The sequence below is a fragment of the Lethenteron reissneri genome, chromosome 8 (assembly GCF_015708825.2).
Source record: "Lethenteron reissneri isolate LAM-NWPU_2019-01 chromosome 8, ASM1570882v1, whole genome shotgun sequence".
Classification (NCBI taxonomy): Eukaryota; Metazoa; Chordata; class Hyperoartia; order Petromyzontiformes; family Petromyzontidae; genus Lethenteron; species Lethenteron reissneri.
The window spans coordinates 2,874,034-2,946,122 of NC_083786.1; the positions used below are offsets into that span (position 1 = coordinate 2,874,034).

The 72,089-nt window shown below is 47.3% G+C and overlaps 1 protein-coding gene and 1 long non-coding RNA gene across 2 annotated transcripts; one reads left to right on the plus strand and one right to left on the minus strand.

Moving 5' to 3' along the window:
* Positions 1-16,774: 16,774 nt before the first annotated feature.
* LOC133360027 (uncharacterized) lies at positions 16,775-51,030 on the minus strand. Its single transcript, XR_009757212.1, has 3 exons — positions 50,946-51,030; positions 38,914-39,057; positions 16,775-17,360 (listed from the first exon to the last, which is right to left on the minus strand). It is a non-coding gene; the product is annotated as an uncharacterized LOC133360027 (long non-coding RNA).
* Positions 32,462-37,323, plus strand: LOC133339131 (uncharacterized). The gene is made up of 2 exons (XM_061547259.1): positions 32,462-33,273; positions 37,084-37,323. The coding sequence occupies exons 1-2, from the start codon at positions 32,581-32,583 to the stop codon at positions 37,096-37,098; spliced, it is 708 nt and encodes a 235-aa protein (XP_061403243.1). The 5' UTR covers positions 32,462-32,580; the 3' UTR covers positions 37,099-37,323.
* Positions 51,031-72,089: the final 21,059 nt, after the last annotated feature.

Here is a 72,089-nt window from a genome sequence, read left to right on the forward strand (position 1 = left end):
AGTGTACATGATAGAGTGGCAGTACGCTCACCGAGCTTAATAAGCAGGCTACAGTGTACATGATAGACTGGCAGTACGCTGACCCAGCTTAGTGACTATTTGTACAGTGAACATTTAAGTAATCGATTGTTGGCGCGTTGGGTTTAAAAGTAATATAAATTGCACACATTGTGGTGGGGGTGGAGTGAAGAGTAGGAAAAAAATTGATGAGTTTACCTCAGAGTGGCGTGGTGGGTGTCGAGGCCTAGTAGCGTGCAGAGCCTGCGGCCTCGCCAAAATTGGCCACCCGGCAGAGGCAGGGTACGGGTGGCGTGCCTTCCCCCCCCCCCCCCCTCAGCGCTCCAACAATACTGTGTAATGGCTATTATTTAATTATTTACGGAGCCTAAGAAAGTGGCGAAGGCGTGGCTAGCCGTTGGCAGGGGCAACCGCCGTCCAATGAAACTGCAGCCCTTGGCGAAGGCGTCGCTAGCCGTTGCCAGGTCTAATGAAAGCGGCGAAGGCGTCGCTATCCGTTGCCAGGGGCAACCGCCGTCCAAAGAAAGTGCGTATGGTCCGAAATCCACACACACACACACAGACGGACAGACATACATTCACGATTTTATATATATAGATGAGATATTGCAGGAGTTACCACTGCGTTTATATAAAGCGATGGGTATTACCTTGTTATCTCGGCATCTCTTGAGGAAGGCCAGCGTCTCGAGAAGCTGTGACTTCCCATCTCGTTGTCTGTTAAAAACTCTAACAGATAGGTGGAATTCCTCCCCATAGAGGGCATTAATTCTAGATTTGAAGCTTTCACTTCAATAGCCCACTTTGAGCTGTTTTATATGGACATTAAACGTGAGTATCCCCATTAGGGTTGCCACCTGTCCTAGTTTTCCCAGGATTGTTCTCATGTTAAGGCAGCTGCTGTGCTGGTAAATCTGGCTTTCCATGACATTAAAACTACGTTGTTTTTGTCAGTGGCAGAATTATTATATTCTATTTTTGCATACGATGGCAGCAATATGTTCAGGAGTTAAATGCCAATGTCGAGGTCTGCTCGGCACGACGAGAGGCTTGCAGACCACAGAGGTTTAATATGTCGTCCATAGTTTGGGTTGAATGGCCACAATTTAACTCCTGTGGCTTGTCATTAATTTTCTATTCATGAAGTTGTATAGTAATAATAATGACAACACACCACTCAAGACAATGCATTTACATGGAGCTCTCCCCTTTTCTAAAAGTGTGAGATATTCTTATTTCTGTGATGTCCCTGTTTTTTTCATACCTCGGAGATGACAGCACTATTCCCTGGATCCAAAACACATACATTTCTATCGGTGGTCTTAGCCCTATGACATACCAGTCTATTCATAGGGCAGCCACTGTTGACTTTCCACTCGGTGGTTACCACTGTATGTGTTCGGCCAGAAGGAATTTGAAATGTCAACCTTGCAAATGTAATTCTATGCTCTCCAATAATACTGCAGTGCCACCTGGCTGACTTACTTTTGCAATCGTCCCACACAAATTGTTGAGCGACCGTAGACATTGAACTATAGATTCCACGTAAACTGGCTTCCAGAGAGCATATTGACCACAGCACTAATCTTCTGCTGGAGTTTGTCAATATGTAGCGGTAAATAAATGAGCAAAGGCGCAGCTCTGCAACTGTTTGCTTACACCGCTGCTGCCGGTGGACGAGCCTCCGCTGGAGGGAGCTCTAGAGAGCCCCTGTAGAGGGTAATTTATCTTACTATTACCCACACTTTACCCCACCCCATGTAACCTGCGCAATTCACTAACTAGTGTATGTTGGGTTGGACAAAGTCGGGGGGGCATCAAAGAAACGTGTCCATTGTTTCAATGCAGTCAATGCCACATTTGCTGTGAACAAATTACACGTCAATACACATTTCGAATATTGCACCTCTGTTTACCAATATAACAATGCACAATTTAATAAGGCCGTTAGTGTAAGGCTAATGTTAGGATTAGAGGCATTGCTCTCCTCTCTCCTCTCGCATACATGCACCAGCACACATTTAATCATGTAAATGGATTCCACCTGTCATAGACACACATCACATATCACTCTAACAAACGTGTGCAAAAAGCCCCCTTTCGCATTAAATCAACTCTGCACGCATCGTAAATGTCGCATCTATACAATTTTCAGCGTGTGGCTGCGGAAAGGGCAGGAAGTTGGTAATAGTTCACAATAGTAATAGCCCTTTGTCTGGTTGTCCATACCAATGGTTACCAGGCTCTGCAACCCATATGATGGACCCATAGTAAACCACTGTAGTCTGTGCTCCTTCAACGGAAGAGGGGTAGCAAAAACGAGACGAACTCGCTCCTGAAGCCCCCTCGCTGTGGCTAGAAGCCCTCGACATTGGCATTGCTGCCATCATGCAAGAATAGAATAGAACCAGGCTCTGTTGATCCAGGAGCTGGCCACAAACCGCACTAGGGGGCCTGTTTCAAGGTCCCCATGCTCAATGACCCATGAGGCTCCGTGAGCTAGTGTGCTCGGCTCATTTTCCTCCATCCCTCTGTACGTACTCTACATGAATGAAGAGGGAGCATCAGCTGATAGAGGCAGCTGAGGACGTAGCGTCACAGAAGCTCACCGCGGTTATCACGGACAAGATCGCTGAACGAATTGACCGAGTCGACAGGAAACACGAGGGGCTGAAATGGGAACCCTGTGTGAAGTGGAAATATGGGCTGACTACCGGCACGAGGTGAGACTGAGACCTGTATCCTGCCACTCTTTGGCATTCACACATTTACGCTAGGCTTTGTGGGGGGGGGGGGGGGGGGGGGGGGGGGATCGGGGGGAGGGAGCGTAGACGTGGGGAGGGAAAGCGCTCTTAAATGTAAGTGAAACATTTTCACCAAAGTAAAAGTAGCCATGGGTTGGGTCAGGCTATCTAAAGTTAGCAAATTTTTCGCTGTGTATTTTAAACGCCGCCACTGGAAAGATGCAGAAATGAGTGAATGACATTAATGCATATTCTTGGTTCTTTTGGTAAAGTCACGTAGAAGAGAAATAATACAATTTTAAAAATAAAACATAATAATATATATTTTTTTATTATGTTTTATTTTTATTATTTCCCTTCTACGTGACTTTACCGAAAGAACCAAGAAGATGAATCCCTGCAGTCACGAAAGCTTTAAATCTACATTAATGCACCTGTTTCGTTTCTCGCATTTAAAAACTTCAGTTGTAACATCGTATCCGAACTGGTCACGGCAGGCCTTGTCCATAAATGGAAACACAAAACAAATAACACTATGTAACACGATTTTTGTTCCTGGGTAGTAAGTGTTATTTTCTAATTGCTTATGCCTCAAAGTAAAGAAAATGGCGATCATTCCCCACAAACGTTGTTTTTGTGACCGGGACTTTACGTGAAGGAATGACACAAATGCACACCACGTTTTTTCATTGAAAATATGTAAATTTCAAAATATCACTGTCCTGGTCACAAAAGCAAAGTCTTTGGGGAATAATAGCAATTAGGAAAAAACACTTACTACAAAGGAACACATTTTTTGTGTGACACAGTGTTAGCACCCACTGCAACGCATCACAACAAAACAGTGGAGTGCATCGCGTAACTCTTGTCCACTACGAGCATACGACGTACGGCTTCTGTGTGAGCATGTGTGCCTCTGGGTGAACATAGGGCTTTCATTTCAAAACATGCGCTAAGATAATTTGGAATAATTTGGCTGCTATAAATGTTCACGTGACGAGCCACTTAGTTGAGCTACCATTTGTGGCCAGGTCGCTTATGAAAAAGAAGCTAATAGCTCAGTGGGCCTAACCTGGCGAAATATTTATTTATTTATTTTGGACCTTCATCCAATTATAATTGTTTTGGTCATTTGCTTATCTTTCCTATACCTTGCACTCCCATCGTGTTTTTGTTTGTTGTGAGAACTTTCTGACCCGCCCCTTCTGGACATCTGTGAAAACGAGCTTTATAGCTCATCGGATTCCTCGAGTATGAGGAAAGATTCTGATTCTGAGTGGCATAGACACTCTCTGTGTGCTGAAGGCAGCAGCTGGATTGACAACTTAGACATTGATTTAAAAGTATCTTCATAATCAACGTTTTTGGGTATCTACTACAATTCATATCCGTAAGGTCGAATATGACAGACACTGTGACTCACGTCACGACTGGTTCCACGGTGTACCTGGCTCTTATTCGTGAGGATGAGTCTGTGGGGCGGGGGGGGACCAAGGGACTGGGTCCTGGAGATGAATTAGAGTTGTGCAGTCTGAGTGGCTCAGGCCTAGCTGCTGGCCACTGAGGCCCCTTTTTAGCCTGAGCGAAGTAACAAAGAAAACGTAAAGAAAAAAATGATCTTGACTTTTATACGTGGCGATTCTACGATGATATGTCGGTCTAAACATGTGCAGGGTTGTGCACTCTGAGCTTTGCGAGACTTGTAATGAGTGTAAAGCAGATGGTGGCGCGTGGTGATAAATGACTCGTAGGAATGTTGGATTTCATGAAACGTAGAGAAGCTCTAAATTGAAGCCATCTGTCCGCATAGTAAACAATGGTGTCGTATTCTTGGGTCTTTCGGTAAAGCCACGTAGAGAGATCAAATAATAAAATAAAATAAAAATAATAACAATGTCACGATGTTTCCATCGCAACACAAGCAATCGTCATCAGGTGAGAAATATCGCGGGAGAGATGTTGGTGGGAGCGCTGCTAAAGTAAGGAGTTGTAAAGGTTTAGGATGGGTGTAGCCCAAAGGTCAGTGGGAGGGGCTAGAGATTAAATTTGCATGTAAATGTAAGATCGGGTAAATCTTGGCAAACGAAGCTGTGGGGGTGGCCATTGTATTGTGAGAGATTAGCATGTCAATGTAAGAAATTTGCTTTTAAATGTAAACTCGGAGAGAGCTCGGAAAAAGCTATCGCCACATCCCAAACCTTTATAACTCCTTACCTTATCAGCGCTCCCACCATATATTTTCAGCAGCTCTCCCACGATATTTCTCACCTGATGACGATTGATTTGTTGTGATCGAAACGTCGTGATATTGTTATTATTTTTATTATTTTTATTATTTGATCTATGTGGCTTTACCGAAAGACCCATGAATATGAATTCGTGCAGTCACGAAAGCTTAAAGTCAAGATTTAATGGTATCATACATTACCACACCCGTGTGGACAAGAACATTGGTTATTGGTATAAAGCCTGGCTTACTGGGAACACATAAGTAAGTGAGAAAAACAAGTTGTCTGGGTAGACACTCTAGAGGGATGGGTCGGGAACACACCCCATTGATACCACTGCCAAATGCCGAAATTTGACAAACATTTGGTGCTTTTGTCAGATGATTCAGTGTGGCTCGAAAGTTGACCTTGGCAAGCAAAAAAAAACGCAAATATTTTGTTAAAACTGGAGATATGTGTGGGGATAGAAATTATTAATTTGTAGATATGATTGTAGAGAGGACATGATTCTGATTAAGGTCTATAGAGTATGGTGGGTGGTTTGAAGTGAATGAAGTGCTGGTTAGCAGAGGTGTGGACTCGAGTCATGTGACTTGGACTCGAGTCAGACTCGAGTCATGAATTTGATGACTTGAGACTCGACTTGGACTTGCATAACAATGACTTTGTCCCACCTCTGAGGTGTGGACTCGAGTCATGTGACTTGGACTCGAGTCAGACTCGAGTCATGAATTTGATGACTTGAGACTCGACTTGGACTTGCATAACAATGACTTTGTCCCACCTCTGCTGGTTAGCCTTGTGGAATAACTTGCTGACCCTCCCAAACCGGACATCTGTGTAAAATAGCTTCATAGCTCATTGGATTTCTCCTGCAGTTCTAAAGCAATATTCTGTTTAATTGCTGTGTGTGGGGTGGTTTCCCCACTGGCTATTTGCCGAGTCGAGCCGTGTGGTACGCTTGGCTCACGGGACATCTGAACGTGACTGAGCGCCAGGCATGGCCAGGTGCATGAGTGATGGCGTTGTTTAATGCGTCAGACGACAGCCAGTACACGGTGGGGAGAGAGTCACCACAACATCAACATGCGGCTCCACGCTGTTCTCGGAAACGTTTGTGGTGTTACAGGATGAATTCGGAAAAAAACCCAGGATAATAATGTCAACTTATAACATGAATAGTTGTCACTCACTCTCGTAGGGTTTGAAAAACTCAGGGGCGCAAGGAGGGACCACAGACAAGCGAGAAGGCAGCCACGCAACGAGCCAGCGACAACACTCGCCCAAGCTCTGCAATCCTCAACGTACCAAGGTGTTATCGGCCAATTGATAAGTGTTTACACGTGGGAGGAAACCGGATTACCCGGAGAAAAAAAAACACGCATACGAGTGAAAACAACTATCCCGTACTAATGGAACAGGTAGAGTCCACAGTATTTCTGTGCCGCCTTCTGCTGGCACGTCGGCACACATGGGAAGGGAGTTTTGCAACGATTCCGTGATCCACCAATCCTTGCCTCCACAGTGCTGGATTACAAACCACGTGCCAAGCCAACACCCCTTGGCTCGGGACCTCAACGGAGTCTCTTCGACAGTTGAACTTCTACACTGGGTTAAAAAAAGAATCACACACACACACTCTAGAAAATGACAACAACAAGAAGCGATTTCAACATGGGATAGTGTTTGCTCACACAATCGTGCATTAAACCTTGCGGAGAAACATTGGCGCTCGAACGGCGACACAGCGGTGAGCACACCGTGCTACTCAACCCAGCCACCCGAGTCAACTCAAGGCCACGGCTAACATCAGTGGCGAGTGTTATCAGAACTGAGGTTGCCTTCTTATCCCCCTCTTCCTGCCCCCCCCGCCCCCAGCCTGGCTTCACCAGCCCACACTGACCAGACGACACACCTCCTTCTCGTATTTGTCTCTCCACGTACAGACATTGAACAATTTTTTTACACATTCCATCAGCTACGTAGCATTGGTTGAAAAACCTCCCCATAACCGACATATGGTATGAGGAGGCCTTATTCCGTTGGTCGTTTGAGAATGGGCGGAATTTATTTAATGAGGAAAAGTATTATGCTTTCTTCTCTGCTTTAAATGGGAAGGAGTGGGGCGCCGTGGTGGGGAGATGTTAACTCCCTCGCCTGGTATGCAGGAGGTCGTGGATTCGATCCCGACTCTGACGCCTGTATATTTGGAGTTTGCATGCCTCTCGTGTGGATTTTTCTCCGGGTTCTCCGATTTTCCCTCCACATTTAGAATGAATGTCACGCGCTTAAGAATATTTGACTGCTTTAAATTTCCACGTGACAAGCCACTTTGGTGAGCTATCATTTGTGACCAGGTCGCTTCTGAAATAGATCTGTATAGCTCAGTGGGCCTTACCTCGTAAAATAAAAACAGTTTATAGCTTAGAGGGGGGGAAGGGATAGAAGGGAGGGAGCTGAGCCCAGGAACTGCTTTGGTCGTGCTGATGTCGAGTCGTGGTGGAAGTGTCACGTGACAGCAGTGTTGATATGCGTCTGTACAGTTGGCCGGGGTGCTGGCATGGATTGATGAAAAGAGTTGAATTACTTATTCAGAGGATCTCATTAGGTTTTGGCTGGGTTGCTGGTAGCGCGTTAGGATGTACATTTAATATATCCTGTATAGTGATTTTTTTTTTTACTTTTGAGTGCCTTTCAACACTGTGCACAAAAATATCCCCATGTACCACACGCGGTTGCGTGTCGCAGGTGTCACGTGAAGATTTGTATGATGCAAAAGGTAAATTCTGCATCAGATATCAATTGCAGCAGCACTCATGCATACATGGACAAACATGTACTACAATAGACAGCCTATCCATACAGGTATCATTCAGAAGCAGAGCATTTTAGACATCAGAGCTAGGTTTATAAACCTATACACATATTCCGTACCTTTATGGTACAACAGCTCCTGTACTTTAGCTTAGAGGAACCCCTTTTCACTGGCACACTATTCAAGTATTATTAACAATTTTTAGTTACCAGGTTATAGGCCTAGTGAGCTGTTTAGGTGTCAGTTTTTGTACCAGAAAAAAAGGGTAAAACCCTATTACTATATTTTGCTACTGGTAAAGGAGGTCTCATAGGGTGTAGCTCTTTTTCAGAAATGACCTGACCACAAATGATAGCTCAACGAAGTGGATTAACTTTATAGCGGCTAAATACTCTAAATGTGTGATGTTGATTCTAAATGTGGAAGGAAAAACCGAAGGACCCGGAGAAAAATCCACGCAATACCACGGGGTAAGAGTCATGCAAACTCCTAAAATTACAGGCGTTAGGGTCGGGATCGAAACCCTAACTTACTGCATACCAGGCGAGATAGTTAACACCTCGCCACCGTGGCACCCTCAGACTCATGCGTCTCTCAATTTAATGAGAGATTCGAAGGTCTGTCAAGGTTAACTTGCACTTCTCGTTCGAGGTAATCTTAAACACAATTACAGATCGCTGATGGTATAGGAAGTGGTAGAGACAATCTCAGGCATTTCTCCTCTGTCATTTGATGTCAAGGTTGCACAGGAGCTGTCTTGGTATATCAGCAAACAGTGTGTTGCACTGTTTAACACGTTGACTTTTGATAATAATATTATCCAGATTTGAGGTTTTCGGATTAGATTGCGTGAATATAAATATGTCGTTAAACCCGCCACCACCCGACACAGCCAATTAGTGAGGTTTGTCACGTAAACAAAATGTGCCAATTACTTACGAGTTCAGCACACCAGTGTGTTGGAGAGTAACATTTACAATTCGAGTACGACGTTACGCCGGTAATTACAACCGGCCTCATCAGGCGACGGCCAGAATTGTGGAGAGATCCTCACGTGGAACAGCATTGCAGATAAAGTCTCTGACAGAAAATATCCAAACCGTTGAATGTATGTGTTGCTCATACGCACAAGGTTGACGAATGAACTTGAGTCGGATGAACATCGCGGTAGACATGGAACGTTGGACCAACGTTGGGACAACGGTGACACATTGCTGCACGATGTATTAATGTATGCCAATCGGAGGTGCGGGGACAGACAACAAACTAAACACAAAAAGCAATTCTCGAGATCGACGATAACATGGACCCCCCCCCCACCAAACGGTCAACATGACTGACTACAACTCCTGCACGAAATCGATGGGAAGTGATGGCCCACATGACAGTACATGACAGTCCAGATGCGTCACCTGGTGATTTCCAACCTCTTCATACCACGAAGGGAGCACGGGGATGGCAAGCGATTAGCACCTCCGATCAACACGGTTGGCTACGTTCGGTGCGAAAGGATTTGGGCGCATATGTGCATACTTGTTGCAATAGGGTTGCCACCTGTGCAGCCTTGGCATCTGCGTTCGGGTGCCAGGAATCGATTTGCACCCTTATCTTGGTACCGGTCTTGCATTAAACTTAATGACAGTGCAATGCACCGTTGGGATCGACGTACGCTAAGAAATAATCTTGGGTTTGTCGGGGGAAAATGTGGAAATCTGAAAGCAGATGTCTTGCAATGCCTGTGGCACCTGCCCTAAAGAATGATATGTGTCTGGAATTAAGGTGTTACAACACCGATGGGAAAACGTGTGCCTCTCGCGGGATAATACCTTGAAAAGATGAATTAACTACAAAAAATATTCATTCGCAGTATTGTGGAAAATATAACACAATAATTACGCAGACAGTATGCCTTCATTATATGTCCGTCTTTCCGCATATCAGCATTGCTCTAGCAAGCCTGGCTCATGCTGATGAGACACCGTATGTTAGAAAATAAAACCGGTCCAGAGTTCATGCTTGTCTTGAATCAACGCTTTGCTGAAACTCCGCACTCCCAGCAAGCCGCGCGATGACAGATGGTGGGTTTGTGTCTGAAGCGCAGGGGCTGGCAGTCTCGATCGCTTCGCTTTGAATTCGCATTTTGGAGACCTCGGAGTGCCAAGACCTGCGAGTGATGTGACAGACGCGGCTGAATGCATCAGCGCGGTCGTTCGTGTGCGACACTCACAGTGCCACACGACAAATGGCCGTTCTCTTCAAAGAGGTCCTAAGATAAAAAAATATCTTAATCAGCCGTTGCCAGGCTACGCGAGTACAAGCCAAACAAACATCTCTATAGTTGGCCGGCATTCCAAGAACGGGGCTATTTTAGCTTTGTTTCCTTCTATCCGCTTGATGAGCTGAGCGGCGGATAGATTTATCTGGCAGAAGTTGCTTTGAAGGTGTTCGTGTGAGCGGTAGTGTAGCTGGTGAGCGCGCTGCACTACGAACCTGGCGACCCGGGTTCGATTCCCGCTCACGGCCAACACCAGTGACGATTATCTGAACCGTTCCTGGGCCTCCCCTAGGTCGACTCAGCCTCAAATGAGTACCTGGTGCGATGCGTAACCATCGCCGCTCGGTATACAAAGGCGGCCGGGCGTGGTGTTGGCCACCCACCCCCCTCGTGTGCCTTGCCAGCCTTTATAGGTGCTCGCTAATAGCACTTGCCGCTACAGTCTGTTAAGGCTATACGGGGGATCTTTGTCTTTATATATACAGTGGGGAGCGGTGGTGTCGCGGATGTCGAGAGTGCCTTCGATTGAGCGCCTGTCTTCCAGCAGTTACGTGAGCGGGCAATTGCAGGGCTGCACCATTACCTTTTAGTACTGTAGCTGTTCGAGGCTATGGGTTAATTTCTCAGAACGGCGTTTATGATTAATTGAAACATGTGAGGAACAATGGCCCGGTTGTCTGACAATGGTTTATTGCTCGACTCAAAATGTCAAGGTTCAAAATTGCAGTTCAGATCTGTGTGCCAATTTGGTGAACCGAATGAATCCCCTTCTTCTTGGTTCTTTCGGTAAAGTCACGTAGAATGGAAATAATAAAATAATAAAAATAAAACATAATAAAATAAATCTCACGACGTTTCGGTCACAACGCAAGCAGTCGTCCTCAGGTGAAGAACAGGTGAAGAAGAGGTCTGTCGAGAAGACAGAGTCTGAATTCAGACTCTGTCTTCTCGACAGAATTCAGACTCTGTCTTCTCGACAGACCTGTTCTTCACCTGAGGACGGCTGCTTGCGTTGTGGCCGAAACGTCGTGAGAATTATTTTATTATGTTTTATTTTTATTATTGTATTATTTCCATTCTACGTGACTTTACCGAAAGAACCAAGAAGATGAATCCCTGCAGTCACGAAAGCTTTAAATCGAATGAATCCCCTTTCCAAAACTGAGGCTCCCTTAATGGACTGGCTTGCCTGTTTAATTTTCCCAAATGGGAGGACGGCCTGAGACCCGAATCCCCAGACCCTTGAAGAGGAGGTGCAGCTTCAATCCCTTTACGTCGGCATTCACGTGCACCCTCTACCATCTGAGCTTCCTTCACCCCAAATCACGACAACTGGAGCCGTCCCATGGTCTGTGCTGGATCCGGCTGAATCAGTAGAGGGTGCAAAGACGCAAGTGACTTGCGCGGCAGCGCAGGCAATTGCTGCGGCACCTCTTGATGTAAGTGCACCGTTCGGGGCCAATGTCACGGTCAAGTATGGACACCTGCTGTGAGCCCCCTGCTCCCTCTCCAGCGCTGTTCGCGCCGCGTGATGTTCAATGTCGACCGCGACGCATCGTTTGTCGCGCTTTTCCACAGCCCCGTGCCAGACGGGTAGAGTGCCCAGTTGAAGTATTCAATTTCATTTTGTATTAATGTACAAGAGAAAAGACACCCATCACGAGGATAATGATGGCATAAAAGGCACACCGCTCTTTTCCCTGGTTGCTGAGTCGGTGTTTTAGTGATGGTCGGGCTATTATTGTTATCAAGATAGAATTGACTGCATCTCAGCAATGGCGTAATGTCGGATTGCACGTCCACCCACAGATTGTTTTTGAGTCCACATCATATTCTGTAGGCATGTCGCCGTGGTGCGTAACAGGCGAGCACACTGGATTTGCCGTCGGTTCGACCTCCCAGCGCTGCAGTTGAAACAATGGTGGCCAAGTCCCTTAAATCCCCTTCTGTATCCACCCGGCAGTACAAATGGGTAATCACTGTGAGTCGATGGGCAGGTTGTGTGTGGTGGGGTAAAGTGTGGGTACCCTCACCGATTTGTGGCCAGATGTTAACGACCGCGTCTGGTATACAGGAGGTCGTGGGTTCGACACCGACCCTTACGCCTGCTGTATATTTGAAGTTTGCGTGTCTCCCTCCACATTTAGAAGCATGCGTTTAGAGTACAGTATTTATATTCTTAGGTTTTTTCGGTAAAGTCACGTAGGCAAAAAAAATAATTAATAAAGCTCAGTCCTATTTACACGCACCTTTACATCAGCCGCACATTAACAACTCTTGGAACCTCCCAGTTCAACCAGTCTACACAACAAAGGATCATTCCTAGCAGCGGGCTTCAGCCGCACGAACCTCACACTAATAATAATATCCAGGGGCCTGCCTTGGCTCCTTCCACCCTCAACCAGTATATATACAAGGACTGTTTTCTTGGAATTTCCCTTACTTGATACAGCTATCGTGCTGTGACGGTTCCACCTGAAGACGGAAGCTTGTGTTGCCTCCGAAACGTCGTAATTTTTCTTTTATTTTACTTTTATTAATTTTAATTTTTTACCTACGTGACTTTACCGTAAAAAACCCAAGAATATGAATCCTTGCAGTCACGAAAGCTTCAAATCTAGAAAAAAAAACTACAGTATTTGGCTGCTATAGATGTTCACATGATAAGCCACTTCGTTGAGCTGTAATTTGTGGCCAGGTTGCTTCTGAAAATGAGCTACATAGCGCAGCGGGCATTACCTGGTTTAAATAATATATATATATTTATTACGAGCATGTAGCAGTCAGGCTAAAATAGTGCTTTGGAGGCTTCCTATAGCTCCCTATAGTGGATGCCCTTCTGCCAGCAGTGCTGTAAACAAGCAAGTTTGAGGGCTGTGCCATTAACTTCACCATTCTTTGTGAGCGGGTTCCTATTAGTTAATGAGATTAAGCTGATGGAGCCGTGATGGTATACATAAGCTCTTGTCACGCAAGCGATAGACAACAATGATACATAAAAAACACGACTGTTATGTATTCATCCAGCAATAGATCACCAAGCCTCGAGATTATCTTTCAAGAGGCCCTGTCTTTGGAATGTTTGAGAATGCTCAGTTGTAAAGAGTAGTTTTTTTTTTCAAATGGAAGGAAAGCTGAGGTTCATGGGAGGAAAACAAACGATGATGCGCAACTGAAAGTGTGTACAGGTGGGTCACTAACCTATTTGCTGTACTGCCATCTCCTGGCCATTGCCTGTGATGACCTCAGCATCATCCACCAACTCTCTTGATGGGGGCGCGCGGTAAGGGAGGGGGTAGAAGGGAGGGGTTAGGGGGGTATGGTGGAGGTAATGGTGGGGGGGTTTGCGGGAGGGGTGGGGTAGGGGGGGTTAAGGGGGAGGGGAGAGATTCTGGGGAGGGGAGGGGTGGGGTAGGGTGGAGGGGTGGGAGGAGGTTCCTGGGGATGGGAGAGGTGGGGTAGGAGGGGGATGGGAGGGGTGGGTGGAGGGGGAGGAGTGGGGGGAGGATTGGGGGGAGGGGTGGGTGGCGGGGAGAGGGGTGGGGGGAGGGGTGGGGTAGAGGGAGGGGGCTTTTCCTGTCTCTGCTTTTTTATCCCTAAAATTGCACTTTCAGTTGGCATCCCTTGGGAGGATAAACAACAATTTGATGTTGAATGTACAACGCATTACAAGAACAATATTCATCGTGCATTCGCAATCTCCGTAATTTTTTGATTAATGAGATGTTTACATCAATGGAAGATGCTGCCAAATTTTCCTCGCCGTGTGCTTGTTGCTGTACGTCGCGAGGCGAATGGAAATCCAGTCGGACGTTAATAGACCATTCGGCCCATTGTGGATGGGCTCTCAGCTACTCACAACCCCGGCTTGTCGTGCCCAGAACTCGTCAAATGTTCCCTGAGGGCCATCGCGCTCCATTGGGATCTGCTGCGCAGCCGAGCGTTACGGGGGAGAAAAAAAACCTGCCATGGTACGTGAGAAATTCCAATACAGTCCTCGCAAAAACAACGGCGCGTCCAGCCTCGTGCGGAAGACGCACAGCTATATCTCTCAATAGATACACAACAACAAACACATTCCCAGGAATTCCCAATTAGCAATGGTTGAAGGCTGTGCACGACATGTCGGGATGTATTTGTTTGGCCTGCCACCTGGATTGGAACCCCAATTCGGGCCCTCCTGCAGTGGTTGAAGATCGACAAAACACAATAACAAGAAGAGCCATTTTGATCGAATTCGGTAAAAAAAAGCCTCAATATTTCAAGAGCATCTGTGGTGAATACGAGACGGTGGTGGTCCTTAATAAATAACGGCACGAAGCAGCAGTCCTTAAAGAGCCGCGTGCGGCTACGAAGACATAGGTTGCTGACCCCCTGAGATGGGGGGTCCATGCGTTACTCCTAGAACGGGGAGATGTGTGCATGGCTAAAACAAAAACTGCACTGGTCGCTTACGTTAGCTCAGTTTGTTGAGCGACCACGAACACGTTTCCTCACTCTCCCGCCATCCCCAATTCTCCCATGTCACGGTCTGATTTTGTGTTGATAGCTCACGAGCATTGCCTCCGCTGTTCATTTCTTACGGCTGTTCCGGTGGAGTTGTGTTAGGTCTGCCGTAGTTTGGAAGTAGTGTAGATAGGAACCGCGGGGTATTTATGTGTACACGTTGAACTTCTTTCGCATCGTACGTAGCCCATCGTGCTAGTCGGAGGTGCGAGGGAAGGACATCAAACTAAACACGAAAAAGCAGTTCTAAAGAATTGAGTTTTCAATCTAGATTTAAAAGTGCATATCTCCCAGTGGCTCCCTAACATCGGAAGGCAGGAGCGTTCCAGACGGCCGCAGAAGCACATCTGAAAGCGCGCTATGCAGTGACCGGTCTTTGTTCGATGGCCAGCCAAAAAGCCGCTGCGAGGGTGGACAGAGAGAGCATGGCCAGAACTACGATTCAGTTCTTATATTCCGGCACAGCGGGTTTCCGCACGATGGAGTTCAAACGATTTGTGCAATAGATTTGATGTATCATGTGGCCCAGTAGTTGTTTTGGTTCCCATTTATACTTGCTTCATCGCTGTACTGTACTTTGTTTTTGTCCTTCGTCATTTTGGTGACCCAGGTAACGCTTGCACCTCGTCAAAAATCAAATGAACTTGTACCATTGATTGCTAGTTACTATAAAAGTATAATATTTGACCGATTTTCAGATTTAAATACATAGAGAAATATGACGAACAGGACATACCCTGTCACCGGTATTGCAGAATAAGCGGTATTTTATTGGACAATACACTAAAAGTTGGTGGCAAAATGAAGTAGTAAATAAAAATACGATTTCTGAAACCACACATATTGCTAAACAGGAGAGAAATTATGAACAGGAGATAAATAGAAGACAAAAAGGATGAAAGTGTCAAACAAACGGATTAAAAGACAAGCCTTTGCAACCTACGTGGGATAAAATTAGATTAAAAAGATTTGTGTATTGGTGCGGTGAAACCTCTTGGAGCTGCGTCCATTCCCGTTTCTTGGGAGATCATTTCATTCAGCGCACACAGTCGGCGAAGGACCGTTTGTGTGACCCCTTGCGACAGCGTTCTTATAAACTGCTCTTGCTGCCATACTCCGGCGTAACGAGTGATTTGTGTGATCCACGGATCATGGGGAGAGAAACGGGAGGGGGACCACGGGGGGTGGCGCCATTCATTTGAACGTCGTCCTCCAACTGCAGCGAGCGCAATTTGGGAGATTGATCCTCGACAAATATCAGGTATAGGCATCGGCGGAGTTTGACTTCGATATTTGGGGGGGGGGGGGGGTTGATTTGTTCCTCGCATTAGGAATCGCGGGTGTATATAATGAATACATATTTTAATCTTAAGAGCAAACTACAGGGACTCCTCTACTTACGAACGAGTTAGGTTCCAGAGTTCTGTTCGTAAGTCGATTTGTTCGTAAGTCCAACTTTACTCCTGTCGATGCCAAACATGTTGTACGGCGTGTACACTAAACACGGGGAATGGCTTTACAATTCTTTGGTTCTTTCGGTTAAGTCACGTCTAAAGATAAAATAATAAATTAAATAATAGCATAATACGACGTTTCGATTGCAACACAAGCAATCATCATCAGGCATAAAAGAAATATCAACAAAAATCTAACTAGAAAACTATAGACATAGACATATTTGTTATCTCTGCCTGTGTCCTCTCTTTGGAATTTTCACACTTAAATTCTAACTTAGCAATCTTTGAAATACGTAATCAACCGGGCTATGCGTTAATTGTGTGTTGACCGACTCTCTGTGTTGCATTACATTATATTTCGATATTTTACTAGGTTATTTAATTTTACTGTGTCTTTCTCCTGATTTTCAAGCTTGCGTGCCGTGCCGCGTCGTCATCTTACTTGCAGCAGCATCACGTTGCCGTCCACTCATTGATATGCAAATTTTTTCTCTGCCCCCTCCCTCTCTCCGCCCCCGCCCCCCTCTCTATATTTAAGGCACCGTCACAGAAACGACCTCTCTCTTTGTGCCGATGTGTCCTCTCTCTGTGTGTCCTTGTGATGTCTGTCTGCTTGTATGTCTGTCTATAGTTTTCTAGTTAGATTTTTGTTGCTATTTCTTTTATGCCTGATGATGATTGCTTGTGTTGTAATCGAAACGTCGTAATATGCTATTATTTAATTTATTATTTTATCTTTAGACGTGACTTTACCGAAAGAACAAAAGAATAATTCCTGCAGTCACGAAAGCTCCAAAATTAATGGCTTTAAAAGTTGTATAATCTCCTGTAGATGTAGATGCCACCGGTGCTTCACGTTCTGCAAATGTAGATGCCACCACCGCCATCTATTGCGCGGCGGTTGAACTTACGACTCTCGGCCCGAACAGGCAACTGGACATACTGTAGGGACAGGTTTGTTCACATCTCTGAAAGTTCATGAGTCGAATATTCGTAAATTAAGGAGTCCCTCTACTGAAAATATATTAATGAAGGTGTCTAGTTTGGGTGGGGCGTTACCACCTGTGCCCCCCCGCCCCCGCATATTCCACCCATGGGTATAGGCCTGGGACAGTGCCATGTCCCTCCTTCTGGGTCATGATAATGTTGGGAGCGTGGCTCGTATTGCCCGTGCGCCCCGGGCTTTGTCCTCTTGATCGGCGGCAGAGGACGCGGGTTCCACAGCGAAACCAACGTCACCCGGAGTTTGCTGCTCGCGGCGCGATCGGGTTGTGATGACCCGCAGTTTGGGGGCCGGCCATAAATGACGTCACGCACCTAGGTGGGGGGGGGGGGGGTCGAGATATTTGTGACGATGTGTGACGAGGGGGGGGGGGGGGGTGAGAAATGTGGTGTCACATCAAAATGCGCAACTTTAAATGAATATAATTAAATATACTTTTTCAATAAATGTCTTCTCCTACAACATCAGAGTGCAGCGCCACATTAAATACGCACGACAATGACAATAGTTTAAAGCCATTTGAAGCATGTTTTTTTGGGGGGTGGGGGGGCAGAGCTTTGTGACGTCATATTTGAGTGGGGTCTGACTTTTTGTGACGCCGTGTGACGAGGGGGGGGGGGGTCAAAAATCGTCCAAAATCGCGTAACGTCATTTATGGACGGCCCCTTTTCCATTAAAATGGTGTACTATTCATGTACTAATCACGTGCTATTTACCATGTATTTTCGAGAGAAAACATTCACCTACGTCAATCATCGTAAACTTGTCGCTGTGTAAACGTGCGCGTGACCCAGAGGCTGTGTTCCATGGCAGCGAGAGAAATAAAAACACCTATCGGCAGGCGCCTACCCTAATCACAAATGATCGCCGCCGACTCTGTCCAGATAGAAGGCGCACGTGTGAGGAAAGTTGAACATTGATGAATGTTTTCCGCCCGCGCAAGAATCAATTTGCCCGTCACCATTGTCCGTCTCGCAAAGTCCGCTCTGGCGAACAAGGCGCCATCATCGATTTCTAATGCGCGCCCTAAAGCCATCTCACCCATGTCCACGGCAGTGGCACGGAGGGTGATGACTCGGGAATGAGAAATGGACCTGGAATTCCCAAGTAGAGGCACAACATTTAGAAGTTGGAACAAGGTGGATCTAAATCTGTTCTTTAACGGCGGTTTGTAGTGGTTGCGTTCGTGAAGGACAGCGCGTAATGGAAACACCGTGTTGTAATTAATGATATCTAATATAGGGTAAAGCACAGACCGCGATCATACGTGAGATGCGTACGCAGGCTAAACAAAGATTGAGGCACGTGGGTAGCATTTAGAAGCATCCAGCAGCAATGTAGTTCGCTGTGATGAAAACATAACAGAACAGACCGTATTCTTTGGGTCTTTCGGTAAAGTCACGTAGATAGGTTCAAAGAAATCAACAAAATAACATAAAACTACGACGTTTGGATCGCAACACAAACGTCGTAGTTTTTGTTATTTTGTTATCTTCTTGGAACCTATCTACGTGACTTTACCGAAAGACCCGAAGAATATGAATTCCTGCAGTCACGGAAGCTTCAAGTCAAAAGGTAAAGGTGCAGCCCTGCTCTCACTTGCTTACATCACTGCTGGCAGGAGGGCCTCCACTCTAAGAGAAGAGTTGGCCTACTCTTCCACGTTGCACAGATATTGTGTGTATGTTGAAGTTATTTCGCGCCGTACGTAGCCAACCGTGCGAATCGGAGTTGCGAGGGAAAGACAACAAACTAAGCAGTTATAGTTTGTCGGGTCTACCAAGCAAATTAAACAGTACTCTTAGGTTTTTTCTGTAAAGTCACGTAGGTAAAAAATAAAATTAATAAAAGTAAAATAAAAATCACGACGTTTCGGAGGCAACACAAACTTCCGTCTTCAGGTGGAACCGTCACAGCACGATTGCTGTATCAAGTAAAGCCAGCGTCTCGAGAAGCTGTGACTTCATGTCTCGTTGTCTGTTAAAAACTCTAACAGATAGGTGAAATTCCTCCCCGTAGAGGGTATTAATTCTAGATTTGAAGCTTCGTGACTGCAAGGATTCATACTCTTAGGTTTTTTCGGTAAAGTCACGTAGGTAAAAAATTAAATAAATTTTTTTATTTTACTTTTATTAATCCTACCTGGTTCAATAAACGCAATTACAACGAAACGACATTGTAAGTGTACTAGAATGGCATGTGTAGAAAGTTCACAATTGCATTTCAATCACGTGCATGGAAATTACAGCACTGAAAACAGCGGCAGTCGCTTTCATTGCATGAATGCATTATCTCTCTTTGGTCATCCTTGAGTGTTTTGAGTGGCACGTCATCATAGTAAAGGCAGAGCTTTTGAAGTCATTTCGTGACTTTGTGCTGCAATTGACAAGTGTGAGCTGTGGCCAGTCGGCTTTAATGCAAATTGTATTGGACAGCGTCAGCTATTAACGATCCTTTAGCGCGCTTGGATAAAAGTCTGGGGTTTTAATCCCATCGACCATGCTAAAATTGTAGGATGGCTCAATAGCAGCGACAACAAAAAGCATCCTAATGCCAGAATCCCCACACGCAACCAGCTTTTTAAAGTGGAATTTGCAGTTATTCGGCTCGCTTATGCATTTCACCCACCTATGCATATTACTTTCGCGCAGCAGTTTTCTATCGCCCTGTAACCATTCATCTGTCGAGAGCTTAGCGCATAACACAAGCTTGAAGACGTTTGACCACCGTGGAAGAGTAGGCCAAATGCCCTCTTAGATGTGCTGTCTAGAGCTCCCTCTAGTGGAGGCCCTTCGGCCAGCAGTGATGTGTATGCACGTATGTGGAACTTATTTCGCACAGTACATAGCCAACCACGCCAGTCGGAGGTGCGGCGGAAGGACAACAAACTAAACACAAGTTCGATTTAAAGCTTTCGTGACTGCAGAGATTCATCTTCTTGGTTCTTTCGGTGAAGTCACGTAGAAGGGAAATAATAACATAATAAAAATAAAACATAATAAAATGCAATTCTCACGACGTTTCGGCCACAACGCAAGCCAGCCGTCCTCAGGTGAATTATTTATGCTAAGATGTTCTTCACCTGAGGACGGCTGCTTGCGTTGTGGCCGAAACGTCGTGAGAATTGTATTTTATTATGTTAAATTTTTATTATTTTATTATTTCCCGTCTACGTGACTTTAACGAAAGAACCAAGAAGATGAAAACTAAACACACAATGCAGTTCTAAAGAAGTGAGTTTACAATCGATATTTAAAAGTGCATGTCACCAGTGGCTTCCTAAGGAAGAGCGTTCCAGACGGCCGCAGACACGCATCTGAAAGCGTGCAATGCAGTTGCCGTCTTAATTGTTAGATGGCCATCCAAAGCCAAAGCGAGGATTGTGAGCAAACATTAAAGAACGCTACAAATCAATGCAAAAGTCATCCCTGGCTATGCTGCCTTTAAAACATCAGATGATGTATGTGAATGATTTATGCTAAGATGCATTTTTTAAAAGAGCGATTAGTCCCAACATCCCAAACAGGGCTCCCCTGACACTAAGACTCTGGCAGGTGACATGGTCAAAGTCAAGACGCCAAATGATCACAGCAAGACCGTCGCTCTTGTTGGCCCATTAAAGCAGGGTATGACAAATTTAACTTCAAAGGGTACCGCTAGATGTCGCTAGAGAGATCGAGTAAAATAAACATTTTATTTCTGGTTGAGGCCACGTAAACATTATGAATCATGATATTGGTTTCGAAGCCCTTGCCTGTTCAGTTGTATCTGGTAAAGTCCAAGTAACCTGCATCGTGAACTGATGCAGGATCCTGAATATTGTACAAGCTTGGAATTGCTCCTAAATCTATACAATGTCATTGTCATTCTATAGATTTGAAGTTTTCGTGACTGCAAGGATCCATACTTTTTGGTTCTTTCGGTAAAGTCACGTAGGTGAAAAAATAATAATAATAAATAATACAAAATATATTTTGAATTTTTTTTATTTTGATTTTAATAGTTGTATTCTATTATGTTTTTACCTACGTGACTTTACCAAAAGAACCAATGAGTATGGATGTCATTGTCCCAGAAATTCGGCAGCTTGTCCTTCTCCGGGCACCTCCGATTAGCACGGTTGGCTATGTACGGCGCTTAAGAAGTTCAACATACAACGCAATTGTGTCGCTAGGGGTTGCGAGATGCCCTTTCTGGGGGTGCGAAACACAAATGAAGCACGGGCACGCAAATACAACTACTTACCTTCATCAAAACCTATGTCTTTATTAACATTGTACATTTCTTTTTACGATTAATAACCAAAGGGGCGTAAGGCTGCAGTGAAGGTTAAGAACCACTGCTTCAGATGTAGCGACAAAGAGGCCGTCCATAAATGACGTCACACACTTGGGGGGGGGGGGTCAGACATTTGTGACGATGTGTGACGAGGGGGGGGGGTGAGAAATGTGACGTAACATCAAAATGCGCAACTTTGAATAAATATGGACAACACGTTCTACTTAATTAAATATACTTTTTAATAAATGTTTTGTCCTATAACATCAGAGTGCAGCGCCACATTAAATACGCACTACAATGACAATAGTTTAAAGCGATTTGAAGCATGATTTATTTTTTGGGGGGCGGTGGGGGGCAGAGCTTTGTGACGTCAGTTTTGAGGGGGGGGGTCTGACTTTTTGTGACCCCGTGTGACGATGGTGGGGGGGGGGGTCAAAAATCGTCCAAAATCGCGTGACGTCATTTATGGACGGCCCCAAAATCATCAAGTTGATAGCGCTGGTGAACAGCCAAACCGGCTTCCGCAGATTTCCTTTAGCTCCGACGCTCAATACTCAACAACGTTGGATAGCCCCCGAGAGGCCCAGGGGATCCGTGTGTGAGTCACAACCTTCGCCTCGCGGCGTTAATCACTATTACCGTCGCACACTGAGAATCGTGCCCCCTAGCGAGCGAGGTTACGTGTACACGCACGCTTGCCCTTGGGATTAACACGCGGGGTTGATCCCAATTTCAATCATGTTAATCGTATTCGTGAGCGGTTCTACTCCTGGGTTAGATTTTTTGTCAGTTTTTTCTCTTTCTACCCTATTCTTTTCGATATTTTGGTGATTTCGAAAGGTTTTTTGGTTTGGCCATGTTTGTTTGTTGTTGTACGGAGTTAGAATGATGGCTATAATCTAAGTTATCTTGTGGTTTACATGATGAGACCTCCTTTACCAGTGGCAAAATATAGTAATAGGTTTTTACCCTTTCAACTGGTACAAAACTGACACCTTTCACAAAACTGACACCTTTCAAAATGCAAACAAATAGAAACAACTCTGATAATGATAGGCACTGTCCGTGAAGTTATCGTGTGGTTGTTTTTGTTTGACTTGCATCCCACTGGGATTTTTGCACAGCATTGGTGTACGGTGCTTTTTTTTCTGGAAGACTTTGCAGTTTTTTCCTGCATTTTTCTGTATTTGCAGTCACTTTAAGATGTTTTCTTGTTCATGTTTTAGTTTTTTTGTTTGTTGCGGTTGCACCCGATTCAAGAGCCGAATGGCTCACAGGGCTATACCTAATAAATGAAACTGAAACTACATTTGTAGATGTGCTCTGGCACTATAACCACATCCGACGGATTATACAACGCAATTTTACCCAGTTAGTCGTGCCGTCTTATCATCCGGTAGCTGTGTGTGTGTCTGCGCGCTCGTCCAGATTGGATTCTGTATTGACATTGGGCACAACTTTGGGGTGCGTCTTACTTTTCGGGGCGCCCCAGGATGTTAAACAGCGCGGTGCATGCGAATACTCCTCAAACAAGAGAACCCATCGACAATATGAAATGACAGCAACGAAGCTTTTAATGTCATTTACCAAACTCGAGACCAGCGGTCGGCAACTAGCGGCTCGTGACGTCACTAATTAAGGGTCCCACCGCTTCGTATTCACCACAGTGCATTGCGGCTCTTGACATATTGAGTTTTTTTTCGTTGCCAATTAAAAAAAAAACGCCTCTTCTTGTTAACTTGCTTGCCGACCCCCTTTCCTGAGGTGTAGTTGTTTCTTTACAGAAATAGAGAAAAAAAACTAAAGACAATGAATTAACTCCCGGTGTCAATCCACTGTGGATGAAAGGGCCTCCCCATGCTGTTATGATCTCACCTATCCACGCTGGTCAATGTGGGTAGGTGAAGAGAGGTGGGGTGGTGGGGGGGGACCCAGGACCAGTTGACATCTCGCTCGCCACTGATTTTCTTTTTCTTTCTACGGCATTAATAATGATTCAACTTGTAAAGCGCTGCACGAAGAGACGGAACGACTCGGAGGCGCAAGGAGGTACAGCGGGCGAGTGGGAAAGGCGGCCACGCGATGATCATGTGCCAAACGTCGCCCCGAGCTCTGCAGTCCTCTACATATTAAGGTGTCATCAGCCAATTATTGAGTATTTACATGTGGGAGGAAACCGGAGTACCCGGAGGAAACCCACGCATGCAAGGGGGTAAAACTCCATCCCATACAGACGCAACGGATAGAGTCCCACATTTTGTTTACTGGACTGCACTCCCCTGGCACGGCAGGGTAAAGGCACCACCTTCACAGCGCCCACGGGAGGGGAGTTCGTTGGCCAGCAAGTGCGCGACCCAGACCTGGCCACCACCACGCCACCTCGTATTTTGCGAGGACGGATTGTTTTTAAATCCTTTATATTAAGTTCACTTGCTTGCTTGCTTGCGCGCTTACGACCGTGCACATCTTTCGGTCGTTTTTTAACCCACTTCCCGTGATCCAATCGAGCTGACATTTTGCACACAGACTCGTTGTGCGTGACAATTTATTTTCGTGAAATTTTTTTTTCCAAAATTTTACACTTTTTAGGAAAAAATAAATATATTTAATTACCAATTGCCTAATGGTGGCAGGCAATCATCTGACCCATAGGTGGCAGCCATCTCAAGCCAGAGGACGAGAGGACTCTAGCCGCCACGCATATAAAGGATTTATAGTGAAAAACTTTGTTTTTTTCATGGACCACGAAAAACCACTTTGGAAGAGCAGAGGGGGTCCGCTTCGGAGTGAAGGGATTGGCGTTCGAAGCAGACGCTATCATCATCAGTCGGCAGTGGTGGCGATGCACGTAGCCTGTAACCCAGCACTGTGGAGGAAGCGAGGGTTGATGGATCGCGCAAATGTTGTGGAACTCCCTTCCTGTGGGGAGGTTCAGGAGTTGCCATACCTTGGCGCACCATGGGAATGCGGTCCGGTAAAAAATGTGGACGCTGTCCGTTCCTTCCAGATTTGAAGCTTTCGTGACTGCAATGATTCATACTCTTAGTTTTGTCGGTAACGTCACGTAGGTAAAAAAATGAAATTAAAATTAATGAAAATAAAATAATAATAATAAAAATCACGACGTTTCGGAGGCAACACAAGTTTCCGTCATCAGGTGGGACCGTCACAGCCAGATTTGCTGTATCAAGTGAGGCAGGGATTCCAAGATGCTACTTCTTAAATACAATCCTCCCCCTTAACTTGTATTTAAGAACTTGTCCCTGCCTCACTTGATACAGCAAATCTGACTGTGACGGTCCCACCTGATGACGGAGACTTGTGTTGCCTCCAAAACGTCGTGATTTTTATTTAATTTTTATAAATTTTTATTTTATTTTTTACCTACGTGACTTTACCGAAAAACTAAGAGTATACTGTCCGTTCCGTCTGTATGGGAAGGGCTGTTACCCCCTTATATTCGTGACTGTTCTCCGGCTACTCTGGTTTCCTCCCACGTATAAACACCGAATAATTGGCTAATGACACCTTCATAGGTAGAGGACTGTAGAGCTTGGGGTGAAATTCGGCAACGGCTCATCGCGTGGCCGCCTTTCCCACTCGCCCGTGGTTCCTCCTTGCGCCTGCCGAGTCGTTCCGTCGTTTCGTCGTTCTGTCTCGAAGAGGACAGCGAATACTGAACAGCGCATTACAAGTTGAATTATTATTATCATCTTCTTGGTTCTTTCGGTAAAGTCACGTAGAAGGGAAGTAATAAAATATTTTATTTTTTCCCTTCTACGTGACTTTACCGAAAGAACCAAGAAGATGAATCCCTGCAGTCACGAAAGCTTTAAATCGAAATATTATTATCATCTTTAGCTATGGCCAATCCACTGAACAAGTCACTTAATCACTCTTTGGTTCTTTCGGTAAAGTCACGTATAAAGATAAAATAATAAATTAAATAATAGCATACGACGTTTCGATTGCAACACAAGCAATCATCAACAGGTATAAATGAAATAGCAACAAAAATCTAACCAGAAAACTATAGACAGACATATAAACAGACAGATATCACCAAGATACATAGAGAGAGAGTAACAGATAGGCACAGAGAGGGAGATCGTCTCTGTGGCGAGGCCTTAAATAGACAGAGGGGGGGCGGGGGCGGAAAATATGCTATTATTTAATTTATTATTTTATCTTTATACGTGACTTTACCGAAAGAACCAAAGAGTAATTCCTGCAGTCACGAAAGCTCCAAATTTAAGATCAAGTCACTTAATCGTTTGACTTATCCGGCTTTTTTTTTACTCACGAAATTTGCCCGAGCATTAGGTTTCCATCGACGATGTGAATCCGACTCCACGTGTGCCGCGAATGAAAAAGGTAGCCCTTTGTAGACATGAGTCCCGATGTCTTCGTTCGCTTGGTTGGTGGTGCAACCGACGTAGCTTAAATGGATGAGTGGGATGTTGGGCAAGCAGGTGTGGCAAAGTAATTTTCCAATCAGCCCCTTCACTCGCCAAATCCCAACAGAGGAATTTCCACGCACACTGCAATTTTCACGCAGAGTTTTATCATGCAAGGGACTGAAGAAAATGTATTTTAAAAACATGTAAGTAAAAAAAAAAACATCTTGAAGCTATTTTCGTCGCATTTATTTATTTAACTTTGATTCGGGAGGAAATTAGCTACGGAGCATCGGAGAAATTATTTTGGTATGCATTTTTTTTTCTCTCTCATGTTAAATAACCCGCTGCCATTACGTATGCAGATGTCCCCCAGCAAGCATCTGCAGATGATTAGCCCGTCACAGGGAGAACGAGAGAGGGCGGTAGATGAAGTATTCAACACGTTGTGTAACATATGTCCCTCCTTCCGCCCCAGAAACTGTAACTCTGAAAGTGAAAAGATGATTAACTGTGGGGAGCTGCAATGCTGCTCTAACTGTTACAGGGTTTCCACTACACCTGCATGTGATGTGTCTCAACGGCCACGCCAGAATCCAGATGCAGACTAAGCACCGACGGTATATTTTCAGTGGTGCATCAGGTTATCTGGAATTGGTGGGTTATTGCCATTCTGTTTGGGAGGCATCGCCATAGCTTTTCCTGGTTGACTCCTAGCAAAGCCAGATTTTCAATAGAATTGCATGAGAATAAGGTTCTAACGCTCTCCGTAGTGACATGTGTCACCTGGAAGGTGTCATTGTGGTGCGTGCTTCCCCTTCGTATGGCTGATGTAGAGCAACAACTGTAATTTTACACCAAGGTGGTTGAGCCAGATGATTGCGTGAGGAGCGGCGGAGTGGTGAATCATGGCTGTTACGATGCTTCCTCCTTCGTATTTTTTGAATGGGGCATTGAGTTGTGATGTGTTCAATGGTTTGCTCTGGGTGACCGCAGTCGCACACTGCCGGAGAGTTTTACAATGTCCATCTGTGTATTGAGTATCCGCATCTATGGCCGTGGGTGATGTGTGCTATGAGTACATTTGTATTACTGTTTGGAGAAAATGTATTTTTCATGTTGACATCATGTCCACCTCTTCACATCCGAAACAGCTGTTTATATAACCATGTCCAGTATTAATTGCAATAGCTTATTTTAGTTGACTTTTTTTTATAAAGTGTATTCCCTTTGACGTAATTTTACATTTATTTTCTTCATTATTATCATTCCCAAAATGCACGTGTAATTTGCGAATGAAAACAAGTTAATAATGTATTGACTTGTAAATTGCATTCGTATGTTCATATATTAAAAACATTTTAATAAAAAGGCTACTTTGCCAACTGTTAGGCATATCAGAAGAAAGTGATTTATCAATTAAAATTCGTACGGCAAAATGTTTGTGTTTATTAATTAGGTCGAATGTAATTGATTCATCTGAAACCTGCAATCGCGAGGCAACTCAGCAATCACCACAATTGCCAACATTCGTTCTGTTCTTGAATCAAGTCACAACCCCGAGTCGTGACAATTAATCAAATTGCCCGTGGAAATGAATCCACGGAGTGCCTTTAAAACTCTCCAGGCACGTTGATGAAGCTAAGTCCACCTTGTCCCACAAGGTGGCAGAGTTCATTCGCTTGGCTCGCCTGGCCTGGTCGAGTTTAAAACTTTCACCATGTGCTATGAAGAATGGCAATTGCGCTGCCGGTTGTATATTATTGTTATATGTATGTTGATATTCTTTTGCACCGTACGTAGCCAACCGTACTAATCGGAGGCAGCGGGTTAAGGACAATCATCTTAACATAAAAAGCAGTTCTACAGAAATGAGTTTCAATCTAGATTTAAAAGTGCATAGCTCTAGTGGCTTCCTAATATTGGAAGGAAGAGCGTTCCAGACGGCCGCAGAAGCCCATCTAGAAGCGCGCGATGTGGTGACCGTCTTTGTTCGATGGCCAGCCCGCTGCGAGGACGACCGGAGTTCGCGTGACCGGTTCTGCTCCAGAATTCAAACTCGACAGGTTCAAGTATAGCTAGCGGACTTAAAATGTACCGCGCCGCGATGAGACGAAGCGACACGATTGTGGTACGGTGTTTTAGGACACGGGGCCGAGATGTACCGAGACAAACACTCGCTCCTCGTGCTCACGCGGCTCGCTCGCTCGCTCGCGCACGCGGCTGTCTGATCACTCTCCCTGGAGATCCCGCGCGGATGGACTTCATGGCTCACGGCCGCGCAACCCTCTCTCCATATCTGGCACTCTCTGCCAAGAGAATTCCTCGGGCTGGAACGGAGAGCAATCTAAATATACTGGAGCATGCTGATGCGTATTTTTATGGACTCGCGTTTCACGCGCCGATTCTGCACGTTGATTGTTTCGTAACGAGGATGTCAATTCTGCGGCGTGTGTATGTTGATGCAGCGTGTAACCGCATTTTCCGAATTACTCTACAAGACGCTCCAGAAACTAAACTATAAACAATATATTTTTTTACCAAGTAAGGCCCATTGAGCTATGTAGCTCTTTTTTAGAAGCGACCTGGCCACAAATGTTAGCTCAACGAAGTGGCTTATCACGTGGAAATGTGTAGCAGCAGCCAAATCCTCTGAACGCGTGTTGATTCAAAAGGTGGAGGGGGAAACCGGAGGACCCAGATACAAATCCACGCGACCACCACGGGGAGACAGAACACGCAAACTCCAAAATATACAGGCGTCTGGGTCGGAAAAGTAAGTCGGCAACCCCAAAACTTACGCCCAGTGTCAATAAAGTTACACAAATATGGTCCCAAATACACACATACACACACCTATCCCATGATAAGGGTGCACCCACCCCCCCTAACTGTTGCCTTACAATACAGTGTGGAGAACCAAGGCCGTAGCCATGGAGTCAACATTGGGGGGGGACAAAATCTTCCAGGGGGTCTGGGGTCCCCCCCAGAAAGAAAAAAAAAATCTAAATTTGAAAACTCATTTCCTGCCTAAAATATTAAAAAATTCACTAACACATGGGATGGACTTTTTATGTATTTTTTACAATAATGTCTAATAGTGTATTGTATTACATTGCTCTGTTTTTTCTTTTTTACCTTTTCTTGTTTCATTGTATGTTGAGCAGAGATTATGGATTCATAAAGTACAACCATAACCACAATCATATGAACATAAATCTATGCATTGTTATATGAAGACAAGTCTAGATTTTGTGGCCCACGTTTAACAAATTGTTCTTTTTATTTACATAGCATCGCAATTATAATTTTAAAAATATTTTTTATAGCAATATATTGGGGGGGACATTTTGAGCATAATTGATTATTGGGGGGGGGGGGGATGTGTCCCCCCCCCCCCCCAATATATATTACTAGCTGTACTACCCGGCTTCGCCCGGGACTTGTATCCACCACGGCCGGCCGCCTTTGTCTCCCCAGTGGCGATGTTAATACGCCACACCAGTTACTCGTTTGAGGCTGAGTCGACCTATGGGAGGTTCAAATAATCTTGACCGGTGGTGGCCATGAGCGGGAATCGAACTCGGTTCGCCGGGTTGGTAGCGCAGCGTAGCGTTAACCACTACACCCACCGCTCCTCACACACACAGACGCACAGACACACACACAGACACACAGACACACGCAGACACACACAGACAGATACAGACAGACACACAGACACACAGACAGCACGCTAACCACTACACTACCGCTCCCCACACACCACACACGCACACACACAGACACACACACAGACACACACACACAGACAGACACACACACGCAGACACACAGACAGCACGCTAACCACTACACTACCGCTCCCCACACACCACACACACACACAGACACACACACAGACACACACACAGACACACACACACAGACACACACACACAGACACACACACAGGCAGCACGCTAAGCACTACACTACCGTTCCCCCTACACACCACACACGCACACACACAGACACACACAGACACACACACAGACACACACACACAGACACAAACACACAGACACACACACACAGACACACACACACAGACACACACACACAGACACACACACACAGACACACACACACAGATACACAGACACACACACACAGGCAGCACGCTAAGCACTACACTACCGTTCCCCCTACACACCACACACGCACACACACAGACACACACACACAGACACAGGCAGCACGCTAAGCACTACACTACCGTTCCCCCTACACAACACACGCGCACACACACAGACACACACACAGACACACACACACAGACACACAGACAGACACACACACAGACACACACAGACACACACACAGACACACACACAGACACACACACACAGACAGCACGCTAACCACTACACTACCGCTCCCCACACACCACACACACACACACAGACACACACACAGACACACACACACAGACACATACACACAGACACACACACAGGCAGCACGCTAAGCACTACACTACCGTTCCCCCTACACAACACACGCGCACACACACAGACACACACACAGACACACACACACAGACACACAGACAGCACGCTAACCACTACACTACCGTTCCCCCTACACAACACACGCGCACACACACAGACACACACACACAGACACACAGACAGACACACACACACAGACACACACACACAGACACACACACACAGACACACACACACAGACACACACACAGGCAGCACGCTAAGCACTACACTACCGTTCCCCCTACACACCACACACGCACACACACAGACACACACACAGACACACACACACAGACACACACACAGACACACACAGACACACAGACACACACACACACAGGCAGCACGCTAAGCACTACACTACCGTTCTCCCTACACACCACACACGCACACACACAGACACACACACAGACACACACACACAGACACACACACAGACACAGGCAGCACGCTAAGCACTACACTACCGTTCCCCCTACACAACACACGCGCACACACACAGACACACACACAGACACACACACAGACACACACACACAGACACACACACACAGACACACACACACAGACACAGGCAGCACGCTAAGCACTACACTACCGTTCCCCCTACACAACACAGGCACACACACAGACACACACACAGACACACACACACAGACACACACACAGAGACACACAGACACACAGACAGCACGCTAACCACTACACTACCGCTCCCCACACACCACACACGCACACACACAGACACACACACAGACACACACACACAGACACACACACACAGACACAGACAGCACGCTAACCACTACACTACCGTTCCCCCTACACAACACACGCGCGCGCGTCCATAGGTACACATACACGCGCTTGCTGCAGACACACACGACTGTGAGGGTGCTAACGGCAGTAAACGACTGAAATAATAAAGCGGAAATGCTGCGCGAGGAACGCCTTAGACCTGCAACACATTTGTGTAATGCGAGCGTAAACACACAAACACATACAAAGACATACACACACATACATACACACACATACAAACACATACACACACATACATACACAGAGACATACACATACACACAAACACACACATACACACAAACACATACACAATACACACACACATACACAATACACACACATGTAGAGGTGTAATTGCGCATGTCTACGAATGTTGAGGTGTGATTATGCATGGCCACGGATGGCCAACAAACACAAGGGGCGGGGTTACGGCCGTACACAAGGGTGGCGCTCGCACCGACGTCCGCATGTGTATCCCCCACGGGCCCCCCCCCTTGGGCGCAAGTCCTATAAAAGGTGATGAGCCGAAAGGCTCGGGAGTCGGGACTCAGCTATAACCAGAGAAGACGGAAGACCAGCTAGTGTAGGCCCCAGAGCTCCCCTGGCTCGCTGTCCTTATAAGGGCCGACCAGGGCAAGCCGGTGGCGTGGCCCCGAGAGCCCAGACGAAGCTGGTCTGGTGACTCAGGGAGCCGGGATCCCAGCTTAACCAAGCTGGGACAGATAGCCTCCCCTAGTCCCGTAGTGGAGGAATTGGTATAGGTTAGAGGGGTTAGCTGTCGAGAAATCCCTGTAGCCCAGTGACCTGTAAATAACTGTGTTGGTGTAATAAATAAGTGTGCCTCCGATCCTGTCGTCAAGCCTCCATATACTTACTACATCTGGTGTCAGAAGTAAAACGTCCAAACGATGGACACACGAGGGACGACACGTACCAAGGAGTCGGAGATGGAAGACGCCGCGGCCGATTCAACACCAGAGATGGCCGGGGTCGGATCGGAGCAGCCGGGGCCAAGTACGCCCGTGCCGCTACGACAAGAGGGGGGGGATGCGTCGGCTGAAGGACTCCGGCTGGCCCACTCCCGCCTGGCGGAACTGCTCTATGCCGCCGCCGCTGCGTTGGAGGAGATCACGCGGCTGGGGGCTGGAGGGGCAGCGCGGGTCGACGACAGCAGCCGGCGCGCGGCAACGTTTCCCGCCACCCCGACGCGGCTGGCGGTTAAATTTCCCGCCATCTCTACAGTGCGAGCGGACGGCGGGGCCGGCCCGCGTCACGTGACTGCTGAGCGCCGGGCACAAGCCGTGACATCATCAACACCGGCCGGCGCGTCAACATCGGAACGACCGGCGATGCCATGTGCACAGCCCGCCCACACTGTATCATCGGCGGGGAGCGACGGAGAGCGATCTACAGCCACGGACGTCGCCTTGCAGCAGCGTCTGCCGCCTCTGAAAGAATTCGTAGGCGCAGACGGAGACTGGGGCGGCTTCAAGAGACGGTTCATCGCTCATCAGGAGATGGCGAACTGGACGGACGCCGAGGCTCTACGCGCGCTGCCAGCGATGCTGGACAACGACGCCCTGGCTACCCTCACCTCGGCGCCGAGGGAAAAGCGCGCCACCCTACACCTGGCGTTGCAGCTGCTGTCAGCCGTCTATGGGCCGCCTTCGGACTGCAGGCAGCTTTTCCACGATCGGCGTCGGGGCACCAACGAATCACCTCTGGCCTTCCGGACTGCTCTCCTGGCTCTAGCGAAGGCTGCTTTCCCAAGGATGGACGAGGAAGGAGTGGATGCCATGGTGGCTGAGAAGCTGCTGCTACTCGCTGATGAGCTGGACGTCAACGTCCTGGCTCAAGACGACTCAGAGATGTCGTCCCTGCTGGTCGCGCGCCACATCCACGGGGGCTTGCGGTCCCTTCGTCGAAAGGCGGCAAAGGGGGCGGCCAGCCATGCCATGGCGGCTACCGCCCTCCCATCGGAGGAGGTCTGCGGGGTGGAGCGGCGAGGGGAATGGAGAGCGGCAGTACCACAGGCTCGGAATGGACCGAGCCGCCAGGAGCAGCCCAGGACATCGGGGGCGCTCACACGCTGCTACAACTGTGGCCTGCAAGGCCACGTTGCGTCAGGATGCCGGGCTCCCCGTCAGCGCGGGGCGACACCTCGTCAGGACGCCACGCCGTCTCCTCCCAAGCTCCAGCAGAGAAATACGGCGAGTCGCGGCACCTCACACGTTTGGCCCACGCACACATCCGACACACACTCACGCGCCCAACTAAACAGGGCTCCAAATTCCCCATCCGTCGCGCGCGATCGTTCGGTAATGCGGCGGGCGCTCCAACCGGGTCAGTGGTCGGAGCTCGCCCATCGTGTCGTTGCTGCGTCGGCGGGATCATCGGTCGTGGTCGGTCACATTGATGGGGTAGAGGTGCGGATTTTAATTGACACAGGGGCATCGGCGACCATTATATCTGATTTAATTATAACATCCTTCCCGTTCAAAGTCGTCCCTTGCTCCCTGTTGACGTGCCGTGCTATGCCGCTAACGGGGGCTCTCTGGGCATTATTGGCCAAATCCGCGCCACTATCTGCATTGGGGACATTAAATTATCCGGGCCTGTTTTGGTTTCCTCCTCACTCGCGGTTCCGTGCCTGTTGGGGACGGATTTTCTGGCCAAAATGCCCATCCGCATCCTTATTGACCAAGGGTGCATTGAGCTCCCATCGGGCCGACGCGTTACATTTCTGTCTTCCCCCACCACGGAGCGTCGGGCGTTTGCCACCGTGCAGGCGCTCGTCACAAAAACTGTGCGCGTGCCTCCGGGGGCTCAGATGCTCGTCCCTCTTAGGTTGCGTCGGCCGTTTAATGAAGGGGTTGCGGATCGGGGGGTCTTGTTGGGACCATCTCGGGCCGGGGTAAATGGACCAGATTTGCTCGCGGCTCAGACCATGGTGAGAGGGGATGGGGACCCCTTCATTGCAGTCCTTAATGTGGGATCGCGAACGGCCGTGGTTCCTCAAGGGACCGTGCTTGCACACGCAACGCCGGTACCCTATGAGGAACCACTCGTGGGTCAGGTATCCACCGATCCTCCGTCGCGACCGCATTCGGACTGTGATGACGGTTGGCTGGATGCGCTTTGCGCGGGTTCAGTGGACCTGTCCGACTCGCAGCGCGCGCAGCTGCGAGTTCTTCTGAGCGAATTTGCTGACGTTTTTAGTCAACACAAATTTGATATTGGTTGTACTAAATTGCTGCGACACCATATTGACACGGGTGACAGCGCGCCAATCCGCCAAAATCCCTTTCGGTTGAGTCCCGCCGAAAAGGATCATGTCAAATCGGCTGTTGATGACATGCTAGCCGCCGATATCATTTCCCCTTCCAATAGCCCGTGGGGCGCGCCGATCGTTTTGGTGAAAAAACACGACGGCTCACTGCGGTTTTGTGTCGACTTTCGGCGTCTGAACAAAATCTCTGTGGCAGATGCGTACCCGCTTCCTCGAATGGATGAGTCGCTCGATGCCTTGGCGGGGGCGCGATTCTTTTCCACCCTCGATTTGCTATCTGGATTCTGGCAGCTTCCTCTGGATGACGAATCAAAACCCAAGACTGCTTTTCGGACACCGCAGGGTCTCTTCCAATTTAACCGCTTGCCGATGGGTTTACATTCTGCGCCGGCAACTTTTCAGCGGTTAATGGAATTGGTCTTGGCAGGGTTGCAATGGGATTCGTGTTTGATTTACTTAGACGATGTCATCGTCTTTAGCAAATCCTTCGAGGAACACCTCCAGAGGTTGCGTGCTGTTTTTCTCAAAATGCGGGCTGCCAATTTGAAATTTAAACCACAGAAGTGCCATTTACTCCGCGAATCGGTGCGATATTTGGGTCACATTGTTGGGCGCTCGGGGATATCCACTGATCCCGCCAAAACGGAATGCGTCAGCTCCTGGCCGACTCCCACCTCTGTGGGAGAGGTCAGGAGTTTCATTGGGTTCGCGTCGTATTATCGGCGATTTGTGGCTGACTTCGCTACGATTGCGAAACCTTTGCATGCCTTGACGTCCAAGGGAGTCAGGTTTCATTGGGGGCCGGAGGAGGAGGCTTCTTTTCGCGCCCTCCGGAATGCTTTGGTGGGGGCTCCGCCGTTGAATTACCCGGATTTTTCACAACCCTTCTTGCTCGATACAGATGCAAGTAACACGGGCATCGGGGGCGTGCTGTCCCAGCTCATTGGGGGCGTAGAGCATGTGGTGGCTTACGGTAGTCAGGTACTGTCTCCAGCCGAACAGCGGTACTGCGTTACCCGTCGGGAATTATTGGCGATTGTTTATTTCATTCAGCAGTACCGCCCGTATCTGTACGGTCGGCGGTTCACCGTCCGTACAGATCATGCGGCCCTACAATACGCCCTGCGGGTTCAACAACCATCGGGCAAGTTGTCTCGATGGTTGGAGATTCTCCAAGACTATGACTTTGTCACCACATATCGTAAGGGTCTCCGCCACACGAACGCTGACGCCCTGTCGCGATTGCCACCCACTTCGGAGTGCGCGTGCCTCTTGGGTTCGGGGCGTTGTAGGTCTCCGAACGTCACCACCGATTCGGTCCTCGTGGCCGCTGCCGATGCACCTTCGGTTTCGGGTCCTATCGAGCAAGAAGGGAGGGATTCGTTGCTGGGGTTGTCAGTCGCGGAATGGGGTCGCCTCCAAATGGAGGACACCTCCCTCCTCGCTCTGCGCCGTCGCGCCGGGGGGATTGGCCAGGGGGTGGAAAACGTTGACTCGTGGGGGTTGTTCCAGGGACTTTTGATGCACTGGAATGGTAAAACCCGGCGCCAGCGGCTCGTGGTGCCTGCTGCTTTAAGGGGTAAGGTGGTATGGGCTGTTCATGAGCGGCTTCTGCACTTGGGGGTTCATAAGACCTTTGCCACGCTCCAGCTAGATTTCTTCTGGCCGGGCATGGAAAATGACGTGGGGGACCTCTTGGGGTCGTGCACGCAATGCGCGCAGAGGAAGCCACCTGCTAGGGGGTCCAACCCTCCGCTGCAGTCCATAAAAGTTTCCAGGGTTAACGAGCTCGTCGCTCTGGACATACTTGGCCCATTTCCCGCTACACCCAGGGGCAATAGGTATTTACTAACGGGGGTTGAATACTTCACGAGATGGCCTATGGCCTGGCCCCTGGCGAACCAGTCGGCAGCAGCCATCGCGGAGGCCTTTGTCCAGGACTATGTCCTCGACAAGGGTGCTCCGGAACGGCTGCTTACTGACCAGGGTAGGAATTTTTCTGGTAAACTCCTACGTGAGGTGTGCGACCTCTTGGGTACGGAGAAGGTTCGGACCTCTCCGTATCACCCACAAACTGACGGAATGGTGGAACGGCTGCATCGGACCATCACGTCCATGCTGTCCCAGCAGGTGTCGGTATCCCAGACGGATTGGGACCTCCGCATAGCCGGTGTGTTGCAGGCCTACAGAATGGCTCCCCATGCGGCCACCGGATTTTCCCCTTTCTTTTTAATGTATGGGCGCGAAGTTAACCCTCCTGTGGCGACCCAGCTGAAGCTCTCGGCGCTCCAGGCGAAGTCTAATTTGTCCGAACACGTTAAATTTAACATCGCTCAATTGTCTGAGGCGCGGGAAGCGGCCGTGCAAAATTCTGAACTCCGCCAGAAGGCGAACGAGAGGCTTCGGTTGGGGCGGGTGCAGGTGGTCAAATGGGTACCAGGGGACAGGGCGTGGTTGCACTGTCCTCAGGTGCCGCTGGCAACCTCGTCGAAATTGGTACGGCCGTGGCGGGGGCCAGTGGAGGTCGTGCAGGTTTTGCGGCCGCAATGTGTTCGCGTCAAATGGGGGAGGCGCCGGTGGTATGTGCACCCCTCAAGGTTAAAACCATTCGTCACGCCGCCCCGGGGTTCACACACACACACGCATGGCCAAACGTGTGAGGGTGTCGCCGACTCCCCGTCGTCGCTGCACTCGCCTAACCTGACGCCAACTGTTCCGCCCCCGCCCCCAGGTGAAACAGGAGTGACGGGCCCACGCCCACCAACCCCTCCCGGAGGGGTCGGGGGTCACTCGGCAGCGGAGCCTGACCCTCTTGCACCCGGACCGTCAACAACCGTCACTGAGCGTGCCGGGACGGGCCCTTGTGACGGACCCGCCGCGAGAACGCGCGCCAAAACGCGCAGACTTTTGTGAGGTCGGCCGTTGGGGGGCCTTGCGGACAAAAGGGGAGGGGTGTTGTGAGGTCGGCCGTTGGGGGGCCTTGCGGACGATGGGAAAGGTGGCGTCCGGAGTGTATATATATGTTGGGTTTGGGGTGTTATCCGGGGGGGGGGGTGCGTCGGGTTATTTTTTTTTTCTCTCTCTCTCTTCCTCTCGTTGTTCTTGTTGAAGTTTTCTTGTTCTTGTTAAAAATTACGCGAGGCACACACGGGGTTTTTGTGAGGGATGCACCTTTATTCTGATTTTTTTTTTGCAGCCGGGGACGGCTGCGAGCTGTACAGGGGGGGGTGATGTAGAGGTGTAATTGCGAATGTTGAGGTGTGATTATGCATGGCCACGGATGGCCAACAAACACAAGGGGCGGGGTTACGGCCGTACACAAGGGTGGCGCTCGCACCGACGTCCGCATGTGTATCCCCCACGGGCCCCCCCCCTTGGGGGCAAGTCCTATAAAAGGTGATGAGCCGAAAGGCTCGGGAGTCGGGACTCAGCTATAACCAGAGAAGACGGAAGACCAGCTAGTGTAGGCCCCAGAGCTCCCCTGGCTCGCTGTCCTTATAAGGGCCGACCAGGGCAAGCCGGTGGCGTGGCCCCGAGAGCCCAGACGAAGCTGGTCTGGTGACTCAGGGAGCCGGGATCCCAGCTTAACCAAGCTGGGACAGATAGCCTCCCCTAGTCCCGTAGTGGAGGAATTGGTATAGGTTAGAGGGGTTAGCTGTCGAGAAATCCCTGTAGCCCAGTGACCTGTAAATAACTGTGTTGGTGTAATAAATAAGTGTGCCTCCGATCCTGTCGTCAAGCCTCCATATACTTACTACACACACATACATGCATACACACAGACAGACACATAACACACATACATACACACACATACATACACAGAAACACATACACACATACATACAAACACACATACATACACACAAACACATACACACACGTACATACACACATACAGACACGCAGACATACACATAAACACATAAAAAAACCGACATACATACACACACACATACAAACACACAAACACATACACACACATACATACACAAATACATAGAGACACACAGACATACACATAAACACATACACACATAGACATGACCCGGCTTCGCCCGGGACTTGGATCCACCACGCCCGGCCGCCTTTGTCTCCCCAGTGCCGATGTGAAAACGGCACAGACACACACACACACAGACGTGAAACTTTTATGAATTTACCTTAGATTCACGTGGTGGGTGTCGAGGCCTAGCACCGTGCAGAGCCTCCTGCCTCGCCTGATTTTCCCACCCGGCTGACGCTGGGTATGGGTGCCGGTCCCCCCCCCCCCCCCACCTAGCGCTCGAACAATACTGAGTAATGGCTATTATTTAATTAAATACGGAGCTTATGAAAGTGGCGAAGGCGTGGCTAGCCGTTGGCAGGGGCAACCGCCGTCCAATGAAACTGCAGCCCTTGGCGAAGGCGTCGCTAGCCGTTGCCAGGTCCAATGAAAGCGGCGAAGGCGTGGCTAGCCGTTGCCAGGGGCAACCGCCGTCCAATGAAAGTGCGTATGGGCCGAAATACACACACACACACACAGACAGACATGAACGATTTTATATATATAGATAATTACGGCCTTGTGGAGAACACGCGGACTCGGCCGGTTGCTCTCATGCAAGCGCGATCACCCGAAACATCTTCACAACGCGCCGAGCCAGGGACGCTCCATTGAATCGTCAAGGCCTCGGCACGTGCAGCTCCGTAATGATGTCACCTGCTGCATGCCACAGATACAATGAGATATTACAGGTAGGAACAACAGGTTCCACACTGCCCACCAGGGATTATTTGTCTGTCTGTCGTGCATATGTGTCTGTCGTGCACGAATGCGCTGTCCAACCAAGTTCCTACCTGCCCACTCCGAAGGAGCGTGATGATTCCTGCTATTACCGCTGATTGATAAATGTCTCCCAATGCAATGGCAGTCACTTTTTTTAAATCATACTTCACCACACTGGTCAATGCGGGTTTGTGAAGGGGAGTTGGGGGAGGGGGCAGGACCGGTTCTGATATCATTCGCCACTGATGTTAGCCGTGGTTAGAAATCGAACTGTCTGGGTTCATAGCGCGTTGCACCCACGACTGTACCACCACTCCACTCCTTGGATGCCACAAATATTGTTTCTGTAACTGATGAAAAATAAGAATAGGTTGAACCCTTTCTGGCAATATAACAGGAGGTCTTCAGATGTTCAAACACCAAACTGAAACCTTTTTCAAGGAATCAAGTCTACATTAACCACACGTACTGGTGGTGAACATGCAAAAAAAGTGACTTTACCGAAAGAACCAAGTATATGAATCCCTGCAGTCACGAAAGCTTTAAATACAAATTTATGCTCTGATAATTGATGCATTGCCTTTGAAACTGATTGGCCTACACCAGAAACAGCCTTGTTTTGATAACGTGTTTCACATTTGAAACTTTAAAGATTATAAACATGGATCCAGTGAGGAGACCTTGGATAGGTTCGTTGTTGTCCAAAGTTTTGAGCACGTAACTTTCGTTCCATTGGTTGAACTTGCATAGACTCTGCCTTTTAGACAGCATTTCTACTAAATGTGCAGGGAACTGTCAATGCGAATGCAAGCCACGTGTTCTTGCTTCCCACGGATTTATCTATTTGCAGCATGCAACGGAGAAACATGCTTCCAAATGCAAGTACGTTTCATTTTGTCGAGGTCTTAGCTTGACTCTTTTTTGCGCCACCAGATATTGCTCTTTGATTTGTCAATATGGGAATCGTATGAATGTGCCGACATGTGTGTCATTTAACACCTTGCACAACCTTGCAGGAGTGGTTCCAGCCACATCGGTTATGCCCGAGGTTGCCACCTGTCCCCGTTTTTTCCCACCCAGGATCATCATCTTATTCAGGAGATATGTATGTGTGCGTATGTTGAACTTATTTCCCACTGTACGTTGCCAAACCGTGCTAATCGGAGGTGCCGGGGAAGGACGACAAACTAAACACAAAAAGCATTTCTAAAGAAATGAGTTTTCAATCTGGATTTTAAAGTGCAACGCTTCCTAATATCGGAAGAAAGACCGTTCCCGAGGGCCGCAGGAGCTCTTTTGAAAGCGCGCGATGGATGCAGTGACCTTCGTTGTCCGACGGCCAACCAAAAGCCGCTGTTGCGAGGATGACCGGAGCACGCATGACTGTTTATGCTCCAGGATTCAAACTCGTGACGTTCGATGAAAGCGGACGAAAAATTCGCCACGCCGCGATGAGATGAAAAACAAAACAAACTAAACACATTAATAAAAAAACCCACAAACTTCTGTAAGTCTTCTTCGAACATTCTTCGAACAGGTCCTGCTTTTAATAATATTGTCATTTATAAGGCGCACGAAATTTCACGGACATACACGACCGCGGCTTTGGTGAGCGCAGTCAAGCTCAGTGTCGCTGGATATCCGGGCGAGAGCGGTGGTTGGGTGGGTGGGGGGAGGGTCTTTAAAGCGCCTCTTAAAAGTCGGGGTCGGTTGCACGCTGCGGGGAATGCGCAGCGGGATGATTGGCCGCGGATCTGGACGTCAGGAGGTGCCACGGAGAAACGACGCCCGGTAGTGGTGGCACTACTCCCTTGGTGTAGAGAGGAGGACGTCTGGCAAGTTTGCACGTTTGTTTAGTCAGTTGTCGTTCCCCTCCCCACACACACACACCCCACACGGTTGGCTACGTAGGGTGGTAAAGAAGTGTAACGTACATGTTGTGAGATAGTCTCCGTTGTCTCTTGTACTTCATGGTTGACAACCTCAGCGATGCCCGGCTTTGCATGCCGATGACGGGCGGGCTGAAACGAGACTTGGGCGACGGGGTGACCTTTGCTATGGTGGTCAATAGGTGGCGATGTTTGGCCAATTTAGCGGCAACCCATAACGTCGGCAAGCAGCTGCCGGTTGCTGGAGGAAGCAGATCCCGAAGAAAATTCTCAAAAGGGGGTAGTCCTGAAATATCAAGAGTTTTTTTTTTAAACCGGGTTCCTACATTAACAAAGCAAATGTTTAATGTATTTTTTCCAGTAATCATCAATAACACGATCTTCTGGCGGGTGGTGGGGGAGGGCGAGGGGTGCAATTGTCACCTGCTCTCTGGCAAACTTTGCACGAACGTCAACGATGGGAAGGAATCAGGTCCACAGTATTTATATTGAATTTAATTTCACTCGATTCAATGCAAAGAATACAGCGGCAGGGAACATTATCTTTTAATATGGAATTGGCTCAATTAATTCAGCACTTCAGTTATTTTGACGGTTTGTAAAACGACGTGAAGCTACGTTTGAAGGAGGCTTTTAAGTCACAGGAGACCACGTGAATCCGGAAACTTCCTCATTATCATCGCCTGACCCTCAAACATACCCTGGCACGTATGTATGTTGACCTTCGTTTGCACCATATGTAGCCAACCGTGCTAATCGGAGTTGGCATTGTCATACAAGTTAAACGAGTTTTGATCCACAGATGGAGTCAAAACACATTTTTGGCAGATTGAATTTGAAAGTAAGTTCTATTTACTATTCTGAGGCCTAATTCTGTTCAAGTCAGTCAAAGCGCACGGCGGCAGAGGGCCTACTTACAGGTGGAAGGTTGAGAGTTCAAATCCCAGTCAAGGTCCACTCAGCCCAACTTTTTAGGAAGGCAAAAGTGGCTGTTCTATGGACAATCTACCACTACTAGAGGAGTGTGGGAATGTATTACCTTTGATTCAGGTGTGGCAATAGACCTGAGCACTGTTCAATGCCCAAAGAGCGGGTGGTCAGTTTTGCTCAGATGCATTTGCCAAGGTTAGCGCAATGCCAAGGATTACACCGCGACACCTGTGGTTGCACTTCAGCCTTGGTAGAGAACACGAGGTCACGTATATCTAAACTATGAACATGAATCTGATCAGCGATTTCAGAATACCAGGTGTAAATCTCCTATTTTTGATCCAATACGTTTGATTTTTAAATGAGATCACCAGCCTTGTAAGCTCCCCCCTACTCGCGTCCCTTATGCCTGATTTTCCCTTTCCTATATAATAACCAATAATCCCGGTCGTAGTCGCCACGTCTGTTTGGGGGCAGTGAGCTCAATCTCCTCCCGGCTCGCAGTCCCCCCACGTGTGTGGGGCAGTGAGACCAACCTCCTCTCCATCTAAGGACCCAGGAGGAGCATTGAGGCCGATGCCTCAGTCCACGGAGTTTTGTAACCTACACAAACCCCCACCCCACTACCATCTCGATGCGGTCTGTACCTTAAACCGGGCTCTTGTTTTATTACAAAAAAAATTACATCACCAGGAGCCTGCGTTGTTTTCCGAAAAAGAAAAAGTAATCAAGTCTGTGTGTCATGCTGATGGAACAAGATTGTTTCCAGCTCCTTTGGGTGGCGTGCATATTGATGACACCACAGCACCTAGTGAGGGCTCAAGGCTGGAGGACACTTTCACAATTTCGGCAACTGCCAGATTAGCTCGGTTGCAACCACCGGGGAAACGTCTGTACCCAATTGTTAAATTGTGTGGAGATTGCTCGCTCTTCAACACACCGGTGAATGGTGAGCAGACTGCAACTGCAATGCAGAGGTGCGCTGACTCGGTATTTGAAAACAATGGTGCACGTTTTTTAACATTTTCCCCGCCTCTGTTTACCCAGCAGTACAAATGTGTTCACCGCCGTTGGTCAGCAGCTCGCACGCGGTATGGAGTGAAGTGTGGGTACTCTCAATTCTTCCTAGAGTTCTGGTCAGTGTGGAGAAGTAGGCCAAGTAGCCGCTTCTGTCAGCAGTGTTATGAGCAGGTTAATATCGGGGCTGCAACTTTACCTATTTTTTAAAATATATATTTGAAACAACTTTTTTTTTTTAAACACGCTTTAATGCAGAACCTACCTGGCCACAAACGATAGTTCAACAAAGTAGCACATCGCGTAGAGATTCATAGCAGCCATCCAGCAGTAGATCGATCGTCATATCGTAAACATGAATGTGCTGTAGTGATGGAAGAACTCCACGACTCCAGGAAGTGGCCCCGAAGCTTGCCATAACGTAAGAGACCGTGGGCAATTACAGCCAACGTCAGTTGAGCGTGGACAATAAGACCCAAGCCGAAACATAACATATAAAAAATAATGTTAAAATTTTTTATTTTACTTTTTATAATAGAATATAGTATTGTCATCAGTATGACATAAGTATAGCAAGTTTGCAGTCGATACCACATTGGGAAGTGGTTTCAAATTTTGTTACAAGATTTGAGGATACAACAACAACAACGATAACAGACAGAGTGAGTTAAATAAAAGCGTGTCATAATAATAATAAAGTATGCACCTTTTATTCCACTCCTCCATATTTCAGAAAGATCACCTTATTTTCAATTGGCAGACGTGGCCCCAACTCTCCCGTTGTGTTGAAGATGTACAGGGTAGAGGCGCAGCCCTGCAATCGCACGTTCACACCACTGCCGACGGTAGAGCCTCAACGAGAGGGAGCTCTAGAGAATCCCTCTTGAAGGCATATGCCCTTCTTTTCCACGCTTACAATACCGACTTGGAGTTTGGGAGTACCCAGACTTGACCCCATCACCACGTGACCTGCCAAACGACTCACGGTGACGCACTCATTTCTATTGGGTTGCGTGGGAAGGAGGTCGGTGGGGAGGGAGGGCTATGAGACGTTGCTATTGTTTCAGCTGCCGTGCCGAGAGATCGAATCGATTGCAAGGACTGTACGAGTGCGCTAACCGTTACAGCAAGCGGCAGCGGGCCTCTCTTTCCCGAGCGCTGAATCGTGACCTATTTGATCTGTGTTTGAAACTGCAAAAGCAACTCCATTTTCCGCAAGTTCTGGGCTATGAGTCAGGGTTATTTTTTAAAGTTTGGGGTTAATTAAGATTAATGTTAGAATCACGGGGCAAGGGTTTATTCCTCCCCCTGACAAGGGAGAGTGCAGCGAGTTGAATTTTTATGACGCGTTTTAACCGCAAGAGACAAGAACGTGGGAACGACGCGTGACCTCGATGGGCTTGGCTAATTATTCCGTTGAATATAACCTCCAAGGGGAGTTTTCAAAAGTACAGAGAAAGTAATTATTTTGTAACACTGCCATGGCCGCCGCAGCTGCTATTATTGAGTGATAATAGCGAGAAGGTAACGTTGGGTTCATTCGGTTGTTGTGTTAAAGTAATACGTTTCTTTGTGAGCGGTGAGATTCTACACTCAAATCGTAGGGCTTTCCCCCAAGTATAACACCAGATCAGGAACTGCCGGAGGATCCAATGTTTTAAAACAGAACTTAAAAGATACCATTTCAGCCTGCCATTTACAGATGAAAATTTAATCAAGTGTTACATAATGTATGGTCGTAGATTACCCTAATTGTTTTATTGATTGCATGCTTTTAAAGTTTTATTGGAGACTGATAATTTATGTACAGGGCACTTGGTTTAAACAAAAAGGTTCCTTTAAAGAAATTAAATTTGATTGATTTGTGGTTTGCACCTACGTTGTGCTCACATCACAGCCAGTGGTGGGGCTACCCACGTGGTTTGTGTAATCCAGCACTGTGGAGGCGAGGGCTCGTGGATCGAGCAAATGACGGCTAACCATCGGACAAAGATGGTCACCGCATCGTGCACCTTCGGGTGCGCTGCTGCGGCCATCTGGAATGCTGTTCCTTCCGATATTAGGAAGGCACTGAACCTATAAGCTGTTAAATCTAAATTGAAAACGAATTTCATGAGAACTGCTTTTTTGTGTTTAGTTTGTTGTCTTTCCGCCGCGCCTCTGATAAGCGCGATGGGCTACGTACGGTGTGAACGAAGTTCAACACACATACACATGTTGTGAAACTGCCTTCGGTGTGGGCATGAAGGTGCCATACCCTGGCTCGCCAGGAAAAGACAGTACAGCAAGTGGACTAATCGCCATTTGTGTCCATCTGTACGGGGATAGAGTGTTGGTCCTTGCACGCGTAGGTTTTTTTCTGGGTGCTCCGGTTTCCTCCGACTTGTATAATCAATCAATGATTTACCCTCCTGAAAACAAGTTCTAGAACACACTGTGGCTTCCAGGGATAAATAAGTAAACTATTGCTATATTCTTGGTTAATTAGAAAATTTTCTTGCTGTGGATTTCACACCTGATGATGATTGCTTGTGTTGCAGTCGAAACGTCGTGAGAATTTTATTTTTAATATTTTATTATTTTATTATTTCCCTTCTACTTGACTTTACCGAAAGAACCAAGAATATGAATGCCTGCAGTCACGAAAGCTTAAAATAAAAATTTAAACTAATGCTATTTGTTCATTGTATACAAACCAGCACGTAGGGCATATTCCCTAGAAGGAGACTGGGCAATTTTTTTTTCCAAATCGTTTCACAAGATGATGACCTCACTGTCAAAGACGGATCTGGTTTGAAAAAAAAATACATCTTCTTACATTCTGATAGCACAATTTTGACATAGAGGTCATTGGGTGACTCACAATTACATTGGAACGTTTATTTTGCAAACGTGTAATCTGTTGAATTGTGTTACAGTACACACGTATGTTTAAAAGGTTCAATTATCCACGCTCAAATGTGAGTTGGACAGCACTTATCTCCAATCGTGGGTCATGAGCCTTTGGTGGACATTTCGAATTCCGGTGGCAGTGCTAGTTTCCAAACGACGACTTCTCATGCTTAATTTGCAGTCCTTCTCCAGTCCACTGCTCGATGAAGGCCTCCACAGAGCGTCAGGAATGGCGGTTGTTTTTTGTACCATAACTTCACTGCAGATCGGTTCAAAAAGTCTTTATTCATTACGAGAGGGGCCACACATTATTTGTTTAAGACTTCCCCCATGATGTTCGCCTCGGCTGGGAATGAAACTCAGGCAAATGGGTTCGTAGCAAAGTGCACTAACCCCAGTGCCATCACTCCACCCTCATTCATACATTGGCTTACTTTCTTGCCTTCGACAATAACAACCAATTATTGAGAATTCCTTGACTTTGGAATACTCCTGCTCATGATATGTATATGCCAAGCAACTTATTTGGCGAATGAAGACTTCAGCTGAGGTTATTTTTTCTTCTTCTTCTGCGTGTGCGAGAGAGGCGTTACGGAATGTGATTGAGTCGTGCTGCGGACACACATGGAACTTCGCCGGTTTAACAGGCGTCCCGTGAACATTGGTTACAAGCCGTTCACGGTCAGACCTATTTTCACGGTGTGTCTTAACGCCACATTAAGTGATACGCCGACCATTTTCGCGGACCGAGTGAGACGTAATGGCCTAGGACGGCTATGGGACTCGTGTGTACAACAAACTCGGGTGGTTTGGGTTAGCGCAGGCGTGCTGGGACGGCCCCAAAGCACGTTAACGACCCGAAACCACGTGGCGCGTTGATTGTACTTTCGCCCTTGCACGTACAGGTACGACGCACGCGTGCGCATGTGTGTGGGTGCACGATCCTGCCGACCGGGGTGCCATTCCTAGGCAAGGACAAGCATCCGTGACGAGCGAGACCTGAATCTGCCACGGGCATTAAATTAATGACGTTCTCAACTAAACTATTTTTTACACTATGAGACCTCCTATACCAGTGGCAAAATATAGTAGTAGGTTTTTACCCTTTAAACTGGTACAAAAACTGGTCCAACACCAATGGAGACGAGGCTCTAAGAAAAGCTGTCTCGGGTGTGGACCAATCAACTTCAAGGACAGTGCATATCATTATCGTTATCAGAGTTGTTTCTTTTTGTTTGCATTGTGACTGCTTGTGTTGTGGTTATTGCAAACATGATGCCTTGTATAAAGGTGTCAGTTTTTGTACCAGTTTAAAGGGTAAAAACCTACTACTAAACTATTTTTCTTTTATTTTTACCAGGTACGGCCCACTGAGCTATATAGCGCTTTCTCAGAAGCGACCTGGCCACAAATGACGGCTCAATGAAGTGGCTTATCACGTGGAAAATCATAGCAGATAAATACTCTGAACGCGCGTTATTTCTAAATGTGGAGGGGAAAAAAACTGGAGGACTTGGAGAAAATCCACGCGACCACGGAGAGAACATGCAATCTCCAAATATACAGGCATCGTTAGGGTCGGGATCGAACCCACAAACTCCTGTATGTGAGGCGAGGTAGTTAACATCTCGCCACCACGACAGCGCATTAATTTCGCCTAGATGGCAGTATTAGTTGAGTTTAAGGTGACATGAAAAGAAACAACAGGCGGGCCACCACGAGAAAGCTACCACCGTCTGCCACATCGCACCTCCTGGCTTTGGCATTCTGCCTCGTAGACGCTGGTCGCAACCATCAGCTGCATCAGAATTTCAGCAGGCCGATGCCGCATCACAATTCCTCCATGAACGGGAAATACAATGCCAGCCACAGACGTGCGATTATGGCCATGCGACCCAAACTATGGACCACGTAGTAAACACGTTGAGACACATAGCGATACATGGAGACCCATAGAGATACAAAGAGACTCACAGAGACACATTAAAGATAAGCGACAGCAGTAGTGCGATTTTGGCCATGAAACTCAAGCATATGGACCAGGTAGTGATCCCATAGAGAAACATAGAGATACTCTTTGGTTTTTTTGGTAAAGTCACGTAGGTAAAAATAAATAAATGAAAAACAACTAAATTAAATCACGACGTTTCGGAGGCAACACAAGCTTCCGTCTTCAGGTGGAACCGTTACAGCCAAACTCACTGTAGTAAGTGAAGAGCTAATAGAGAAACGCGACTATATAGGGTAAGAGGGGGGGGAGCCAAGGTAGGGGGGGCGTGCCGTGTGGAGTCGGAGGGGCGGGTGCTAAGCTGAGATAAGCCGATTGATAACATCTATTAATTATGCAGGAGAGGGGGGGTATTGGGGTGATTTTGGCTGTAACGATGCCACCTGAAGACGGAAGCTTGTGTTGCCTCCGAAACGTCGTGATTTAATTTAGTTTTTTTCATTTATTTATTTTTTACCTACGTGACTTTACCGAAAAAGCAAAAGAATATGAATCCTTGCAGTCACGAAAACTTCAAATCTAGAATACATAGAGATATATATATATAGAGAGACTTGTAGAGATGCATAGACACTCACAGACACACATTATAGACAGGCCACAGCAGTGCGATTGTGACCATACAACCCCAGCTACGTACCACGTAGAAAACCCACTCTGCTCTGTGCTCCTTAAATGGAGGAGGAGGAGGAACAGCAAAACCACAAAAAACTCCTCTCTCCTGAAGCCTCCTCGTGGCTCGCAGACCTCAAACTTTGGTGTTGAGCTCCTGAACATGTGGCATGACGAAATGGTTTAAACAGCAGCACGCGGCAAGTTGGCTTGTTGGACGCTGTAACAAAAGAGGGCACGTAGGTCTCGCAATCAGGCCGATACATTGGAATCCAGAATCAGATTATGTATTTGTACTCGAGGAATCCGATGAGCTATGCAGCTCTTTACTTTCACACGCGTCCAATCCTGGTTGGTGATCAACTCAGCAAAATCATCCCTCCAGGGTTGTTCAACGTAGCTATCACTAAATTTCGATTTAAAGCTTTCGTGACTGCAGGGATTCATCTTCTTGGCTCTTTCGGTAAGTCACGTAGAAGGGAAATAATAAAATAATAAAAATTAAACATTATAAAATAATTCTCACGACGTTTCGGCCACAACGCAAGCAGCGTTTTATTTTTATTATTTTATTAGTATGTTTTATTTTTATTATTTTATTATTTCCCTTCTACGTGACTTTACCGAAAGAGCCAAGAAGAGGTAGCTATCACTTTTTTGAGAAGACAATGGTTTCTACTGTATGTCCTGTGGATGGACTAGCCCCTGCCGCAAGAATGTGGCGTTTCCACCTCTGTTTCCGGACCTCCAAGTCAAGATAGCCACCACCGTGAACCCGATTGAGCCGCAGGGACACTTGTCAGTGTACACACAATACCGCTCTAATTTCGATCAACATCTGTTCATGTGAATACTGCCAGTGTGTGTGTGTGTCTTTTTATATCACAACTCCCGAGTGAAAGACGGCTGTTCCATTGGGCTCTCACTATTATTTTAGTTGACTCTGGGTATGTATTTTTTGTGCAGTTCAACGTGACATATCCGACTCTCTGTGGGACTTGAGGGGCGCGGCGGTGGCGAGATGTTAATTCCCTCGCCTGGTACGCAGGAGGTCGTGGGTTCGAGCCCGACCCTGATGCCCGTGTGCAGGTTCTCTCCGTGGTCGCGTGGAATTTTTCTCCGTGAATTTGGATTATTTAGCTGCTGTACATTTCCACACGTGACGAGCCACTTCGTTGAGCTATCATTTGTGGCCAGGTCGCCTCTGGACAAAGAGCTGCATAGCTAAGTGGGCTTTACCTGCTCACACAAAAGAGGTATGAGTACGGTATATATGGACAGATATGTGAACGCCGAAATTGGTTACGCCATGCCTAAAATGTGTAGAGTGAAAACAACTTTCTAAACTTGTGAAAAATGCGTTGCTGTAGAGTAAAAATTCATGACGTAGATTATGCCTGCGTAAATTACTGCAAACAACGATAGAAAACTCCATGCGGAGGCATTGCACTGTGCTCGGGCGATTAATTGGTCAGGGCGGATACGCGATCTTATACTGCATCCGTGTATGTGTATGCAGTATAACGTGCATTTATGTACAGTATATGTGTAATGGGTACAGCACTCTCCATGTGAGTTGTAATCATTATGAGCGTACTTTACTCCTGCAGATACAAAGACAAAGATCCCCCGTTTGGCCGGCATGGCACATGAGGGAGAGCGGGTGGCCAGCACCACGCTCGACCGCCGTTAGCTCCCAGGTGGTGATGGTTACACACCGCACCAGGTACAAATTGGAGGCTGAGTCGACCTAGGGGAGGCCCAAGACCGGTTCAGATAATCGTCAACCGGTGTTGGCCGTAGAGCGGGAATCGAACTCGGGTCGCCGGGTTCGTAGTACGGCGCGTTAACCCGCTACGCTACCGCTCCCCGTTTGTATCCTGCGGATATAAACGCGTGTTTATATACACACACACACGCGCGCGCATGTCGTACGCGAAACGGTATTTTAATTGCCTTAACAGTTGGCAGTAAAAAAAGCAAATTAAAACAAGCGGACGCAGCAGGGCCGGGCAATCGTCTTAAAAAAAAAACCACCCAAAATCTTCCCATGGCCCCTAACCTCCAAACAAGTCGAGTTGCACGGACGGCATCCCTTTACCAAAAACAATGTCTCTATTTAGCGCTGCGGGTTCAGGTGCGGGGCATCTGGCTTGCGTTACTTAAGTAGCGCTGTTTGGTGGCGTCGGTGGGTTTTTTTTATATGGAGATTGGAAGAAGTGGGGGGCAAGGGGGTGGGGGGGGGCGATTTAGAGTGCAGGTGATGTAAATGTTGATTATAGCGGCTATATTCTTGGTTCTTTAGGTAAAGTCACGTAGAAGAGAAATAATAAAATAATATTAATATATTAACTTTACCGAAAGAACCAAGAATATGAATCCCTGCAGTCACGAAAGCTTTAAATCAAGATTTATAGCGCTATGTTTTTTTTAAGGGGCCTCATCTACATAGCACGGGCCCTTATTTACTCACCCACCTGTCTGTTTTGTCCACGTTGCAACACACACAGAGGACGTTTGGCGCAACGGACGAGCAGCAGTTGACCTCTGGTTCGATCTCCCGGTGTGGCAGTTGAAACGATGCAGGGGAGTCTCTTACACCTGCCCCCTCCCTCTCGAGTGCCACGTGTGATGGGGGTAAAGCAAAGCCGTAGCCATGGAGTCAACATTGGGGGGGACCAGATCTTCCAGGGGGTCTGGGGTCCCCCCCTCAGAAAAAAAAAAATCTAAATTTGAAAACGAATTTCCTGCCATTTCCTGCCTAAAATATTAAAAAATTCACTAACACATGGGATGGACTTTTATTTATTTATTTTTTTAATAATGTCTAATAGTGTATTGTATTACATTACTCTGTTTTTTTATGTTTTATCTTTTCTTGTTTCATTGTAATGGCTGAGATTAGTGATTAATAAAGTACAACCATAACCACAATCATATAAACAGAAATCTATTCTATAGCAATATATTGGGGAGGGGGGGGGCATTTTGAGCACCAATATATATTATAATTACGGCCGTGGGGTAAAGTGAGGGTTCTTCACCCCTGCTCATAGATGTCTAACCAGCATGGAGAAGAAGGAGGCCAAATGCCCTCTTAGAGGGGCTCTTTAAGAAGCTTCGTCTAGTGGAGGCCCTTCTAGCAGCAGCGGCGTGAGTGAGCAAATCACAGGGCAGCACTTTTACCTTCCACACGTTTCTATGCTTTCAGAATGCACGTTAATACGCGTTTAGTTTGTCTCGCAATTGTGATTGTCTTCAGGCTATGCAGTTTAAATATGTGCCTTTCAATTATTAATTGAAATGTATATCGTGTTGTACACCTAACACATTAATGACAATCTTGATTTGAAGCTTTCGTAACTGCAGGAATCCATACTCTTTGGTTCTTTCGGTAAAGTCACGTGAAAGCATAAACTATGTAATTGTTGAAAAAAATTCCCATCCGCACTGACCGGCGTGGTGAAGTATGGTCAAAACAACCTCCACGATGACGGACAAGCCTTGGAGAGTCCTTAAGTTCCAACGGTGCTGAGATGTTTACCACCTCACCCGATATACTGGACATGGGTTCTATCCCGACCCTGACGCCTGTATATTTGGATTTTGCGTGTTCTCTTTCCATGGTCGCCTGGATTCTTCTCCGGGTCCTCCGGTTTTTCCCTGCACATTTAGCAACGTGCGTTTAGAGTTTTTTGGCCGCTACAAAGTTCCACGCGATAAGCCACTTCGTTGAGCTATCGTTAGTGGCGAGATCGCTTCTGAAGAAGCGCTACACAGCTCAGTGGGCCTTACCTGGTAAAATAAAAAATAGTTTAACTAAAACATCGTTTAAATAGTTTTCGGTTTTTTTATCCAGCGGTGGATTAACGAGGGCTGCTAATTAAGACGCTCGTGCTAATATCCTGCTTCGCATTAGTCATGAAGGATGCCGTGATGACGTTAGTCGATGACTAGTTAGTCACGTGTGGACTACAGTCTTGGTCCACATTGGAACAAAAAAATTCCCGCCAATTGCTCAATTGGGAAAACGTAGGGCAATTGTTTCACCCCTACCACAACACCTCACAGGACCCTCTAGAATATATCTGAATAACTATACTCTTTGTTTTTTTCGGTAAAGTCACGTAGGTAAAAAAATAGAAATAAAAAATAAATAAAAGTCAATTTAATCACGACGTTTCGATTGCAACACAAGCAATCATCAGCAGGTGTGAAAAACCACAGCTAGAATGTTTTTTACTAAAGTGTGAGAATTGCCGGGGCTAAGGAGTTTATATAATAAAGTGTGGACGTCAGGGACTGGGACGTGAGACTGTACGGGGGGGGGGGGGTGGGCTAGAAGCGAGTGGTGACTTTACCGAAAGAACCAAAGAGTATAGATCCTTGCAGTCACGAAAACTTCGAATCTAGAATATATGAATAACGTTTTGAGAATCGGTGAGGCGTTCCTAGGTAGATACATGTCGTAGTATGCATTTACTGACAGCGTTTTCGATTTTAAATTTAATACTGCAATGATTTTTCATTTCAAGGAGCTAGTCGGTGTTGGGATGTCTCAGACATGGTCAGACATCGTCACTGCTTATGCTGAAGTCATGAGCCGTAACTGCAGAGATGCTCGATCCAAATTGTTTGGAGTCATCAAAGACAAAGATCCCCCTTATAGCCTTAACAGACTGTTGGGGCAAGTGTCGTTAGCGAGCACCTATGAAGACTGGCACGGTACACGAGTGGGTGGGTGGCCAGCACCATGCCCGACCACCTTTGTCTTCCCAGTGGCGATGTTTACACACCACACCAGTTACGCATTTGAGGCCGAGTCGACCTAGGGAAGGCACAGGACCGGTTCAGATATTCGCCAACTGGCATTGGCCGTGAGCGGGAATCGAACTCGGGTCGTCGGGTCCGTAGTGCAGTCCGATGCCGGCTAAACCACCGCTCCCCATCACCAGGGATCGCACACAAAATAAACCTCCAAAATGTTGTGGTTTTGCATAAATCTAGTTCGTTTGCATTTTGGGCCGGACAGACACAGAGCGAATCACCCACAGTGTGCGTCTGAACAGAGTGCGGTCTCAGTGGCCGTGTAAAATAAACCCTGAAAGAAGGTCGCACAAAGACCTGTGGTATCGCTTTCACATGATGTGCTACAACGCAACGTGCGATTGCTGCCAAAGCCGGCGTACACAATAAGGTCTTGCTGCCTTGCCGTCTGTCTCAACGCTGATACTACAATTCAGATATTTGTGTTGTTTTTAAACACACGTTACAGTGACAGCTTTCTTTCCCCGCACCTGTGACTCGCATGGTTGTCTCTGTACGGTGCGAAAGAAGTTCAACATACATACGTACATGTACACGATTACCTGGAAAGCGAATACTTCTAGATGCCTTTGTTTCGCAATGATGGTGTAAGTTCGTCTCTGGCGAATCCCGAATTACTCTATGAGACCCGAAACTATAAACAATTTTATTTTATTCCACCAGGCAAGGCCCACTGAGCTGTATAACTCTTTTTCAGAAGCCACAAATGATAGCTCAACAAATTGGCTTTATCACGTGGAAATGTAAAGCAGCCAAATATTCTAAACACGTGTTTCTAAATGTGGAGGGAAAAAAGCCGAAGGACCCTGAGAAAAATCCACGCGACCACACGGAGAGAGACCCGCAAACTCCAAATATATAGTAGGCATCGTCAGGGTCGGGATCGAACCCTCGACCTCCTGCATACCAGGCGAGGGAGTGAACATCTCGCCACAGGTTAGGCCACTGCGCGATGAACCTGATGGCAGTGAGTTCTATTCCTGGCCACTGCAAACATCAGAGGCGAGTGAACTCGAAACGGGTCACTGGGGAGGCTCCCTTACCTCCACCGGCCAAAGTGGTGAAGTTTGGTGAACATAAATAAAGCTCCCCACACAACTGAGAGGTCTTCATCCACCAGTTTATTGACAAACGGTAACAATTTATTATTTTACTTTAAAAATATCTTTGAATTACCAAGGGTCGCTTGCTAATAGTGTTTACTCTTTCATCCACCACTCTGAGCCTCATGCGATCTCTCAATGCAGCCGTTGATCATTTCCTTCATGACGCTTTCGATGTGTTCCCGTGTTACTATTGTTATTATTGTGTTTTCCACCTCTCGTAGTAGGAACGTTGCTACGATGTCGACTCAAACCTCTAAGATCTGACTGAACCAGCGCTGTTATATATTCGACGCTGGCTGGGGAGAACACGTACAATTGTTTATTCTGCTTTTGCCTTGATTTCATAATCACTGCCATTCATCTGAAGCATGATTTCAAACGCAGAGCGGTCAGCCAAGCTGCATTTGAGACATATGTATGTATATATGTTTAACTTCTTTCACACCGTACGTAGCCAATCGTGCCAATCAGAGGTGCGGGGGAAGGACAACAAACTAAACGCAAAAATAAGCTCTTAAAAAAAACGAGTTGTCAATCTAGAGTTATTTAAAAATGCATAGCTCCTGTTGCTTCTTAATATCGGAAGGAAGAGCGTTCCAGACGACCACAGAAGCGCATCTGAATGTGCGCGATGCAGTGGCCGTCTTTGTTCCATGGTTTGCCAAAAGCCGTTCGCTCAACGAGTTCCATGCATCGAGCAGCATTTATTCTCGCGATTTGATTTCTTATTTTGAGAATCTCATTCATAGTGTGCGTGCAATTCACGGGAGGAAACCCCTTGCCCAAACGCAGCTTACTCACGTGGTAGATCGGGCTCGAACTTGTCCATTTCCCGAGTGGTTCCTCGTGATCATTGTGAACATGCTATATGCATGCGGTATGAGGCTTACGTGTCTGTAATGCTGCAGATCTGTTTGTCATATTTTGAATGGAGGAATGATTTTAGGGAAGCATGCCACAATCGAGGCATCGTTCCATGATTGAGATGTTTCGTTGTCTGTGAAAACATTTCATGCATAGGTCCCGCTAATTGTGTTTCGACAGCTGGTCCCGCTTCTTTGATGATGTCCACGGTTGTCCACTCTCCACCCGTCTGGGAGCTGTGCACTGTTTTTATTTTTGTTCAGACAGGCGAAGCGGTTGTTTCGTCGAGTGTGACATCTGGAACCTCATCCTCTTCATCTCAACAATGATGTGTTTCCTGCTCAACGTGTCCTTAGTTTGGCGACGTAAGAGACATTTAAATACATCATCTTTTGTAGGAGTGGAGGAGCCACTCGACACAAGTACAACTTTTTTGTTGTTAATGTTTTCTCTGTCATCCGAGGAGGAAGTAATTTTCAGATTTGGGCTTTGACATCAGCACACAATCACCTGCCATTCCGAATGTCATCTCTGTGTTGACTTAGAGTTTGTCTGCGCCGATTCTCACCCATTATTTTCTGTATGTTTTCCCACTTTGTCCAAAAGAAAAAAATGCCCTTCTTCCCAAATTATGTTCTGATTATCTTGGTGCTGCCACGGAACAAATATCTATCCACTTGGAACTCCTGCAGAGCGGTGCGTCATCCTGCACGAGAGAGTGGTGAGTGGAAGGTGATACCAAGTAACCACTTCTGAGATCCCATGCAGCACATCTCTTGTGCACAACAGGAGGTCTCGCACGTCACGTCCACGAGTTCCCTGCTGCAGATTACGCGCGCCACGTAGCAGTGACACACTTTTGCGTTTCCAATCCTCGCAGTTTATTCGTCATACATTGAGCGAAGGCTCAAATCGAACGTCACGGAAATGTGTGCGGTCATTTTGGTGACGAGGCGAAGACCAACTGCAGCCTCGGAGCCTGTTTTCATCGTCGGTAGCTGAACCCCAACCTCAAAATAAATGTCTCAGCACTGATAGCTGGGCACGCTCAACCCCCTGTGTATGTTTTTGTTCCCACAGTATTTTGGATATCTGATGACCTATTTAATTCCTTTATGTCTATTCGCGAAGGGCAACTGCACACGGGCCTCGTGTGAAGCTCATCATGTTCAGCGGTGCCTCTTTAAAAGTGGCAAGGATTTCAATTATTTAGAGAGAGCTGTTCATTTGACTGGCACGTAATGGGCCGCTGTTGTCTAAACACATATGGGACCCTGCATTGATGTATCCTCCCACCAAAGGCATGCTCTTGCCACCCTACACCACCAGCTGTGATTAACTTTCAAACAAAACGAGAGCTCGGACTTTGAGGCGGTGCATAAGCGTTGCGTCTCAGCTTACTATCACGGCCAATTCCTTACGCCCAGCATTTATTTTGACAGACGGATACAAAAAGAAAAATCGGCTTCCAAAAATGTGTTCTGATTATTAAAGCAACAACAATAACAAACAACTGAACAAAAATGACAAGTGGGAGCAATGCGAGCCTGGGATTGCAGAGCACGTGGATTAGATACAAGGCCGTAGCCATGGAGTCAACATTGGGGGGGACCAAATCTTCCAGGGGGTCTGGGGTCCCCCCCTCAAAAATAAATAAATCTAAATTTGAAAACTAATTTCCTGCCATTTCCTGCCTAAAATAAAAAAAAAATCACTAACATATGGGATGGACGTTTTATATATGTTTTACAATAATGTCTAACAGTGTATTGTATTACATTGCTGTTTTTTTTTCTTTTTTACCATTTCTTGTTTCATTTTATGTAATGGCAGAAATTAGGGATTCATAAAGTACAACCATAACCACAATCATATTAACATACGTCTATGCATTGTTACATGAAGACAAGTCCAGATATTGTGGCCAAGGTTTAGCAAATTGTTCTTTTTATTTACATAGCATAGCAATTTTTTTAAAATATATATTTTTATAGCAATATATTGGGGGGGGACATTTTGAGAATATTTGATTATTGGGGGTGATGTGTCCCCCCCAGTATGTATTATAATTACGGCCTTGATTATATAATTTACTCGGGTTAGAGACAAGCAAGTGGGCTCAGGCGGGACACGTCACTTAAAGGGACGATAGCCTATGGCCAAGAAGAGCGACTGACGTTCATTGAAGAGATGCCAGGTGGATCGTTACGTGTGCCGATCTCATAGTGAATTGTGGTCACTCATTGAAGCACTATCCAGCGTCACCCTGCTTTGCTTTTGAGGTCCGATGAGGTTGGACAAATTGCGGGTGATTTGATGATTGGCACACGATGTATGTAATGTCTCAACAAAAAGTCAAGTGACACAGAACCTAAAGTGTCGTGGGCAGGCAATGATCTTCTGAAGCCGATTAGAATCTCCATGCGGTGAAAACGACGACATTGTGCAGGATTCGACACGTTTGGCTACGTACGGCGCGAAAAAAGTTCAACATACACACGTGCAGACAGTAATGTAAGCTAGATCAGGCTTACGTGCATGAAATACGCATCTTGTGCATCTTCCTGGTATCGCAGTGAACGACGAGATGAGTTGTTTGACACGAGCCTGTATTAACAATACTAATTATTATAACAATTTTGTACATTTGGTATTCACGACATTCTTGCAGTTCAAGGCTATCACGAAGGCGCTGAAATCCACAGATGAGGATTGTCCGCCGGTCAGGGGGCGACATTGGCCTGTGGCTTTAGCCCAGGAAAGGATGTTTTGGCTGGTGACCTGGCAAGTCTTAACGGTGACACCGGCGCGCCTGGCTTCCGATTTTTTTCTTCTTCAAAGTAACGTCGACGTAGGGATCGCTATTTTACATATTGTTGAGTGTCCTCAGTGCTATCGTTAAAAGTTGGCGTGGACTCGCAGGCTACATCGTTGCGTTTCATTTTGGTTGTCGCTTGCTGAGCGGCGAGACACAGCAAAAAAAAAACAGCAGCTGGAACTAATTGAGACGGCACCTGTGATGCCACTTTAAGAAAATAACGCAGGGGGGGGGGGAGGAAGGGGAGAAGGATGGAGTGTGAGTATGGTGAGACATCACCCCTCTTGCGTGACCTCTCACTGCCTCTGCTCGCAGATGATGGGAAAGAAAACACACACACACAAGCGAAACAAAACAAACACGGGCTTGACATTGCAAGGATCGACGGGGAAAACAATGATGTGCCTGGCGAGCGAGCGAGAGAGTCAGCGAGCGCAGCCGTCCAGCCGCTCCGCTCGTGGTCAGCGCTTTCTCCGCTAAATTGTGATCGGTACGGACCCCCTCCACCACCCCCCGGGGCATCTTAACCTCACCTAACTCGCGTTACAGGCATAGCCCGTAAGCACGCGTCCCAACGCAACTGCAGTCATCCAGGGCTTCCTTGTCAAATCGATAATGAATTTGTGGTCGGTTCAAACCTCGTTGAGTCGCATGCGTTGCAAGCGACGCGGCGTGACCAATGGAATGGTGGGGGGGGGGGGGCAGGGGGGTTGGTTACCCGTTTGCTCAGGCTACAGGGAGGAGGCGAGGCGAGAGCAAGGAGGAAGCTTATTCAGTTGCGGAGCTGCGCTGGAGCAAGGCTTGTCTCCTGTCCTGATTGTTTTTGAGGTAGTTGTGTCCTGGGAAATCAATAAGTTGCCTTTTTTTCTTGTTTTCCCCCTGACGCATTCAAAGTCACGTTTTTGTTGTTGTTGTTGACAGTCGCATCATGATTCACAGGTGAAGACGCATGTGCGTTGAACTTCTTTCGCACCGTACGTCGCCACCCCGTGCTCATCGGAGGCGCCGGGGGAACGCACAGCGAACTAACACACAAAGCGCAGCTCTAAAGAGGCTGCATCCACGCGTGCAGTTCTCCTCCCTCCGTCCGTGACACGTGACATACTCCTCTCCTTCCTCCTTCCCACGACACACTTCGGGGAATCTGTGTTGTTCGCATCTCAGCAGCGGTGGCAACCCCCTAAGTTGGCCGGCGCTTTGCGGAGGCAGGGGGGGGTGGAGAGAGGGTGGGGAGTGGGGGTGTAACAGGGCGCTGGGCTGTTTTGGGGCCGGCCGTGTGGCAGATCGGAGCTGCCTCCTCTCGACCCCGACCCTCACGAGCCGCTGCCGCTAATTAGCGCACGCGCGCGTCGTCGTCGTAGTCGTATTTTGCTTTCGCTCTCTCCCGCCGGCTCCCTCTCTCGCTCGCTCGCTCTCGGAGGAAGCGGACGTCAGCCAAATTGCTTTGGCCGCGGTGAGCTAATGCCTCCCCAGAGCGGCACTGGGGGGGGGGGGGGGGAGGCCGTGATCTCCCCCCCCCCTCCCCCGTGCGCCCCCAACCCCTTCCCTTCACCCACCACCCATCCTCTCACCCATCCTCCCACCCGGCATCCCACCCATCCTCCCACCCGGCATGCCACCCAGTCGCCCCTCCTTGCGTCCGGCGAAAAAAACCTATTTCCTAACGCTGACGGATGGGGCCCAGATAACACGCGGCATTAGCCGCCTGGCAATAACGCGAATGCAGATTGCAATTGACATATATACATAGCGACCTGTTGGCCCGGGCTTTGGAAATCCTCTTTGGGATTAGCAAGGGCACGGGGGTTCAGATCGTGCTGACGGAATGATGGCCCGCGGCTCGCTATTGACCGCCGCGAAGTGCGGAGTTCAACCGCAGGGGTGTGGTGCCCTCATTTCAATTTAATTCAATGTTTCTGTTCGTTAACCAGGTGACAGCCCGTTGAATAAAAGGAACTCTCTGTGAAACTCGTCGGGCATGGAGCTGGGCGTGCAATTTTTAAAACCTTCCCCATCGTTTTAAAGCTTTTCGTGACTGCAGGGATTCATATTCTTGGTTCTTTCAGTAAAGTCACGTAGAAGGAAAATAATAAAATAATACAAATAAAGCATAATAAAATCTCACGACGAGGACGGCTGCTTGCGTTGTGGCCGAAACGTCGTGAGAATTTTATTTTATTATCTTTTATTTTTATTTTTTTATTATTTCCCTTCTACGTAACTTTACCGAAAGAACCAAGAATATACTTACCCATCGTGTCAAAGTGTCTAACGTCCACGCTAAAGCTCGCGGTGCACCCCGGTGTCATCCTCCACGCTGACGACCGCATCGGTATTGCCACTGAAGCATCGATTTGTCAGCTTTGCGAAGGCGTTCCTGTAAGCAAGCTGTTAAAGCCGCGCGGTTTAGTTTTAAGATTCGAAATTGCTACACGGACCAGGCACGTGGACATTGACACACAGCACGCGCCTCTGTAAATAATCACGGAGCGCAGAAGCAGAAGCAGCAAAATTAGCAGCAGCAGCAGCAAGAAGGAGAAATTAATCGGAGAAGAAAGCGCAACACATATTCATCCAGCAGTGGACAGCTGATGATGACAGTCATGCAAAGGGTGACGATGGTGATGTTTCCACCAAACAATCTCCTCTGCTGAGTCGCAACTATGTTTGTTTTTTTGCGTTAGATCGTCATGTGAGTCTAATGCCAACAATTTTACTTCTAGATTGGAAGCTTTCCTGACTGCAAGTGTGATGCCGCCGCCACGAAGCCGTTCGGCAGGCGCCCAAATCCCCGACCTCGCCACCACCAAGCAACGGAGCCAACCCCGCGTCCCCCTCACCTCACCTCACATGAACACACCCGCACGTATTTTCCCCCACCCATAGAGCTGGAAGGGGAGGTTTCCTGGCCGACCGGTTTTTATCCGAGAAACCCTTATCGGGGTTAACTCTCACGGTTTCCGGCGATCAGGGAATTGGACGACCTCCCCCGTGCTACGTTGCGCCGCGGCGCTGCGACCAGCCTTAATATGGTGTGGTCGCAGCATGGGGCATTTGGCCACCGCGGTGGAGGCGCATTTTCCCCCCACACACACCCCCACGGGTCGACGAGACAGGCGGAGGAGGGAGGGGACAGCATGAATAGCGGGACCGCATGGGCTCTTGCGCATAGTCATGGAGGGTTGGGAACATTACGCTTGAGCGCGCAGGCCCCATTGTTAGGAAGGGTAAGGGAGTAATTAGGATGTACGCCGCCAACGCAGCTCACTGATTAGCAGATCAAAAGCGCCCGGAACCGCCGTGCGCGGGCTCGAGGTGCACGAGCCCATTGTTCAGCGCAGCATCCCTTTGAGGTAGGGAGGATAATTAGAGGGGCGCAAAGGGGAAATGCTCTCTGACTCCAGCGCCAGGCGACCAGACGCAGCTCCAGCCAGCGACCCGGACGTCCGTGCGACGCACCGAGGCACGCGGTTAGCACAAGGATCAGCGGACCGCCGTGGACACTTAACAGTGAGTAAGAAGGTGAATTAGAATCATAGCAGATAAATCGGGAATATGTATAGAGGTATCAGCGTAGGCCAGCCTCGTCGACTCACTGATTTAACATCTAGTTCCAGGTAGCGGATAATAAATCATTAATAGCTGATCGTGGCCTCGTGTGATCTCGTGTTATAAGTGTGAACGCGTGTGGTACGGTGTATGCGTAAGCTCTCGGCGTGCGTAATCGGCGTACCCCAGGTGCGCGATCATAACGTGAGCGGCCAGCGCGGCGCAGAGCGGCGCAAGAGTGGGTATCGCGTGTGGAGCTGTATGTGTGTGCGCGCACGTTCACGACGTGTATAATACAGGTGCGCGATCCTAACGCGAGTGGTCAGTGTTGAGTAAGTGCCGCGCAGAGCTGTGTGTGGGAGTGCGCATACGTTCGTTACGTGTCGGATACGGATGCGCATTGGTAACGTGCCGCACAGGGCTATACTGCGAGCACGGCGTTTGATTGATGATGATGTGCGCACGTATGCTCGCAGCGTGGGAGCGCGGCGCGAGGCTGTAATAGTAGGGGTGTCGCGCTCGAATGCCGGCGAAACCGTAGCGGGTAATAGGGAGGTGGGGTAACGTAAACGGAATAGGGGATGCAGGCGGGAGGGACCCCGGGGGCAAACGGCCCCCACACAAGCATTCATATTCTAAGGGTTTTTCGGTAAAGTCACGTAGGTAAAACATTAATTAAAATTAATAAAAGTAAAACAAAAATAATTAATTAATTTTTTTTCAAATACGTGACTTTACCGAAAAAACCTAAGAATAAAATATGACTATAATCCTCACGTCGTGGGCAAACAATCCAACATCGGTTTGCTTCATCGGCAACACCGGAGGACTGCTGAAAAGCCAGCAAAACTTTTGACAACAACGTGTCGCCGGAGTTTACAACCATCATCGTCATGTGTTCGCAGGAGCTCGCGAGGCCTCTACGTGTACGATTGTCCTCCGCCGGTGTGTCATCGCACGGGAAGCTGATCTGCGTCTCGTTGCTTGATCTCTTCCCCTGCCCAGTGCACGTGGCTCTGCGCTCGCTGTCAGTAGAGGGGCTTAACAATGATGGAATGAGTTCCCCCTGTAACCGACACCGATGGTGATTTCGTACAAAGTATGAAAGCTCAATAAATAATATTTAGTTTTCCTGCAGGATAGTCCCTTCGAGTGTGACGGATGAGGAGGGAGAATTACGCCGTGAGCCTTCGTCCAGTGGTTGTCTCAACCTTCTTGCTATTGGCGGTCCCCCAATCAAAACCACTGCTTCCCCCCTCGTGCCTTCGTCGCTCACCCTAACTGCACTGCGTCCCCAACAGACACCACCCACACACCCCACACCCCCCCCCCCCCCAAAAAAAAAACACAACCAAGGTTACTGAAGCCACCATGTAGAGATACTGTAGATCACGCGTACAAGTATTCTATGCAACGCGATGGTGTTTGTACGTTGTGCGTTTCACGTTTTGCATTCGTCACGCACAAAGCGATTGCTACCAATGAAGCACAATGCCTTGGCGATCTCGTCATGGGCGCTGGTGTGGTATCATGCATACGCTTATTTTTTAAGCTACCTTAACATAAGATAAAAACGAATGCTTATCTCGATATCACACGGGTCACAACTCACGGAAGAGCTGCTGAATGCCACTCGGGTCTCAAGTTAATGGACTGTGTTGTATTGGAACCTCTCAGTTCAACCAGTCTACACAACAAAGTCCATTCCTAGCAGCGGCTTTAGCCGCACCAACTTCACAATAATAATAATATCCAGGGGCCTACCTTGGCTCCTCCCACTCTCAACCAGAATATATACAAGGACGGTTCTCTTGGAATTTCTCTTACTTGATACAGCTGTCGTGGCTGTGACGGTTCCACCTGAAGACGGAAGCTTGCGTTGCCTCCGAAACGTCGTGATTTTTATTTTATTTTTATTTTACTTTTATTAATTTTAATTTAAATGTTTTACCTACGTGACTTTACCGAAAAAAAACTAAGATTAGTATTGATTGTTGTTGATGTCGTGGCTTTTGTATGCGTTGGTTGTTGCTTGCAACTTTCGCCTTGCTGTCTCTTTGCATTTGTATTTATGTAATATGTTGCTGGCCGCTTGGAATTTGGAGCTTTGGACCTGTACTCGAGCAACCGTGATTCTTAAAACAGAAAAGGATTCACTTTAACCACTCCTCATTATTTTACGCACTTTTTTTCTAAATAAAAACAAATTCGCCGAACATGATTTATTTCAACATCTCAAGAGTACGTTTATAAAGCATTCAACATTTCATTACGCGATCAAAACATTTGCTTCGGGGATAAAAAAAACACACGACCTGTCCTATCCTTGTTTACAATGTGGTCTCGGTCGAGGCAGGGCCGCCGTCGAGGATACACGCCCTCTTTGTTAACTACATTCAATACATGAGCCATTGCCTCATTTGTCACCGATCGTACTACTCATCAATCACGGAAACGCAACAGTGTGACCCTCGTTAACCCTTGTTTAAAGTGTAAAAAAAAAACCAGTCGGCGACTTCCCACGCAAGCGAGCATTTGAGGCGGTGCTCATCTCCAAATTGCAGCCCTGCAGAGCTGGTGGTGGAAGTTCCACATTCCTCTGGCAGAGGCGAGTACATCCATAGAACAACCAATGTTGATTGCCCCCAAAAAGTTGTACCCATGGACCTCCGGAGGAATGATGGGCTAAGCCATCCCCGAATTTATTCTTTAGCCAGGTGGTGGTGGCTCTTCACGCGGTTGTCTGTAATCCAGCACTGTGGAGGCAGCGAGGGTTGGTGGGTTACAGAAAAAATCCTGCGAAACTTCCTTTGCCGTGAGCGTCAAGAAGAAGCCATAGCCTGGATCGCCAGGAGAATGTGGTAGAGCAAACATGTGGACTTCACATGTTCCGTCTGTATGGGATAGCGTGTTTCCCCCTCGCATGCGTGGTTTTTTTCTGAGTGCTCAGGTTTCCTCCCAGATTTTAGGACTCGTTAATTGGCCGATAACACCTCAATATGTTGAGAATCGCAGAGCTTGGGCGCTTCTTTGTCGCCAAACGAAAATCGTAGCTGTCTTCGGACTGTGGTTCCTCGCATCTCTTAGTCTTTCTCTCCCTTCAGGTTTTGATCAAGAGCGGTACAGAGACCGCGGATGACTGAGATCATGGCTCCAATGACAGCCTACAATCCTGAGACAGACTTAGATTCTTACTGGAACAAGCGTGATGGTCCACACCTCCGAGTATCACTGTTGGCTACATATGGTGCGAAAGAAGTTCACCATACATGGTTCATTGACCAATGACATATGCATCATTGTAAACAATTGCCATTTGTTGATTAATCAGCTCAAGCTAAGCTCTGATAAAACAGGGCTGTTTCTTTGTTGGGCTTCTGGTTTCCGAACGAATAAGTTAGAAGTTCGTACTCATTGCACACAAAGCGCTTGTCACACATGAACCACAACACCTTGGGGATCTCGTCAAGGAGCATAAACCATCAAAGGAACTCCGGTCATCCTCCCAGCAGCTGCTTTTGGCCAGCCATCGAACAAAGACGGTCACTGGTATTGTGCCCTTTCAGATGCGCTTCTGCGTCCGTCTGGAACGCTCTTCCTTCCGATATTAGAAAGCCACTGGAGCGATGCACTTCCAAATCTGAATTTAAAACTAATTTCTTGAGAACTCCTTTTTGCGTGTAGTTTGTTGTCCTTTCCCCGCTCCTCCGATTAGCATGGTTGGCTACATATGGTGCGAAATAAGTTCAACATACGTACGTGATAGTAACGTCAGGGTATTATCAGAGCTTCTTCTCAATCACCGCGGTTATGCCTGACTACTGATCTTTTTAAATCCTTTATATTAAGTTCACTTGCTTGCTTGCTTAGGACCGTGCAAATCTTTCGGTCGTTTTTTAACCCACTTCCCGTGATCCAATCGAGCTGACATTTTCCACACAGACTCGTTGTGCGTGACAATGAATGTTCGTGAGATTTTTTTTCCAAAATGTTACACTTTTTAGGACAAAAATATTATATTTAATTACCAATTGCTTAATGCTGCCATGCAATCATCTGACCCATAGGTGGCAGCCATCTCAAGCCAGAGGACGAGAGGACTCTAGCCGCCACGCATATAAAGGATTTATAGTGAAAAACTTTGTTTTTACGGGTTATACTTGTTGGAAGATGAATACAAAGCCAACCACTCGCTCGCACTCATCTGTGCGGCTATTGTACATCGTCTCTTTAAATGGTAACGGCGCAAAAGTCTGTGATGTTACTTCTACAGCTGACTGGAAAGATAGTTTGTTACCGAATTGCTACTGCTAGGTAACTGTTTGTATGCCAATGAAATAACAAACATCTGGTAATCAAAAACCATTGTTTAAAATCTTCTCATCAGTCCTCGTGGTGTAAAGTACGTTCTACAACTCTTCTAATCCACTCTGTCTCTCAGGCCTCTCTATTTCTGTGTGCTATGAAGAATGGTAATTGCCCCAAAACATCACCTATTATCTATATTTTATTTTCAATTAAGGCAACAGTTACTGATGAAGGCGTTGCGTTTGCTGTTAAAAGTTTGGTGGTCCCAGCAGTTATTTTCAGGAGATGCAGGCTCCAGTATTGGTTAAGCAAGTTAACGAAATTTGAGTCGGCAGTTCTTTGTAACGTTATCTTACGTGGCTACATAGCCAGGTCATGATCACGTTCCCCGTTGTGTCAGTTCACACAAAAATAAACGACAAGATACGGCCCCTTTTTACAATCCACTGCTGGATGGAGGCCTGCCCATAGCAAATCGGTCATGGGCGCTGCGTGACCTAATATCATCACCAAGGTCAATAGGGGTCAAGTGAAGTGTAGGGCCCAAGAGACCGGCCCAGATAACCCTCGCCACCGCGCTGTTAGCCGTGGCCGGGCGTCAAACTCAGGTTGCCAGAGTTGACAGCGCAATGCGCGTGCAACCGCACGACAGCTGCTGCGCCACCGCCAAGGGTAGCAGCATCACCAAACGATCTGATTGCATTTTTGAAAGAAAGGTTCAGTAAGCGTACCGCTCGCCGCTCATCCGTGCAACTGAAATATTCAACGGCAGTGGTGCCATGAAACTCGTCGTGATGTCACTTTTTCTTCTTCTTATTATTATTATAAAAAAGTTCAGACTTTAGTGGAACTGCTTCGCTTGGTTGCGCAGATAAAAATTGTACCCTTACATGGTGCCAGGCAAAAGTCTGCGAGGTCAGTGTTGGGCCAGAGTACATGATACCATGTGCCAGGTAGGTAGCTCTGTCTGCCACCCTCTGTGCCAGTCCCGTATTATATTGTAGATCTCGTTTGTGAAAGGTGCAATCGAACAAAATATCATAAATACGGTTTTGCTGAGCGTCTAGTGTGTGCGAACGTTTTCATTGTCCAATTATAATTATACTTGAGCATTTAGGGTGTCCCGCTGTTCTTTCATTGTGGGTCCATTCATTCTCGGGCAGGCAGGATGTGGATAAGGGGGGGGGGGCAAAAAGGGGGCTGGCGCAGCCAAATTCGGGACCCCCTTGCAGAGATTTACGTCTGCGGTGTGGGGCAAAAATGTGAAAGTGGCAGGCGGTGTGAATGTAACTCAATGAAATGAGCCTCTGTTCGAGGGTGCAGGGAGAGCGGGTGAAAGTATATTGATCTCGGGATAAGTTAAAGTGGAGTGTAATTTGCTGGGGCTTTGCGCAGAATCATCTTCCAATGGTTATCAGTCTTCGCACATGGGAAAGCAAAACTTTTTTTTTATATTGGCTGACCGCAGCCCAGGGATGCCCTAAAGCCTCCGCATGGAAAGTGTTAGCAGGCGGGGACTGCAGCAACCACATGCTGTTCCCATTTGCTGCATTCTTACCAACATTAATGGCTTTGGATATATCTCCATTTATTTGGGAGAAGAAAAAAAAACATCAATTTGTAACCAATAAATGTCAAATTTCAACCGCTTGTGTTCATTGTTTAAAACGAAATGTTTTTTTTTTATTCAGCCTTCAGATAAGCAGTTAATATTTACAGCAGCTGAATAAAAGTGGCTTCAGTGGTAAAGCTGAGCGGCTTGCAATTGGAAGATTGTGAGTTCACATCCTGATTGGGGATCGACTTAGCCCATCATCCATCTATGGTAGATAAAATCACTACCAATTTGTGCGTATTTGTCCCTTAAATAAACTCACCCCACACCAATAGGAAAGTGGCATTTTCATCACAAGGCCCATGGCTGTAAAACAGAAAACGGGCACTGACTCAATGCTCATTTCATCTGGTCATCACTTTACTGAAGCATTCTGGTCACCAAGGGAAAAGGTGACATCTACCAGAGAATGCAACCGATACTGTCACAGAGCATACGGCCATCGAGTAGATGGAGCTATGTAATCAGCTCACGGGAGGTAACGGCAGCTTTTTAAAGGCCTTCATCCAGCAGTCGATTAACCATGGCTGACAATGACTGATGACTAAGCTTACATTTTGTATATTCTATCTCCAATTTTGGTCATCATGCGGATTAAACACTCGCAGATTTTCATTAAATGGCCGATAAAACCTTCGTGACAACCCGTTGATAAAATGTGAATTCCACTCATTTTCGAAGTCAAAATGATCACGCAACGAAATTGCCACGAGAAGCCGCCGACCGTTGGCTTGCTAACGTGAGCGCGCGTGCACGCGGCCACACGCGCCCGGGATTTCCACGGCGCGGCCCTGCGTCCCGCTGGGCCCAGCTGCCGACGTAACGTCCAGCCAGCTTCGCTTCGCTGCGTCCGGTTGCCTGAGTTTCCGCGCGAGGGGACCCCGCTGCCGCATGCTGACATTGCCCGTACTCTTGTCGTTTTGGCTGTGTCCAGAAAAGAACACGCGCTTCACTGCAGCGCCGGATTCAGCTAGTGCGGGGCCTGTAGCTTATGTTAAAACGGGGCCCTAAATAAAATAAAACACGTAAATATTTAGAAAATTTGTTTTTTACTTGCACAGTAAAGTAATTGCAAATTTTCATTTGCTATACAACCAGATAATACGACAACTCGCTAACCTTGAACAACCAGTCGTTCATGAAAGTTGAAGGCAGTATAGTACTTTACTAATAGAGCAAGTGCAGAATCACTTAACTGGTATTGATAGCTTGCAAGCATTTAGCGCGGGGCCCTTGAAAGTGCGGGGCCCGTAGCATATGTAGCTACTACATATGTAGCTACTACTACATATGTAGCTACTACTACATATGTAGCTACTACATATGTCGCTACTACATATGTAGCTACTACATATGTAGCTACTACTACATATGTAGCTACTTTTGCTACTGGGATAATCCGGCACTGCTTCACTGTCGCTCCGTTCGGTTGCCCTGGTTTCAGTTTAACACGCAGTAGGAGGCTTTCGCGACCAAAATGTTGCATAATCAAGGTGTTCTGGGATAAATCGCGTCAATATAAATGCGCCGTTAAAACCGCCGCCACACGACACAGCCAATTAGTGAGGGTTTGCCACGTAAACAAAACAGGCAAATTGATGACGAGTACAGCACACCGATGTATTGGAGAGCACCTGAGTTTTCGCGAGAGAGAGCCTCACTGCGCATGCTGATATTGCCCGCGCTGTTGTCGTTTTGCTGAGTCCATAAAAAAAAACACTCGTGTTAGGTGATACTCGCGTGGTTTTGTTGTTGATGTTGTAACAGCCAGTGTGACTACGTATCCTCATTGTTGTGCTCCACCAGCGAGGATTTGAAGATCAACAACAATGTAAGTCCCTTCCTATTGGGTGTTGAGGAGAGAGCCATTCCCTGGCTCGCCAGGAGAAGGCGGTACAGCAAAGTGCGGACTAATTTGATCTTCCTCGTCTGTATGGAACAGTGGGGTGGGTTTTCTCTGAGTGCTACGATTTCTTCTCACGAGAATAAACAACTCATGAATTGGCTGAATACAACTCTGGCTTCCTGGGTAGATCGTGAGTAATTATTTCTATCACCTGTGCCTACCTGGAGCTGTGAAATTACTCCGGAGCTGTACAAATGAAGGCTGGGTGCGCCAACTACAGATATTTGATCCTAGGACCTCGGAAGGCCGAGGGGCTGCGAGTTTGTCGCTTATTGCAGAGGTTTGTGGTTCAGAGCCCGGTTGCCCTGGCGAATACAGTGCCGTGTATTTCAGCGGCTTTTGACTAACCATCAAACAAAGATGGTCACCGCACCGCACACTTTCAAATGCGCTTCTGTGGCCGTCCCGAACGCTCTTCCTGCCGATATTAGGAAGCAATTTGAGTTATGCACTTTTTATGAAAAAAAGATTGAAAACTAATTCATTTAGAACTGATTTTTGTGTTTAGTTTGTTGACGAATATGTGAACTGGTCTTGGGTCTTCCCTAAGTAGACTCGTCCTTAAATGAGTGCAGTACCTGCTGCGGTGTGTAAATATCAGCACTGGGAAGACAAAGGCGGCCGGGCGCGGTGCTGGTCTCCCCACGCCCTTGTGTGCCGTACCTGGCCTTCAAAGGTGCTCGAGAACAGCACTTGCCCCAACAGTCTGTTGAAGACTCTGCGCGGCAGCTTTGCCTTTGGAATATAAGTGCAGGTTTTTGATTCACACGTAGACTTTCGCGACCAATATTATCCATAAGAGGGTTTTATTTAGGTTTGATCACGTAAATGGAAATAGCCAATTAGTGAGGCTCGTCACATAAACAAAACATGCCAATTAGTAAATAGTTCGGCACACAATTCGAGTACATTGTAAATCTCGTGGGTTTACTCTCCAATACACTGGTTTGTTGAACTAGTAAATAATTGACATGTTTTGTTGTACGTGACAAACCTTACTAATTGGCTGTGTCGGGTGGTGGTGCGTTTAACGACACATTTATATTTACGCGATCTAACTAAAAAAACCCTCTATTATCGTGAAAGTTGTTGTTGTTTAGAAGGCAACACACGCCTGCAGATTTCTGGGAGACATTGCAGCCAAAAATACGCAGCTGTTTGCCACCGAGGCAACGTGTGTAACTCTCTAACTTGCCCTCGCTCTGAATTATCCCACATTCAGCGTGCACAGATGCTGCTCAATGATTTGAATTTAAAACCAACTGACGTGACCGAAAGTTGTATTTGTGACTCAAACGCAAAGACGCCCGCCTCGCAACCCTGAACCATGTGGTGGAATTTGACCTCCTTGGGCCCTGTTTTATTCGGCCCCAAGCTCTCGACCACCAAGCCCATTTTCTCAAGAAACCCACACACGCAACAAAAAAAAAACTGGGCCCCATATTGTCAGCAGATGAGCAGCTCGAATTGAGAGGTAATCTTTTTTTGCTTTTATTGGGGAATGGAAATGTGGCAGGACATTCGCGATAGTGATACGTTTATGGTCGTGAATTAACTGCAAAAAAAAATCGTGTTGTTTTGGAAACATGTGGTTTCACAATTTTCTCCTCGCAAGCGCTGGACGAGCATGTTAAATATATACTATTATGGTGTTAAATTGTTGACTCGGGTCAAATGCGTTAAACATTACTGTCGATCGTGACAATTGCCATTGTGTACTTGTCCTTTGTTTTATGCCTTTCTGATTGAAAACAGCATTTATATCTTTCGTGGCTGTTCACGAACACACCAAGGTGCAAACACATGGTTACTGTCACGCAGCATTGCCTCTTGAGTGCCCGTATTTGCACAGCGCTCATTCTTGATGTGAGGCATCGAAATGCATGTTGGTCTTCACTGTACATTATTCCACATCTTAAATTACAGCCGTTGGATCGACATCGCATGCAGACGGCGTTTTCACTTGACAAACGCATTAAACAACTGAACGAACCACCCAGTTGTGGGTATGCACGTGGCCCGGAATGGAACACCGTGAAGGCAGCGATAGTTGGTGGATCACTGCACAGACGTTGTGAATCGCCCTGACGGTGGCAGTCGAGGCATATCCATACCTTGGCTCGCCAGGAGAAGGCAGTGCAGCAGATATGTTGACCCCCGCAGGTGCCGCCTGTATGGGAGACTGAGTGCTTTGCACACCACGCACGTGTGGGGGTTTCATCCGGGCATTCAGGTTTCGTCCCACGGTAAAACATTCACAATAGAGGACCGCAGAGCTTGGGCAACGCGTGTCCGCTGCCCTGCCGCTCATCTGTGATTCCTCCTACCACTGTCGCCTCCGAATCGTTCTCGCTCTACGAGAGCGAGTGAGTGCCGTGCGGCGTGATGTAACAGCAACTAAAATAGCGATGTAAAATAAATAGAAGAGAGAAGAAACATTTATTTACTCATTAATTTTTTGGTGGGAAAGTGCCGCTCGTGAAAGCTCACAAACGATATACACACGCACGCACAAACATGCGCAAAAGACACGCACGCATTCGACGACAAAGTCAAAGACAAAAGACACAGTGATCTCTTTTAGCCTTCATACTTGGAGAAGGCACCGTGCAAACAAAGCGAGGAGTG

Bases quoted from the DNA above. Each gene is read 5' to 3' on its own strand.
- LOC133339131 (XM_061547259.1), top strand. From the start codon at position 32,581: ATGGCGAACTGGACGGACGCCGAGGCTCTACGCGCGCTGCCAGCGATG.